The 72,089-nt window shown below is 44.4% G+C and overlaps 2 protein-coding genes across 2 annotated transcripts; one reads left to right on the top strand and one right to left on the bottom strand.

The window, feature by feature from the left end:
• Window positions 1-30,533: 30,533 nt before the first annotated feature.
• VLDLR (very low density lipoprotein receptor) lies at window positions 30,534-52,505 on the bottom strand. Its single transcript, XM_073542606.1, has 19 exons — window positions 52,304-52,505; window positions 43,833-43,952; window positions 43,304-43,426; window positions 42,715-42,837; window positions 41,414-41,785; window positions 40,210-40,332; window positions 39,997-40,119; window positions 39,242-39,361; window positions 38,918-39,043; window positions 38,615-38,786; window positions 37,543-37,767; window positions 36,879-36,997; window positions 36,662-36,801; window positions 36,445-36,586; window positions 36,221-36,367; window positions 33,661-33,723; window positions 32,694-32,771; window positions 32,371-32,540; window positions 30,534-31,259 (listed from the first exon to the last, which is right to left on the bottom strand). The coding sequence occupies exons 1-19, from the start codon at window positions 52,362-52,364 to the stop codon at window positions 31,224-31,226; spliced, it is 2,583 nt and encodes an 860-aa protein (XP_073398707.1). The 5' UTR covers window positions 52,365-52,505; the 3' UTR covers window positions 30,534-31,223.
• A 256-nt stretch (window positions 52,506-52,761) lies between these two features.
• LOC141047534 (uncharacterized) lies at window positions 52,762-55,331 on the top strand. The gene is made up of 2 exons (XM_073542607.1): window positions 52,762-54,228; window positions 54,397-55,331. Exons 1-2 carry the CDS (start codon window positions 53,543-53,545, stop codon window positions 54,962-54,964), a joined length of 1,254 nt encoding a protein of 417 aa, XP_073398708.1. The 5' UTR covers window positions 52,762-53,542; the 3' UTR covers window positions 54,965-55,331.
• Window positions 55,332-72,089: the final 16,758 nt, after the last annotated feature.

Genomic DNA, 72,089 nt, shown 5'->3' with positions numbered 1-72,089 from the left:
TTTTGGTTTTGTATTTTTATTTTTTGCTCCCCTTCTTCCCAGAGCCAAAACTTTTTTATTTTTCCGTCAATATGGCCACGAGGGCTTGTTTTTAGCAGAACGAGTTTTTGAACGACACCATTGGTTTTACCATAACGTACCGGAAAACGGGAAAAAAAATTCCAAGTGCGGGGAAATTGCAAAAAAACATGCAATCCCACACTTGTTTTTTTTGTTTTGATTTTTTATTAGGTTCACTAAATGCTAAAAATGACCTGCCATTATGATTCCCCAGGTCATTACGAGTTCATAGACACCAAACATTTGGTTTTTTTTTTATCTAAGTGAAAAAAAAATCCAAACTTTGCTTTAAAAAAAATTGCGCCATTTTCTGATCCTAGTAGCGTCACCATTTTTCGTAATCTTGGGTTGGGTGTGGGCTTATTTTTTGCGCGCCGAACTGACGTTTTTAATGATACCACTTTGATGCAAATATGATCTTTTGATCGCCCATTATTGCATTTCAATGCAATGTCATGGCGACCAAAAAAAAACGTAATTCTGGCATTTTGACTTTTTCTCGCTATGCCGTTTAATGATCAGGTTAATACTTTTTTTTATTGATAGATCGGGCGATTCTGAATGCGGTGACACATTTTTGAGACACACACATATATTTACATATACATATATATTTATATTTCATAGAGATATACAGTGCGTTGCGAAAGTATTTGGCTCCCTGGAACTTTTCAACCTTTTCCCACATATCATGCTTCAAACACAAAGATACCAAATGTAAATTTTTGGTGAAGAATCAACAAGTGGAACACAGTTGTGAAGTTGAATGAAATTTATTGGTTATTTTAAATTTTTGTGGGAATTCAAAAACTAAAAAGTGGGGCGTGCAATATTATTCGTCCCCTTTACTTTCAGTGCAGCAAACTCACTCCAGAAGTTCATTGTGGATCTCTGAACGATCCAATGTTGTCCTAAATGACTAATGATGATAAATATAATCCACCTCAGTGTAATCAAGTCTCCATATAAATACACCTGCTCTGTGATAGTCTCAGGGTTCTGTTTGAAGCACAGAGAGCATCATGAAGACCAAGGAACACAACAGGTAGATCCGTGATACTGTTGTGGGGAAGTTTAAAGCCGGATTTGGAAACAAAATGATTTCCAAAATTTTACACATCTCAAGGAGCACTGTGCAAGCGATCATATTGAAATGGAATAAGTATCATACCACTGCAAATCTACCAAGACCTGGTCCATCCCTCTAAACTTTCATCTCACACAAGGAGAAGACTGATCAGAGATGCAGCCAAGAGGCCCACGATCACTCTGGATGAACTGCAGAGATCTACAGCTGAGGTGGGACAGTCTGTCCATAACAATCGTACACTGCACAAATCTGGCCTTTATGGAAGAGTGGCAAGAAGAAAGCCATTTCTCAAAGATATCCATAAAAAGTGTTGTTTAAAGTTTGAAACAAGCCACCTGGGAGACACGCCAAACATGTGGAAGAAGGTGCTCTGGTCAGATGAAACCAAAATTGAACTTTTCGGCAACAATGCCAAACTATATGTCTGGCGTAAAGACAACACAGCTCATCACCCTGAAAACACCATCCCCACTGTTAAACATGGTGGTGGCAGCATCATGGTTTGGGGCTTCTTTTCTTCAGCAGGGACAGGGAAGATGGTTAAAATTGATGGGAAGATGGATGGAGCCAAATACAGGACCATTCTTGAAGAAAACCTGTTGGAATCTGCAAAAGACCTGAGACTGGGATGGAGATTTTTCTTCCAACAAGACAATGATCCCAGACATAAAGCAAAATCTACAATGGAATGGTTGACAAATAAACGTATCCAGGTGATAGAATGGCCAAGTCAAAGTCCAGTCCTGAATCCAATCGAGAATCTGTGGAAAGAGCTGAAAACTGCTTGCTGTTCACAAACGATATCCATCAAACCTCACTGAGCTCGAGCTGTTTGCCAAGGAAGAATGGGCAAGAATTTCAGTCTCTCAATGTACAAAACTGATAGAGACTGATATGTAAACCATGTCTCATATCCTGTCAGGTTCGGTAATGATTTTACAGAAGCCGACAATTGAATTATCGGCTATTCTGCTACCACTGTATGAAATATATATAATGAAATATATATGTGTGTCTCACTGACATACAGTATATAATATATATATATATATATATATATATATATATATATATATATATGACTGTATATATGTTTTCACGAATATTTTACGCTATGGACCCATTATATGTCCATTTTGCAAGCCGGCAAGAAAATCTCACCGTACAGATGCCATACAGATACTTTGATGCAAGGAAATCGCATACTCGCATTGTACGCGGATGACATACGGATCACTGTTCATGAAACATTTGTGTGATTCTCGTCCGTGAAAAACGGACCGGTTTTTTATACGTCTAGCGTGACTCCAGCCTAAGGGAGAGGTTGCCACCTTTCTTTATTTTTCAGATTCTGAATCCTCGTCCTCTGATACTGCTGAACCGCTGCAAAGATGCCCCAGGACAGAAGGTGAATCAGCAATTACTGACCCCATATGGACTTCGCCCCCCGAAAATGAGCCACTCATTCCTGATTTTGTGGCGCAATCAGGAATCAAGTTTGACACCACCAGCCTCACAGAAATAGACTTTCAAAGTCTTTCTCAGGATTTTGTGAACCTCATGGTGGGCCAAACTAATTTGTACACTCAATTTGTGGCACAAAACCCCCGATTAATTTTTTAACTGGACTCCATTAGATGCAGTTGAAATGATGAAGTTTTGGGGCCTGGTCCTTCACATGGGGATCCTGAAGAAGACAGAATTTTGGCAATATTCGAGTGTTGATGTTTTACAGTATACAACGCTCCAGTGTTCCAAATGGTCATCGCCCGGACACGTTTTGAGGCCATCCACAAAATCCTGCATTATAATGTTACACACTAAAAGACATTTTGTATTGCAAAAAAGCATTGCCATATTTTAAAAGCTACAATTTTTCCATATTTCAGCCAACAGGGTCATGTGAGGGCTTGTTTTTTGAGAGATGAGTTAATGTTTTTATTGGTACCATTTTCGGGCACATAAAGTTGTTTTTATTACTTTATATTCCAATTTTGGGGAGGTAGAATGAACAAAAAACAGCAAGCCATTCTCAAACCAGGACGTACTTGGTACGACCAAGGTCATGAAGGAATTAAAGAAAAAAATAGCAGTATCACATGCCAGTGGATGATCATGTTGGGTCGCCCCTCACACCCAGGGCAGTGGGGTACTCGGTACCGGGCCGGTGTCAGGGGGAATGTGTGTCACAGCAGCTGTGACGCGGTCCGTGGACCTGGGCGCCCAATATCAATGGCGGTGATGTAAATGGTGTAATAGTTTATTTGGATAGTTCGTGACGCCACCCATGGTGTTTGGCAAGTAAGATGTTGAGCCAACGCTGCATGCAGATCCACTGGGACTGATGGTGTAGTGCAGCAAAGATGGTGTAGCTTCCCACAGGTGGAGCTATAGTCCAAGGGCAGTGTAGGTGCAATGGATGAGGAGAGGCGCAGAATGGTATAGAGGCTGGCACCCAGGTGTAGCGGTGCTGGAATAACTGGAGGACACCAGAGTATGCGGTTCCACAGCTTTACTCACTGTTTGCAGTTCACACAAATGCCTGCCTCCGCACTGTGTTCTTCAGGTCAGGGCCCCAGCCAACCTCCAGGCAGGATAGGATTCTCCCCTCCACACTCCGCCAATATGTACCTTACTGAACGACACCTCCAATGCGCCTTTAGGTGCGAAGCACTCCAGTACTTAGTTACCCTGGAATGCCTCTCTCTAGGTGTTCCTAGTCTCTACTTGTATGACAGACAGCTGTAGCCTGCTTCGGGGACTCCTCTCTGTGTCCTGGCTCTCTATTCAGTTGCTGTTGTGTCCCAAGTCTATGATGGGAGCAAGGCGTTAGTGGCTCACTACTCCTCCAGTGTCTGTTGCCGGACATAAAGATCTAATCAACCTCGGCGAACGGGCCCCGGCCTTTGCGCTCTGGACTGGAAGGGTTCTCTCTCTTTCTCAACCTGCTTCCCACCGTCCTTCTTTTCTCCTTCGTTCCGATCTGTTCTATCTCTCTTATGGAATCTGTAGTCTCCAGTCTACGTCTCTTTCTCCTTCTTTCTTTCCCGTGTCAGCTGGCTCAGGTCACTGAGCAGCACTCCTTCCTCCATCCCTCGTTCCAGGGATCCCCACTCCTCCCCGAGTGGCTGTCCTCTCCTACTCCACCTGCCCTCTTCTGCAGACTGACCTCAAATCCTACACCTTCCCTCTCTTTTATATCTAACTCCACCCGCCTCCCCAGCACCTCCCGTGTTACGAAGCCAGGGACCACAAAAGGCATCCTATGACCTTTCCAGCATAAAGCATGGATGGGTCCCTGCTGAACTATCCTGTGTGTGGGGTGCAGGTGTTGGAATGTGAAAGGGAGTTCCCACCCTACCTGGATGGTGGGGTACCACACCTTAGGAGAAGGTGCAGTACCTCTGTGGTGACTGAAGCCTCAGGGGTGACAATGTCATATTAAGAAGTTACCTGCTCCAGAAGAAATGTTACATGATATGTGGATACATGTAATTTCACAATACAGAGTGGTCCTTCAGTTTGCTCCTCATAACTCTGGTATGTTAACAAAGGCAAAGTTGAAATATAGCTTATTTCTGTAATGCTCTTGTAGTTCCTCGGATTTAAAGTTGTGAGATGCAGCAAAGTGGTGAAATGTATGGGCACTCCAAAGACCTGTGAATAATGTGTTCATGGCTGTCATATCGGTATAGCTAGGCCTCATAGGAGGCAGCGATTTTAGTCATATACGGTAATCAACACAAATTTAAATTTCCAAGAGTGATAAAAAGTCTCCTTCTTTCCCCCCTATTAAAATGCCAGTCAACACCCAAAAATGATGTAATTAAAAAAGTCCTCACATAGCTCCATTAACCAGAAATAAATAGTTAAAACGTTACAGGTCACACAAAATGGAGGCACAAACCAAATATTATAGTTTCAAAATTTCAGAATTTTTCTGCACTAAAATTTAGTATCACCAGAATGTTACTGACCCAAAGAATTATGTTGCACAGTCACTTTTACAATACAATGAATGCTGTAGAAACAAAGCCCTAAAAACAATGCCAGGAATTGCTTTTATTTTTTTGCAATTTCTCTGCGCTTGAAATATTTTTTTTAATGTTTCAGCACAATATAAGAACACAATAAATTATGCTTTTCTTTTGGGGGATGAGTTATAGTTTTCAATGACAAACCCATATGTGAGTACGTTATTGAAAAAAATTGAACTACTTTTTAATGGTAATTCAGTTTCTAGGAAAACCTCCATGCCCCAATAAAAACTGTAAACACATTTAGGTTAAATAGCCCCTGCCTATCTCTTTATTCAGTTTATTTCCAAACAACTGGACCAGCATAAACACTTTAATTTTTTTAATTAAAACCAAGAATACAAGATAGGGAGGTAAAGGCATACGGTCATGGAGGGTTTCCTAGAAACCAAATTACCGCTTAGACAAATTGTATTTTGTCTAGTCCATCTCTATGACAGCACCACAGGGAAAAAAAAAAATGTATCTGCCTTCTCAGTCCAGGAGACAGACGTGGCTCTGGTGGAGTATGCCTTGAGTTTCTTCCCAAAGAGAAAGACCTTGTAACTGGTATCTGGTATGCTTCACAAATGACCTTTTTAATCCATTTAGCTAAAGAACTTTTTGAAACCTTCTATCCTTGGTTAGGACACAGTATTGTTTGCCTTATGTCTGCCCTGGTTGAGTAGAATATTTTTTCCTTTACCTACTTTGGGGTGGTTCCAGTCACCTGTTTTCTCCTTTCCTTTAAATTGCTGCTATTGGCTGTGATGGAGATGAAGAAAGACTTATTTTTATATATTTTGGGTAATGGAAGTGATTTTTTTTGTCTGTTTTCAAGGAGTGTGTCTAGCACTGGTCTAAAAACATATTCATAGAATCATAGAATGGTAAGTTGGAAGGGACCTCCTGGGCCATCTGGTCCAACCCCCTGCTCAAAGCAGGATTCACTAAATCATCCCAGACTGATGTCTGTCCAGCCCTCAAAGAAAGGGATAAAGCAGAGTTTGGATTTTGAGATGGAGTCTCCCGATCACATTTTGAATCATAAGGACCTTGTTTCAGTTTAGTAAAAACTTGCGGTAACCTTCACGATGTCAGCGCCAGCACCATGAGAAATTTCTCATGGTGCTAGCGGTGACTTCGTAAAGGTTACCGCAGTTCATCAGACGTCTCACACTGAAATGACCGTTGGAACAGCTGTCTGTGACCTGCGATAACCTCAATGACATTACCGTTTGTCACTAAAGTTGGGCTCTGACGCTCAGAATCTCCTGGATTTATGGCAGGGCGGGCGCATCATGCCACCGATCAGCCATGCAATCTAGATGAAGCAGAATTAGGCACTTCATGGGACAAATTGATTGTCGTCGGACAGGAGAGGAATATTTTATTATTTTTAGTTTTACAGTAATAAATGGGAAGAGGTTGGGGATTGTTTATTTCAATTAAAGGACTTTACTCTGTGCTTTTATTAGATTTGACAATGGGGTTAGTAATGGGGGTGTGTTATAGATGCCTCTCCATTACTAAACACTGGGATTGATGTCAGTGGCCATAAAACATCTGACATCAACCCCAACCCACTTGGCACTATAGCAGGGCAAATGGGAAAAGCAGAGGCCAAGAGCCAGATTTGGCTTATCTTATGGATGCGCCATTTCTCGGGCACATGAAGGCTGATGTTCTTCGCCTGGGAGGGGAACCAATATCCATGGCCCCTTTTCTGGCTATTAATATCAGCCCACAGCTGTCTGTTTAGCCTTTGCTGGTTAGAAATTATAGGAGTACCCTATGTCATTTTTTTCCTGGAGTCCCCATAAACCAGTAAAGGCTAAGCAAACAGCTGTGAGCTGGTATTAATAGCCCCCAGTGGTCAGCTTTCCCTCTGCTGGTTATGAAAATAACGGGGGATTCCACACCGTGGGTTTTTTAATCTATTTTTTTTTAAATACACGTAAAGAAAAAAACCACACAAAGCACTGACTATATAGCACACTAACATATCCATCTATCATGTTCCTCATCACCATCGCTATCTTTGAACATCTTTAATACATAACACTTTAATTTCTATGCTGCATTTCATTCCATACCCGGACCACGGATCTCACCAGTACTGGTTTATTCAGTACCAAAATCACCTGGACATGTGATGGAGGACTAAAAGACTTTCAGTTAGCCAATCTATTGGATTCCTTAGTTGTGATAAGACTTCAAATGGTAGAGTAGTTTTTTCTTTAAGCTACTTTAGCTACCTGGATATCAGTCTTTGGATCTCTGAACAGATTTCTACTTGCTATGAATCAAATGAAAATGTATTTTAGTTCACGTTGAACTGATCAGCGCCTTTTAGGGTATTCCCATTATTCTAAAACAAGGTTTTGCATATTTTCAATGAAAAATGCAGTGCTTCAGCCCAGCAAGCATTTCATCTTATACTGTATGGGTCACTAACTTCTGCTACATTCATAGTGCTTCTTACAGGATTCACCAGCTCAGAGAAGTAATATTTAATATTTTCCTCTATGGCAAGAAGGGGTACATAATGCGTTAATCAGAGATGGAAGCCCAATAATTCAAATTATAGCTCTAATGCTTCTTCTGACAACTTTCCTCTTTTTGGACAGGGGCCCAAAGGATGCAAATGTGTAAGGCTGGGAGATTAAGGCAAGCAAATGTTGAATCCCATGTTGTACCAAGATTTTAATCTCATCCAATGAGGGATGTTCAGATTTAGCTTTCTTCTCCAAACATGACTAGTACAGCTGTTTTTTGTGAGAAGGATAGAGTTTTTTTGTTGCACGTCACATTTGCATGCAGGGGCCTTATCACTAGTTTTGGAGTAGAGTCAATGAAAGCTAAGGGGAAGAGAATAAAAGGTATAAAGGCAGAGTCTTCCATGTCCCTCAGTATATTACCGAGATCAGAGGACAGGACACTTTTATGTAGTTAAAAGACATTTATCATGCAAAACCCAAATCGGACTTCTGTGGTCAAATTCTTAACCCCTTGATAACCAGAGGTATTTTTGGTTTTGTATTTTTATTTTTTGCTCCCCTTCTTCCCAGAGCCAAAACTTTTTTATTTTTCCGTCAATATGGCCACGAGGGCTTGTTTTTAGCAGAACGAGTTTTTGAACGACACCATTGGTTTTACCATAACGTACCGGAAAACGGGAAAAAAAATTCCAAGTGCGGGGAAATTGCAAAAAAACATGCAATCCCACACTTGTTTTTTTTGTTTTGATTTTTTATTAGGTTCACTAAATGCTAAAAATGACCTGCCATTATGATTCCCCAGGTCATTACGAGTTCATAGACACCAAACATTTGGTTTTTTTTTTATCTAAGTGAAAAAAAAATCCAAACTTTGCTTTAAAAAAAATTGCGCCATTTTCTGATCCTAGTAGCGTCACCATTTTTCGTAATCTTGGGTTGGGTGTGGGCTTATTTTTTGCGCGCCGAACTGACGTTTTTAATGATACCACTTTGATGCAAATATGATCTTTTGATCGCCCATTATTGCATTTCAATGCAATGTCATGGCGACCAAAAAAAAACGTAATTCTGGCATTTTGACTTTTTCTCGCTATGCCGTTTAATGATCAGGTTAATACTTTTTTTTATTGATAGATCGGGCGATTCTGAATGCGGTGACACATTTTTGAGACACACACATATATTTACATATACATATATATTTATATTTCATAGAGATATACAGTGCGTTGCGAAAGTATTTGGCTCCCTGGAACTTTTCAACCTTTTCCCACATATCATGCTTCAAACACAAAGATACCAAATGTAAATTTTTGGTGAAGAATCAACAAGTGGAACACAGTTGTGAAGTTGAATGAAATTTATTGGTTATTTTAAATTTTTGTGGGAATTCAAAAACTAAAAAGTGGGGCGTGCAATATTATTCGTCCCCTTTACTTTCAGTGCAGCAAACTCACTCCAGAAGTTCATTGTGGATCTCTGAACGATCCAATGTTGTCCTAAATGACTAATGATGATAAATATAATCCACCTCAGTGTAATCAAGTCTCCATATAAATACACCTGCTCTGTGATAGTCTCAGGGTTCTGTTTGAAGCACAGAGAGCATCATGAAGACCAAGGAACACAACAGGTAGATCCGTGATACTGTTGTGGGGAAGTTTAAAGCCGGATTTGGAAACAAAATGATTTCCAAAATTTTACACATCTCAAGGAGCACTGTGCAAGCGATCATATTGAAATGGAATAAGTATCATACCACTGCAAATCTACCAAGACCTGGTCCATCCCTCTAAACTTTCATCTCACACAAGGAGAAGACTGATCAGAGATGCAGCCAAGAGGCCCACGATCACTCTGGATGAACTGCAGAGATCTACAGCTGAGGTGGGACAGTCTGTCCATAACAATCGTACACTGCACAAATCTGGCCTTTATGGAAGAGTGGCAAGAAGAAAGCCATTTCTCAAAGATATCCATAAAAAGTGTTGTTTAAAGTTTGAAACAAGCCACCTGGGAGACACGCCAAACATGTGGAAGAAGGTGCTCTGGTCAGATGAAACCAAAATTGAACTTTTCGGCAACAATGCCAAACTATATGTCTGGCGTAAAGACAACACAGCTCATCACCCTGAAAACACCATCCCCACTGTTAAACATGGTGGTGGCAGCATCATGGTTTGGGGCTTCTTTTCTTCAGCAGGGACAGGGAAGATGGTTAAAATTGATGGGAAGATGGATGGAGCCAAATACAGGACCATTCTTGAAGAAAACCTGTTGGAATCTGCAAAAGACCTGAGACTGGGATGGAGATTTTTCTTCCAACAAGACAATGATCCCAGACATAAAGCAAAATCTACAATGGAATGGTTGACAAATAAACGTATCCAGGTGATAGAATGGCCAAGTCAAAGTCCAGTCCTGAATCCAATCGAGAATCTGTGGAAAGAGCTGAAAACTGCTTGCTGTTCACAAACGATATCCATCAAACCTCACTGAGCTCGAGCTGTTTGCCAAGGAAGAATGGGCAAGAATTTCAGTCTCTCAATGTACAAAACTGATAGAGACATACCCCAAGCGACTTGTAGCTGAAATCGCAGCAAAAGGTGGTGCAACAAAGTATTAACTTAAAGGGGCCGAATAATATTGCACGCCCCACTTTTCAGTTTTTGAATTTCCACAAAAATTTAAAATAACCAATAAATTTCGTAACTCTTCACAATTGTGTTCCACTTGTTGTTGATTCTTCACCAAAAATTTACATTTGGCATCTTTATGTTTGAAGCATGATATGTGGGAAAAGGTTAAAAAGTTCCAGGGAGCCGAATACTTTTGCAAGGCACTGTAGATAGCAGAATAGGTTAAAATTCAATTGTCGACATCTGTAAAATCATTACAGAACTCAACAGGATATGAGACATGGTTTACATATAGTAAACCATTGCATATCCGTTATTTTTTTATATGTCCCTCACTAATAATGTTAGTAAAATATGTGTGTTAAATTTTGGAGGTGACACCTCTCCATTATTAGCCAGGCTTAATGTCACCTTACAATAGCAAGGTGACATTAACCCCTTATTACCCCATATGCCACCGCTACAGGGCAATGGGAAGAGAGCGGGTAAGTGCCAAAATTGGCGCATCTTACAGATGCGCCTTTTCTGGGGTGGCTGGGGGCAGATTTTTTTAGCCAGGGGGGCCCAAAAACAATGGTCCCTCTCTAGGCTAATAATTTCTGCTCTCAGTCACTGGCTTGCCCTCTCTGGCGGAGTAAATTGCGCGTGAGCCCACGCCAGTTTTTTCTGTGAATTAATCCTTTAATTTAACACATACAGCTCCAAATTTTAACACACATACACTGCTAACATTATTAGTGAGGGACATATAAAAAAAATAATGGATATGTAATGGTTTACTATATGTAAACCATGTCTCATATCCTGTCAGGTTCGGTAATGATTTTACAGAAGCCGACAATTGAATTATCGGCTATTCTGCTACCACTGTATGAAATATATATAATGAAATATATATGTGTGTCTCACTGACATACAGTATATAATATATATATATATATATATATATATATATATATATATATATATATATATATATATATGACTGTATATATGTTTTCACGAATATTTTACGCTATGGACCCATTATATGTCCATTTTGCAAGCCGGCAAGAAAATCTCACCGTACAGATGCCATACAGATACTTTGATGCAAGGAAATCGCATACTCGCATTGTACGCGGATGACATACGGATCACTGTTCATGAAACATTTGTGTGATTCTCGTCCGTGAAAAACGGACCGGTTTTTTATACGTCTAGCGTGACTCCAGCCTAAGGGAGAGGTTGCCACCTTTCTTTATTTTTCAGATTCTGAATCCTCGTCCTCTGATACTGCTGAACCGCTGCAAAGATGCCCCAGGACAGAAGGTGAATCAGCAATTACTGACCCCATATGGACTTCGCCCCCCGAAAATGAGCCACTCATTCCTGATTTTGTGGCGCAATCAGGAATCAAGTTTGACACCACCAGCCTCACAGAAATAGACTTTCAAAGTCTTTCTCAGGATTTTGTGAACCTCATGGTGGGCCAAACTAATTTGTACACTCAATTTGTGGCACAAAACCCCCGATTAATTTTTTAACTGGACTCCATTAGATGCAGTTGAAATGATGAAGTTTTGGGGCCTGGTCCTTCACATGGGGATCCTGAAGAAGACAGAATTTTGGCAATATTCGAGTGTTGATGTTTTACAGTATACAACGCTCCAGTGTTCCAAATGGTCATCGCCCGGACACGTTTTGAGGCCATCCACAAAATCCTGCATTATAATGATAATGCACGGTGTCCTCCCCGAGATGACCTCCAACTTTGACAGTCTGTTCAAAGTTCGGCCTTGCTTCGAACACTTCAACTAAAAGTTTGCTGAAGCGTACGTGCCCCAAAGGGACATCTGCGTTCCAACAGAGTCTACCGATGGAACGAGTACTCAGTCACAAGTTCATGGCGCCGCTTGAACTTTGTCAACAACAAAATGGGTCTATCAGTTCAGGCAGCGACACCTCTTCTGGGCATGGCAGACCACCATTTTTAGGGAAAAGCCACAGGGGAGGACTACAATGCAGAGAGCAACGAGAAGATCCAGGAGAAAGAATGACCAGGTTCCCAGGTAAGACACCAAACCTGGTAATGAATATCTCCAGCTATACTCTCTCCCCTGCGGAACTCTCAGCACTACAGAAGGGGTTATCCTTCTGTCTGAACCCCAACTGGGACAGCTTCCAGTTTTATCGATCAATTCGTTTAAAAACTCTTTTCGGCAGACTGAAAGAAACCTCCGTACACATAGTGTTGCTCTCAGGTGATGTCTCTGTTTTGGAGCTTTCAATATCCTCACTGGGACTACATAATGTCAGTACCTTTAACCCACCACACAACTATCACGCAGCAGAGGTCCTCAATGCACTGAAAGGCACATCAAACAATTGTCACACGAGCATGACCTGGGTTTGTTCCCCACACATCAAAGCCTTCCCCTTGAGGAATGAAGAGCATTGGGATCACTACGAAGCAATAAACATCACCGTCAAACCCACGGACAAAGGGGGCGCAATCGTGGTCATGGATTCCTCCATGTACCACAATGAGATTGCCTGTCCGCTATCTGATACTAACACGTACATTAAGATTCCATCCCCAAAGATCCCACTAACAATATAAGCCATAAAATCCAAGATGTTCTCACACGTTATCTTGACAAACAATTTATCAACAAATAGCCAAATTTTTTACTAATTCACATCCCATAATGCCAGTTTTCTATGTCTTACCCAAGATCCATAAATCACTATCTAACCCCCCCCGGGTCATCCAATAGTAGCCTCCACGGATTCTATCCTTTCCCCTTAATCCATTTACCTGGAGAAAATCCTGACTCCCATGATTACAACGACACGCTCCTTCATACTTGATACAGGTCACTTGCTAAGTATTATCAGGAATTGTGTCACCATACCTGCTGAAAGCCTTCTTTTTACCCTTGATGTCAACAGCTTGTATACCTCCATCACCCATCATAAAGGTCCTGAAGCAGCGTCACACCTCCTAGCACAATCCATCTACCAATGCCACAGAGTTCTGTTTGGAACTCCTTTCCTTAATACTACATGAAAATTCCTTCCTGTTCGGTGACACGTTCTATGTCCAGAAACCTGAGACCGCAATGGGCTCGAGTGTAGCACTGGCCTATGCGAATTCCTACATGAGCAGATTTGAAGCGCAACATGTACAGTGTGTACATAAAGTCATGGTGCACTTTTGACCAGTCACAGAAAAGTATACACGATCCCTGGATCTGACACCCTGAGACTTTTACGGTTATGTGAAGCAACGTGTACATTGAACGTATCAACGACATTAATCACTTAAAACAGAGCATCACAGACGTTATTCACTCTGTTACACCAGACGTCCTTACCCGTGTGAGGCAAGAACTTCACTATCATTTGGATGTGTGTAGGGCAACAAATGGAGCCCACATCGAACTGCACTGAATAAGTATGAATAGATATGAAACTGGGAACAGATTTCACATTTCTATCATTTTTAGTTGCTTTCCAGTGACTGGTCAGAAGTGCACCATGACTTTACGAACACACTGTATACATCAACGAGCTCTTCCAATTACATGCCATTTAGTTACCACAGGTATATAGATGACAGCTTCTGCATTTGACATGGTTCACCAAAGTCCCTCACAACATTCTTTACTCATCTCAACTTGGTTAGACCGGAACTTTAATTCACATTGAACCATCATACTAGCTGCATTTTTCACTCTTTTACACATTAGTCATGAAAGACGCACATGGCCTTCTCAGTACAGACCTGTACTCAAATCCAACGGATTGTAACAATCTCCTACACTATACCAGTCGCCATCCTAAAGGGACCAAAAGTAGCCTCCCATGTTCTCAATTTCAGAGAGTCTCGAGCATCGTTTCAGATAGGATGGTTCTTGAAGACAGACTTAGGGACATGTCACACAAATATAGGGACCGTTACTACCCTCAGACCTTGCTAGAGAAGGAAGAGTCCAGAATACTTACATCACAACTCTCTTCTCCTCTACAAAAGAACAAAACAGAGAGGGTCCCCTTCGTGCAAGACTACCACCCAATAATGCCCAAAGTTCACGCCACCATCAGGAAACATTATTGGCCCCTCTTGCCAAAGCATATCCTGACATAGAGGCTTTCAAGTCACCCGCACTGATATGCACCAAAAGACCAGCTAACATACGTGATAAACTAGTCAGAGCAGACATCGACATCATGAGCTCTGTCCCTGCAGAACGCTTTCTCAACAGCCGCACACATGGCACCTACCAATGTGATCAAAACTGATCACTTTACACACCCCAGGACGGGAAAATCATACCCCATTAGGGGTTTTTACACGTATGACATGAACTTTGTGGTGTATGTAATAAAATGCCCGTACGGACTCCTATACGTAGGCGAGACCACCCAACACGTCAGGGAACGCATTGCGAGCCACAAATCGATCATTTCTCCAGAGCCAAACACACAGTAGCACAACTACGCTTCCAGGTCACCGAACAGGTCCCCAGACATGTTGGTGACCACATCAGACTTCTCAAAGGGAGGTATATTGAATCCATACTTTACAAACACTAACACCTAGGGGACTCAATAGGCAATTGGATTGGCTTAACCATGATTTTCTTCCCCCAGATGAGATGACCCACTTTCCACATTGTGGTGAGTAACCTGTCTCCATACACCTTGGCAGCGCACCAATATTGGGCGCACCCCACAGGAATACAGTGCCCATCTATAAACTACATGCATAAAATATCATATCATAGAACATCTTAAAATCCCTTACTATGACCACCTGCACCACACCAACCATTTTTTTTTGCGCAATTCCCCTTAAGATAACATTAGACCCTTTAGGAGGGGTTCTCATCCTTTAAATCTCTATCCCCTACTTTAGCGACCCAGGCTCCATTTTTGGACTACTAGATGGATCCCCCTGAATGCTACTTTACCCCATCATATATGGGGCTTCTTCCCTTTAAAAATTATTATTATGGCACCGTTTCCGCATTAGGGGTCTGGGAGCTTTTCATTTATTATTTCCCATTTATTTCTTATACAGTATATTACTGGGTCCTCTTCTTAGGAATACCGGTCCATCAGCATTCAACACATTCCGTATTTTAGCTACACTGACTAAAAATGGATGACTATATATCCCCCTTAATATTTCACCTGATCACACATGTGGCAGGTTCCCCCTTAAGTACCATTAGTGTTACATTCCCTTATTAGGGATCTGGGGGATCTTTATTCAATGCATTATTCCTATACATGTGCACACTGGCCCTACTTAACCTTAGTATGCCCTTTTTTGGACCACATTCTGAGTTTCCCCTTTAGCTCTGGATATGTACAGTGGGGAAAAAAAGTATTTAGTCAGCCACAAATTGTGCAAGTTCTCCCACTTAAAAAGATGAGAGGCCTGGAATTGACATCATAGGTAGACCACAAATATGAGAGTCAAAATGAGAAAACAAATACAGAAAATCACCTTGTCTGATTTGGCAAGATTTATTTAGCAAATTATGGTGGTAAATAAGTATTTGGTCATTAACAAAAGTTCATCTTAATATTTTGTTATATATCCTTTGTTGGCAATGACAGATGTCAAACGTTTTAAGTCTTCACAAGGTTGGCACACACTGTTGGTGGTATGTTGGCCCATTCCTCCATGCAGATCTCCTCTAGAGCAGTGATGTTTTGGGACTGTCGCTGGGCAACACGGACTTTCAAATACCTCAAAAGGTTCTCTATGGGGTTGAGATCTGGAGATTGGCTAGACCACTCCAGGACCTTCATTTGCTTCTTACAAAGCCACTCCTTTGTTGCCCTGGTGGTGTGCTTGGGATCATTATCATGCTGAAAGATCAATTGACGTTTCATCTTCAATGCCCTTGCTGATGGAAGGTTTGCACTCAAAATCTCAAGATACATGGCCCCTTTCCTACTTTCATGTACACTGATCAGTCATCCTCATCCCTTTGCAGAGAAACAGCCCCAAAGCATGATGTTGCCACCCCCCATGCTTAACAGTAGGTATGGTGTTCTTTGGAGGCAACTCAGCATTCTGTCTCCTCCAAACACGACAAGTGTTGTTTCTACCACACAGTTCTACTTTAGTTTCATCAGACCATATGACATTCTCCCAATACTCTACTGGACAATGCAAATACTCTCTAGCAAACTTCAGACGGGCCCGGACGTGTACTGGCTTAAGCAGGGGACACGTCTGGCACTGCAGGATCTGAGTCCATGGCGGCATAGTGTGTTACTGATGGTAGCCTTTGTTACAGTGGTCCCAGCTCTATGCAGGTCATTAACTAGGTCCCCCGGTGTGGTTCTGGGAATTTTGCTCACCATTCTTGTGATCATTTTGAACTCACGAGGTGAGATTTTGCATGAAGCCCCAGATCGCGGGATATTAGCAGTGGTCTTGAATGTCTTCCATTTTCTTATTATTGCTTCCACAGTTGATTTAATCACACCAAGCTGCTTACCTATTGCAGATTCAGCCTTCCCAGCCTGGTGCAGGGCTATAATTTTGTTTCTGGTGTCCTTCGACAGCTCTTTGGTCTTCAACATAGTGGAGTTTGGAGTGTGACTGTTTGAGGTTGTGGGCAGGTGTCTTTTATATTGATGGATAACAAGCTCAAACACGTGCCATTACTACAGGTAATGAGTGGAGGACAGAGGAAGAAGTTGTTACAGGTCTTTGAGAGACAAAAATCTTGCATGACTTTAGGTGACCAAATACTTATTTTCCACCATAATTTACAAAATAAATGTTGCCAAATCAGACAAGGTGATTTTCTGGATTTGTTTTCTCATTTTGACTCTCATAGTCGTGATCTACCTATGATGTCAATTACAGGTCTCTCTCATCTTTTTAAGTGGGAGAACTTGCACAATTGGTGGCTGACTAAATACTTTTTTCCCCCCACTGCATGCACACTGACTTTATAATATATCAGATGTCATCCCTTCATTCCCGGATCCGTCACATACATAATCGCATACAGTTTCCAATGGCAACCTCCGCAGCTTACAACACTGTACGGGTTGTCCCGGCCCCGCGTCACTTCTGGCGCACCACTCTTCCCACAGTGTTCTCCATACGGAGATCAGCAAAAGAGCACCATGTCCCTTCCAGTGATGTACTTCTGGTGCTAGGACCGAGCGCCGATACTTAAAATTCCCCAGTGCAAAGGCACCACCACGCTCACCTCCAGGGGCAAAGCTCGGGAGCGCCGCCATCATTTCTTTACACAGGGTGTCTTTCACAATATGCCACAAGGATGAGTAGGAGATGAACATGGGATACCCCTTTACTAAACTTTCTCCACTGAACCCCACAGCACACCTCAGCCACTCCAGGAAACCAAGGACAATACAATACAGGTACCCCACAGCATTGCTATTCTAATCACTACCTTGCTCTCATCATTCTTACCTTTAACCCTTGTTCTCCCCGCAGCCCTCGACATATTCTCGTATACTGGGGACTGCCCCCACATAATATTCTATCTTCTAAAATCATAAAAGTAAGCATTTTTACTTACACTTGCAGATTGTTTATGCCATTATTACCATGCTGTGACAAGTAGATTCCGCATTATGAACTATACGTGTCATTATGCTACTCAGTATGTACCTCCTAGGATTATAATATACAATATATCTTTTAATACCTTTGTTAATACATGTAATTAGCCCTTTGTGATTTTATTTCTTGCACATATGGATTTGTCACTTACGTCACTGTAAGAAAGAAAATTACGTAACGAATAAGGCCTGGACAGGTCAAAACATCTACAGTTGAATATAGTCGCTCTGTAATGTTATTTTTTTCCTGCGAATTGCTTCCTTTTTTCTGATTTTCACTGATCTGAATAAATATGTCTTGCCTGCATCAAGTACTAGAGTGTTCAGTGAATTTTAATCAGCCTGATTAGGGGTCAACTGGCCCGTTACACCAGCACCCCACTACCAGACAGAGTACAGGCCAATACTCCTCTTATAATGATAATGCACGGTGTCCTTCGCAACATGATCCCCAACTTTGACCATCTGTTCGAAGTTCAGCCGGTCATCGAACACTTCAACAAAAAGTTTGCTGAAGTGTACATGCCCCCAAAGGGACATCTGCATGGATCAGTCCCAAATCCATCTTGAGGGAAGGCTCAAACTCTGGCAATACCTGCCCAGTAAGAGAGCCAGGTATGGAATTAAACTCTAAGCTATGTGAGAGTACCTCAGGGTATACCCACAGGTTTAGAGTTTATGAAGGGAAGGACACCCAGATTGAACCCCCTGAATGCCCACCTGTCCTGGGAGTGAGTTGGAAAATTGTGTGGGATTTGGTGCACCCACTGGTGGGTTATCACTACAGAATTTGTTCGTAAAATTAACGCCGAATCCGAAATTGCTGTATTCGTACCATATTCATGCTGAATTTATGTTTGACAATTATTTCCAAACATAGTCGCTCATCTGTAATCCCATTGACTGGCGAATATTGCAAATACGGTGACTAATCCAAACTGAATATTCACTCATCTCTAGTTATCACCTCTACATGGATAACTTTTATACCAGCATCCCACTCTTCAAGTCCCTCTCTGCGCAGTACCACAGCCTGGAGTACTATCTGCAAAAATCAGAGAGACCTTCCGAAACCACTAAATAGGCAGTTGCTCAGAAGGGGTGACAGCAGAGCCCAATGTAGCCATCACCTGCTGGTGGTCAAGTACAAGAGGGATGTCTTTCCTGACCACCATACATTGTGATAGCAGCACTGTACGAGGTACCTCTACACAGGTCACCAAACTAGACTGTACTGGGGTACAACTGAAACACCTCCAGCCGTACAGCACTTCGAGAAAGGTCAAGGTGCGGTACAAGAAGCTGGCCATGCGCATCGTACAGTTGGCAATGCAACGCTTTTCTGCAGTCACGATGTGTGGGCCAGACCGGTACCTTGTACCTACAGTTCCAGGAGGTAGTGGTGATTAAGGCCCTGATATTTGACAGAAGGTGTGGGCCCCAGTACTTCTGGAACCGTACCAGGTGAACATTTCCTGCGTGAGGGCCTTCAAAGTGGGGACAAAAAAAAAAAGTCTAAGTCGCAAAACAGGTTCTGAGTGTGTTACAGAAGGGGAGTATGCAAGGACACCTTTTATCAATGCACCACCTGCCCCCAAAAACCTGGCCTGTGTATGAAAGAATGCTTTAGACTGTCACACAACAATGGACTACCTAAATTTATTTCTGACTTCCACAACTGACGTATGACAACCTGACGAACACTGCACAACTCACGTATGCCACTACATTATAAAATTCACTTACCAGGAATCAGTTCTGAAATAGGGGGCACTTGTTGGACATTTCCACTGTTTAGGCAAATCAGAGGCTCTGCAAATGTGACATGACGCCCACAGACCATTCCATCAGTCAACTATGCAAGCTTATATCTGGTAACCAGCTTTTCCAATCTCTGAATCCACTCCTGTGTCTCCATTCAATGTCAGCAAGCAGTTAATCCTGAATGCTATGTGTTTTCAACTATGCAAGCTTATATCTGGTAACCAGCTTTTCCAATCTCTGCTCTGAATCCACTCCTGTGTCTCCATTCAATGTCAGCAAGCAGTTAATCCTGAATGCTATCCACTATTACTCCCCAGCAAAAGGCCCACTGTCTTGGGGTCATACTTGATTCAGAGCTTTTCTTTGCCCCCCAAATTCGATCACTGGCTCGCTCTTGTCATTTGCACCTCAAAAACATTTCTAGAATTCGACTTTTTCTTACTTTTGACTCTGCAAAAACTCTTACTGTTTCTCTTATTCATTCTCGTCTGGACTATTGTAACTCTCTTCTAATCGGTCTCCCTCTTACCATACTTTACCCCCTCCAATCTGTCTCGAATGCTGCAGCCAGGATCATATTCCTCACCAATCGTTACACCGATGCCTCTACCTTGTGCCAGTCATTACACTGGCTACCCATCCACTCCAGAATTCAGTATAAACTTATTACCCTCACCCACAAAGCCCTCCATGGCTCAGCACCACCCTACATCTCCTCCCTTGTTTCAGTATACCACCCTACCCACGCCCTCCGTTCTGCTGATGACCTGAGGTTAGCATCCTCAATAGTCAGAACCTCCCACTCCCGTCTCCAAGACTTTACACGTGCCGCGCCAATTCTTTGGAATGCACTTCCCAGGTCAATACGATTAGTCCCCAATCCCCACAATTTTAAGCGTGCCCTGAAAATGCATTTATTCAGACTGGCCTATCGCCTCAACACATTAACCTAATCTATCCCTGTGTGGCACAGCCAAAAGTTTTACCATAACCAGGTTCCCCGCATCATGTTCCCACATGCTTTATGCATCCATTAGCCCTCTGTGTCCGTACTGTCACACACCTAACATTATGGCTGGTCCATACAGTCAGGGCAACTGTTACCACCCACCTTTCGTGTCTACCTCTTTCCTCATAGACTGTAAGCTTGCGAGCAGGGCCCTCATTCCTCTTGGTATTTGTTATAATCTACTGTATGTGATTATTGTTATGCTGTAATGTCTATACAAATCCCCTCTGAAATGTAAAGTGCTGCGGAATAGGTCGGCGCTATAAAAATAATAAATTTTATCAGTCTGCATTCCTAAATGTCACTCCTTCCCTTCAGAGATCTGCTGTGCACCCAAACAATGGTTTTCTCCCACATTTGGGGCATCAAAACCAAGAAATTGCACAACAGCTTTTGGGGTCCAATTTCTCCTGTTACCCTTGTGAAACTAAAACTGGGTCTAAAGTAGCAATTTTTTTTCACTAAAGTGTTAATTTTTTCCCCTTCACAGTCAATTCCTGTGAAGGGTTAATAAACTTCTTGAATGTGGTTTTGAGCACCTTGAGGAGGTGCAGTTTAGAATGGTGTCACTTGGGTATTCTCTGCCATAGACTCCTCAGTGACTTAAAGTGTGATGCCATACCTAAAAAGTTTTGTAAGTTGTTGGAAAAATTGCTGTTAACTTTTAACCCTTATCCTAACAAAACAAAAAGTTCCAAAATTGTGCTGATGTAAATTAGACTTGTGGGAAAGTGTGTGACATTTGATTTAAGGGCATGAAAATATCAAACTTCCAGAGATTGCAAAATTGTATGACAATTTTTTCTTCCACAAATGAACACAAGTCATATCAAAATAAGTTTTACCACTATCATGAAGTACAATGTCACAAAAAAAAATAAAAAAGCACTGGGATCTGTTGAAGCGTTCAAGTTATTACCTCGCAAAGTGACAGTGGTCAGAATTGTAAAAAACTGGCCTGTCCTACTAAATGTGCAAGCCACCCTCAGGGGGCAGAGGGGTTAAAAGCCAAAATTTAGATACCATGGAGGAAACTTTGGACAAGCAACTGGCAGGGACCTGAGACAGATTAACCCCTTAACAACCAGAGGTATGTTTGTTTATTTTGCTCATTTTCAGTCAAAATGACCATGTGAGGGCTTGCTTTTGTGGGACGAGTTGTACTTTTGAGTGATACCATTGGTTTTAACATATCGTGTACCGGAAAACAGAAGGAAAAAAAAAAATTCCCAAGTGCGGTGAAATTACAAAAATATGCATTTTTAACCACGTTTGCCAATTGCTAAAACTGACCTGCCAATATTATCCAGGTCATTATGAGTTCACAGACAAACAAGTCTTTGTTTTTTTTATGCAAGTGGTGAAAAAATTCCAAAGTTTAAAAAAAACAAAAACAAAAAAACTGTAGACGACGTTCTTGTTACGCTGTTTAGCAATTGGGTTATTTTCTTTATATTGATGTATTGCCCAATCTCAAAATGTCTTTGTTTTATTTTGAACGGGGCGAAAGGGGGTGGTTTGAACTTTAATTTTTTTTCCACTTTTGCATGCTTCAATAGAAGCTATAGTACATTGATCTGCTACACACAGGTGATGATCAGACTAGCTGTGTCTAGCAGCAATGCTCATTTGCTGCTAGACACCAGGTGGTACTCATAGCAATCCAGCAAAGACAACTATATAGGTCTGCTGGTTGTCATGCCGATCCATTAGTGACCTGCGATCATGTGATGGGGGTCACCGATGGGTGGGATTTCTGAGACACTTCTGGTAAGCGAGTTAAATGCTGCTGTGATCCATCTATGGCTGACAATTCCACCTACTGCTGTTGTGGGCACGTCAGCAGACGTGTCCAGAAAGGTAACTGGCTCAGCATCAGAGCCTGCACCAAACAGGGCCAGTCTGACATCAGTGTACCATTACGCCTGATATCGGAAAGGGGTTAGACTATTCCATGGTTGGTAGGAAATTCTAAACTTAAATGAGTAGCTCAGGGCCAAAACTTGTACACTTTAAAAATTAAAGTACTAGTACCTTGCTCCTTCTACAACCGCTAGCCAAGGAAATCCAAAATAAGCATCATGGGAACATGAGCAGAGTACACCAAGGTTACTTACCGGTAGCCGGTTTTTCCGGGCCCATGACGGCACACATGAGAGAGGGGATCCGCCCAGTCAGGACAGGAACCCTACTGAAGATAAAAGGGCGGTACCTCTCCCTCGCTTCAGTTGGTTTACAGAGCATGAGAGGCCCCCCGGGTTAGTACACATGGTAAAACTATCTAACTAAAAAAACACCCAAACTAAAGTGCACACCAAAGGAGTGAAAAGGGGGGGGGGGAATATACAGGTGCAGTCATGGGCTCCGGAAAAACCGGCTACCAGTAAGTAACCTTGGTGTTTTCCCCGTCTCCCATGACGGCACACATGAGAGACTTTTGTAGAATAAGACACCTTAGGGAGGGACCACCGCTTGCAGCACCCTTCTACCAAAGGTTAGGTCAGTAGAGGAAGACAGATCAAGTCGGTAGTGTTTAAAAAAGGTGTAAGGTGAGGACCAAGTAGCGGCTTTACAAATTTGCTCAATCGATACCTCAGCCTTCTCTGCCCAGGAGGTAGCCACGGCTCTGGTGGAGCGAGCCTTGATGCCTTCTGGAACCGGAGCGCCACTTGCGGAGTAGGATAACATAATGGCCTCCCTGATCCATCTGGCAATGGTACTTTTAGCTACCCCGTGCCCCTTTCTACTACCCTGAAAGGCTACAAAAAGGGACTGATCTTTCCTCCACTGACTAGTTATTGACATATATTGTATTATGGCTCTTCTTACATCCAATGTATGGAACTTTTGCTCCCCCGGGTTTCTGGGATTGTTACAGAACGACGGCAAGGAGATCTCCTGAGTCCTATGAAACTTTTGGACTACCTTGGGGAGATAGGCCAGGTCTGGTCTTAGAACCACTCGGTCATCCAAGATCTGTGTATAAGGAGGACATATAGACAGAGCTTGTAGGTCGCTGACTCTTCGGGCCGACGTTAAGGCTACCAGTAAGACCGTTTTAAGTGTAAGTAGCTTTGGTGACAGCTCTAGTAGTGGTTCGAAGGGATCTTTGGTTAAAGCCTCCAAAACTAGGTTCAGGTCCCAGGGTGGTATCTTTGGGATAATGACCGGCCTTGACCTGCCACAGGACTTAATGAACCGGGACACCCACCTATTGGCTGCTAAATTGCAGTTATATAGGGCCCCCAAAGCTGAGACTTGAACTTTGAGTGTGTTAGTGGCTAACCCCAGTTGCAGCCCCGACTGTAAGAACTCTAGGATAGGTCCCACTGGAGCTACATCCCCTAAAGGTTCCCCCAGGAAGTCTAGGAACTTTTTCCACGTTCTACCGTAGATTTGGGATGTTATTGGTTTCCTACTTTTCAACAGGGTGGAGACTAACCCTGGAGAGAATCCCTGGCGACTCAGTAGCGCCCCCTCAAATTCCAGGCTGCTAGATGGAAGCCCTTCACCTGAGAGTGGACCACTGGTCCCTGGGAAAGCAGGTCTGGAATCTCTGGTAGTATCCATGGATCTGTCACTGACATGAGCCTCAGAAGGGAGAACCAAGGCCTTCTCGGCCAAAAAGGAGCTATAAGAATTATTCTTGCCCGATCCTCCCTGATTTTCCTGACTACTACTGGGATCATTGTTATCGGGGGAAATGCATAGGCCAGTATGAACTTCCAGGGTATTTGTAGGGCATCTACTGCGAAGGGGTTTTCCCTTGGATTTAGCGAGCAGAACTTCCTGACCTTCCGGTTGTGTGCGGTAGCGAACAGGTCTATTTCTGGTCTGCCCCAGGCCTGAACTATTTGTTGGAAGACTCGGGGGTTTAGGGACCATTCCCCTTGTCTTAGATGCCTGCGACTCAGGAAGTCTGCTTGTATATTTTCTGCCCCCTTTATGTGCAATGCTGTGATGGATAACAGATGTTGTTCTGCTAGCTGGAAGAGTAGATCTGATATTTGCATGAGGCCCCGAGATCTCGTTCCCCCCTGATGATTGATGTAGGCTACTACTGCCTGATTGTCCGTCATGACCCGGGTGTGGCGGCCCTGAAGGGAAGGAAATGTTTCACGGCTTTTTCCACTGTCCATAGTTCTTTTACATTTGAATTCTGATCGCTTTCTAGTGAGGACCAGGTCCCCTGTATTGTATGGGATCTCAGGTGTGCTCCCCACCCTGTGGCACTCGCGTCTGTCGTAATGATGTCCTCGACTGGTTTTTGCCACGGGACACCAGCTGTTAGATTCTTTTCTACAGTCCACCAGAGCAGGGAATCTCTTACAGCCACTGAGAGACATAGTTTGCCTTCTAAATGCCCTTTTAATTGTTTCTGCGCTGACAGGACTTCCCACTGTAGTTGCCTTAAGTGGTACTGCGCCCATGTTACTGCGGGTATACATGATGTCAGTGAGCCTAAAAGGGACATTGCGTTCCTCAGTGTCATATTTGGCCTTTGTATTGCTGTGCGAGCTAGGCCTCTTATCTTGGTCACTTTCCTCTCTGGTAGGAGGCAGCGTTGTTGCTCGGAGTCCAATATCAACCCTAGGAAGGATTGCTCTTTTACTGGGGTTATCCTTGACTTGGGGATGTTTACTATCCATCCTAGTCCTACTAGAGTTGCTATTACTTCCTTCACTTGAAGTGTGCAGTGGGATTCCGACCTCCCTATTACCAGAAAGTCGTCTAAGTATGGGACGATCACTATGTCCCTGGATCGCAGAAAAGACATTACTTCGGCCATCACTTTGGTGAATACCCTGGGGGCTGTAGACAGGCCAAACGGAAGGGCTGCGTATTGGTAGTGTTTCACCTGCCCCTGGATATAGAGCGCTACTCTCAAATATCTCTGATACTCCCGATGGATTGGGATGTGATAGTAGGCATCTTTTAAGTCTATCACTGCCATGAGGCAATGCTGGAACAGGATCTTTGTGGCCGTGTTGATTGACTCCATTTTGAAGGAGCAATTGTCTATCCACTGATTGAGTCTCCTCAGGTTGACAATGGTTCTCCAAGAGCCGTCTGGTTTTTGTATTAAGAAGAGGGGGGAGTAGAACCCCCTTCCTTCTTCTTGCGCTGGGACTTCCTGTAGGACTTGTTTTTTCACTAGTCCCAAGACTTCCGTCTCCAGGGCCAGCTGTTGCTCTTGGGCTTTCCTTCTGGATGTTATTATGAAGGTATGCCTGGGCGGACGGATGAATTTTATTTTTAAGCCGTCCTTGATTATATTTAGGACCCATGTACTGGGGGAGATATTTGCCCAGGCGGAAAGGAAGAGAGAAAGCCTTCCCCCTACCTCCGGCCCAATGTCATTGGGGAGATTTTTTGGAGGAAGTGGAGGGCCCTTTAAACATATAGCCCGATCCTCTTTTTTCTTTAAAGTCCCAGCTTTTTCTATCTCCCGGGGGACGACCCCTGTTAAATCTCCTCCTCCGAAAGGGCTGCTTCTTAGGTTCTCCTGGAAATCGGGGAAAGCTTTTCTTCCTATCCCCCGCATGCTCCAAAATCTCTTCTAGTTTTTTCCCGAAGAGGAATTGGCCATCGCATGGAATGGAACATAACTTGTGTTTAGAGGGTAAATCTCCGGGACACCCTTTAAGCCACAGGGCTCGTCTTGCCGCATTTGACAGGCTTGCTGCTCTAGCTGTCAATCTTGCAGAGTCTGCAGAGGAATCGGCCAGGAAAGCCGCTGCTCCGTGCACCAATGTTAGATTAGCTAGAATTTCGTCTCTAGGAACTCTATCCTTGATCTGGTCCTCTATTTGTTGCAGCCAGACCATGAGGGCACGAGCGGTACAGGTACCGGCTATTGCTGGCTTCAATCCCCCTGCTGAAGCTTCCCAGATGTGCTTCAGAAACCCATCTGCTTTTTTATCAAGCGGGTCTTTCAACACGCCAGAATCTTCTAATGGCAGGGATACCTTTTTTGAGGATCTGGCTACAGCCCCATCAATTTTTGGGACTTTTTCCCAGGTTTCTGAGTCCTTCTGGTCAAAGGGGTACCTCCTCTTTGATGTGGAAGGTAAGCCCCCTGACCGCTCTGTCTTTTTCCATTCCCTGTCAATTAGCGCTTTTATTTTATCATTTACAGGGAAGGTACGCTTTCGCTTTTCCTCCAAACATTACATCCTCTAATGATTTGGGAGTTTTTTCTTCTTTAAGGCCCATTGTGGCTCTAATGGCCTTGACCAGTTTTTCTACGTCCTCCGTTTGGAAACATGGACGGCCGCCTATATCGCTGTCCGAGGAGGATTCTGAGGACTGCGTAGAGGAAGAGGAGGTGGAGGGGGACAAAGATCTATCCCGCCCCTTCTGCTTTGGCGAGGCCTCTGAATCAGAGCTCCTTCTACGGTTTCTTTTCTTTTTAAGGGCTGCCTTTAAGGAACCTTTCACCTCCTGATGTATTAACTCCTTCAGACTAGTCACCAAATCAGGGGTCTCCTGCTGTATAGTCCTGTTAATACAGTCAGCGCAGAGATCTTTCTGCCACTGATCTGCCAGCGGGTTTTTACATAGGGCGCATTCTCCATTTTTGGTTTTGCTGCTGGCCTTCCTCGCCCCCTAGTGATCAAACAGAAAAAATGGAACCCCATTACCATAAGGGTGACATTCACGTAGATCACTCACCACCGCTGTCAATCAGGGATACCGATCTCGGAGGCTCCTCAGATGCACTCGTGACGTTTCTCCTGGATGTCCCAGAGTCATGCCGATTGCGCTTATGACTGCCGCTCCCACCACTTGAGCGACTGCTCCTGGTATGTTGGTGGCTCGGCCTGGCATCTGGCGAGAGGTCTTGCTGCTGCTGACGCTGCTCGTCTTGCCCCACTTCCATTCTGAAGTCTTGGGCATGAGTGCGTCTTCTGTGGTCATCCCCCTTATGTAAGGGGGATCCACTGCACTCTCCGCCTCCTCCGGTAAATCCCACCGCCCCTCCCCCCCCGCCATACCGCCGGGATCTCTCTTCACCGATCGGCGTTCTTCACCATGGGCGCCGCCATCTTGGATTGTCGGCGCCGCCTCCGACGTCACGCGGGCACGCCCCTTCCCAGCGTGCCCTGCACGTGACGTCAGAGGAGCGCGACCCGGAAGCGGCCGCTCCCTCAACGCTCCTGAGCAGGGAATCACCGGCAGAGGGGGAGAGGGTGGCACGGCAGAGCCCCAGGACCCCCGCCGTGCTGTTCCTGCGCCCGCTGAGCCCCGGAGGACCCGCGGACGGCGCTTCCTCCACCCTGACGCCCAGGAGCCCAGCCTGATCTTCTACGCTGGCACGGGAGAGGGGCAGGTAAGTGTGACCTGCTGTCTTCAGCACGGGTCCCTGTCAGGACAGGAAACCCAACTGAAGCGAGGAAGAGGTACCGCCCTTTTATCTTCAGTAGGGTTCCTGTCCTGACTGGGCGGATCCCCTCTCTCATGTGTGCCGTCATGGGAGACGGGAAAATAGTGGATTCTTTAGTTTGCCCCTCAAGTTTTAGAATTTGAAAGTTAACCAGCTTAATACACTTACACATGGTAGCTAGTCTTATGGCCAAAGGCTGAAACAAAAGGGTGCTTATCTGTATATACCATGAGTCAATATTAGCCCGCAAGAGAGTTCACAGAATTAAAAAGCATGTTCTATCAGGGTATGTTGTGCCAGTGTTTTAGTCATTTGTAGAAAAATTGGAATGTTCACCTCAAAACAGTAGAAGTTTATCCACCTGATGTACAAAAAAAAAAAAAAAAAAAAAAAGAAGAACTAAATATTCTGTGGAAAGTGACTTGGCCAAGTCTGAACCCCATTATATCTCACCGGTGTCAAGCAACTATTAAGCCCCCGTTACACACTGCGATATCGCTAGCAATATCGCTGTAAAGTCACTGATTTTGTGACATTGCAGCGATATCGCTGCACGTGATACTTACCTCCGACCGACTCCCCCATTGGTTATCGCTGATCGCGCGAGAAGCTCCTGGACCATTCCTCGTCGGCCACTTCCTGCGGTGCCGACGAGCCACGCGTGGAGCCGGGCGGGAGGACGCAGGATCGCTGCGTCTGATAGGCAAGTAGTGACCCCCGACCCCAGCGATGTCGCTAGTGAGATCTTCCTGTGTGGCAGCTCACTAGCGACCACCTAGCGATGCACCAGCGATCCTGACCGCATCATATCGCTGGTGCATCGCTAGGTGTAACAGTACCCTTAGTCTCATGGTGAATGTATTAAAATTTGGTGTAATCTTCACTGGGTGTTTGACATGGTACCTCTTGGCAAAGAACTAGGTGAGGCGTATAAAAATAAGTGACTTGCCTACAGTCAGGCATGGTGGTGGGACTGTCATGCTTGGGGCTGGCTGTGGGGAGCTACAATTCATTGAGGGAACTATAAATGCCATAGTACATGTTTGCAAAGTGCAAGGAAACTGATGCATGTAGTACTCCCCAACATCATGACCCCCAAACACCAAGATGACCCCTGCCTTGATAAAGAAACTGACAGTAAAAGGTGCTGGCCAGGCCAAGCAGGTCTCCAGACCTAAACCCTATTGAGCATCTGTGGTGCATTTTTAAATGGAAGGTGGACGAGCACAAGGTATCCATCATATGTCAGTTCTGTGATGTCATCATGGAGTAGAAGTGGATTCCAGTGGTAACCTGTGAAGCTCTAAGAAACTCCATACCACAGATCATTAAGGCAGTGCTAGAAAACTCAGTGGCCATACAAAATATTGACACTTGGGCACAGTTTGGCCATTTTCACTTTAGAGCGTACTCATTTAGACATTAACGGGCATACCAAATTTTACACTGACAAAGCAAGTGTCATATCTTAAGTGTTAAACCACAACGCGTTGGAGGATCAGTCTTCATCAGCTGGAAAAAACAAAAATCCACCAGATGAAGACGGATCCTCCTTTGAAACGCATTGTGGTTTAACCCCCATCTCTCGTCTGAGTCTATTTCCTGCGCTCCCAAGACAGTTTTCCCATATTCTCATTGCTCCTATCCTCCATTGGAGGTTTTTGGCTGGAGCTGCGGTGGAGACCTGACATCCTTGTCTGCCCCTGGGTTGCTTCCCAAGCGCTCCTCTATGACCACTCATTACTGACTAATATCTTCAGTGTTGTCCCATGAAAGGAAATTGGTTTACAGAAATGAGCGTACTCATGTGATACTGCATTTGCATTCAAGACTGCCTCTAACATGTTTTTATAGTCATGTGACTTTACAGCAAGAGGGTCAAATTTTTTTTTTTTTTTTTTTTAAAAAGTGTTACTTTTAAAGCCTTTTGTTAACTATCCCAACTTCAGAGATTTGAGGCTGCCACTTTAAGTTTCCGAATTAAGAGTCAAACTTAACTTCTGCTGTGTTCTATTGTGAATAAAATATTGCTAAGGTTTGCAAGTCAATGCATTCTTACTTTACATTTTATACAGTGCCCCAAGTTTTGAAATAGGGGGTGGGGGGGGTTGTATTTTATACTACAATCAACCTAACTTGCCCTTTTACACATACAGGTTACAGTGGATAGCCAGCAATTAACCTAAAAATGTTAGCACAGCCATTTTCCAAAAATGAATAATTTTAATGACTTAAGTGACACTAGGAGCTGAGAATTTTCATGTGGCTCAGATCAATTTGTTACACTTCCCCTGCCAAGAAGAAATCCATTCCACAATGAAGGCAAGGAATCCGAGACTTCAGTAATAAAGACACTTGATTACTAATTAGTATCTTGCCATACGTGGCACTCATTTGGTTATGTGCTTGCCAACAGCAGTATTTCTATGCCATTCACAAATGTGATACACACAATGTATAGCAAATCATTTTCTTTATTCTCAAAAAGAATCTCCAGTGGTTCGGATAGGAAATTCACCCTCTGTATACCTCTAGAAAAAGGTCACAGTCAATACACATTTACAGCTGCATTCACGCATACAAAATTTAAGGTGAAGAAGTTATTTGGCAATTTTATATGAGTAACCCGTTTTGTTTTAGTCTATTGCCATTGCCCCATCCAGTCCAAAAAAAAAAAAAAAAATCCAGTGTACAGAAAGATATTTACAATCAAAAAGACTTCAAAGTGCTTCAGAATAGTGATTGTGTCTTCAGAGATATGTACATCTGCCTATACAAGTATGTACAGGTGAACTCACTATATATAGCACAAGATTTCATTGCTGGGATATGGCTTGTATGGGAAGTGCTTTATACAGTACTTGGCCTATGTGGAGTGAAGAGTTGCTAATACTGAGAAATAAATTAAGTTATGAGGGGCTATGGGTGAAATGGTAACCTTTTCAAAAGCTGAACAAGCTTATTAAGAAATATATACATAAGGTTCCATTCATAACAGCGGTGTCACACATACAAAATAGTCACTTCCATAATCGAGGGCAGGATGCGTTCAGCTTCTGGACTGGCTACCATCTGGAACCAAAATATCCTGTTGAAGCAGTGTAGACTGAAGGAGGATGGTGAATGCCAACCATGTATAGCCAGGCTCATGACATGTCGTCCTCAGTATTTACAACTGATATCTGCAAAAAAGAAAAAAGTGAGCGTTAACATTTGTTTCACTGGATAGATACTGCAATTCTATAGTCAGTCTTGTACAGGACCAAGAACACGTTCAGAGAGCCACCACTTTAGTTTGAGTCAGTACCAAACATTAAAATATAATTTTAACTCTGCTTCTCCTGGACCGATCATTCACTCAAGTCATGAATAAAACCTGTTTAGTGAGGACAGATGTTCACATTACAGAGATAGGCCATGACAGTTGGGGAGGTGGGTTGGAAGAGCTAGGACACATGAGTTCTGCAGGTTCACCTGAAACTACTCAGCTCCATGACAGTTCATCTTCTGCACTCCCTGAAGACAAGTTTTACTTGTGGATTGTGTGAATGATCAGCTCAGGGGGGGGGGGGGGGGGGGGGTTGGGGGGACAGAAGCAGATTTCTGCAAGATTTTAAATTTTGCCCTCATGTGCATTAGTTTATGAAAACAAACGTTATTTTAAATTACCTGTTGCAGCGCAATCAGTGTAAATTTGAAGGCTGCAAGGTGCTGCCATTGTACATTTTAATTTATATTATAGAGCCAAGTCACATTGAAGCCTAGTTTAAAAACGCTTGAAGCCGTAGCTACATGTAGTTCTCTTAAAGTGCCACCAACAATGCAGTAGTTACTGTACATTGCCAAAAGATTCAATATTTATAGTAGGTTTTAGCATCTGCACCTCATGGGGGGGAAGAAAAGTCAGTCAAGAGCTCCCTAGTTTATGAAGACACTGAATGCAAGTTAAGGGGACATGCACCCAAAGTCTAGGTGGTTTTTTGAAAGACATGACAAGCCCTGGGACCACTCCAGTCTAAGAGCAATGAACTCTTGACATGGCCCATTTAGGGTGTTCTGCTAGGAACTTGACTTTAAGCTGCGTGCGCAGACTTTAGTTTTATTTGCAGTGGCTTGAGGTCACTTGACTGAACTTTTAGCTGACTATACATGTTGTCTAGATAACCAGACTGAAATGGGCTGTCTCCTGTACAAAGCCATTTAGGGAATGCAAGAACCCTATTCTGAGGTTTGGCTTGCCAAGGTCTCCTTTGAAATAGAAGTGTACAGCCTAGAAGCCTGAAGTGTACTTACTGCTGGATACGTGTGCCCTACATTGCCCCCATGCCTTCCAATATCGATCGTGAGGTCCTCTTCTGTGGTTTTTAAGTAAACAGGATTATCAAAATTCATGCTTTTCATGTTCTTCCTCTGCCAGTTACGCCACATAAGGTAGGCACCTGTTGCTACCATAACTAGTAACACTAGAGTGAAAGAAATGCAAGAGTTACCACATAATACACAAAAAACCCACACTAAGCCTTTGCTTGAAGGTGCTGAAGACAAAAACCCAACTCCAGTATCAAAAGGTACATAGCCTCAAGGTTTAGCCATTTAGTTTACATTTCTACACTTACAGATGGGAAGAATTGCCCAAGCTGCAGATGCATCCTTGGTGGTACCTCCCTCGTAAACAGATGTGTTACTCTTGAATTCTAGAGGGAATTAAAAAAGTTATACAAAAGTAATCCAAGATTGATAACTGAAATTTAGGATTCTAATCTTAATGTTATGCCTCAATACAGACTGGACAGTGAGCTGAACATCCCCCCCCCACCCCAACAACAGACCACTAGTGAGTAACAGTGACAATCTTGAAGTGTGAATGAGGTGGTGATATTTTACTTCAGCAGAGACTAGTACTTTGACGACAGCCACAATGTACAAACCGTGGCAACATGTGAAGACAAATGACTTTACAATTAACAAACTTAAGCATACATGGGCCATTGTCTTAAAGTAAGTTCATAAAGTAGTAAACTTCCTCGCACCCTTTCTAAGTGCAACTTTTCTATGGAAGTACAAGAATGTAGGTCTTTAATGCCATGTGAGGTTTAGTTGCATGTCCAGCGAATTGTCTGCCTACATTGAATGTCACCTCAATAGACTGACTCTGCTTTATAGATGCTCATTAATGCTGGGTATAAGTCTGTTGTACTAAACCTCAGGCAAGTCACTTCAAATAATTCTGTTAAAGTGATTGACATGCTCATCTGCATAGAAAGGAGACCATCAGGTACCCATTAACAAGCGCTACTCAGGTCCATAAGTTAGCCACCATTTGTATATGAAGACTGTACACAAGCACTGGTTATTTGATCAGTGCCTGAAAATATGGCTTTGAAATATCCTTAATTACTTTGGCATTCAGGGGAAGAAAAAAAAAAAAAAAAAAAAAAAAAAAAAAAGGGAAGGAGTAAAGACTGAAAACCGTGACCTATAGCCAATATTGGTCCAAGTCTACTTTGCACACTAGTCACTGCTTAGAAATTGACAACTCCTGAAGACTTTACCCAGGCTACTTCGTTCATATTAAGCACTTACCCCCTGGAAGTGCTTTTTCAGGATGTAATCCTGTAGGGATGGTAATAGAATCTTCTTTCCTACCTTAAGACAGACAGATGTATTCTTTAGCTGAAAGGCTTAAACACTACATCATGTAGGTTAGCACAATTACAGCAACATGGACATTGCTAGTGTTAGACTACACATTGCACTAGTGACATGATCAACGACTAGACTGCAAGACACGAGACTTAAGGACAAGTGAAGTGTACCAACATGTACAATGGTTTAATACTCATAAAACCTGCAAGTGGTTTCTCAATAAGACTCAAATTGCTTGAAGAGCAACTCATTTAATTTACTAAATCAATAGTAAGTGTGACAATAAGCAACTTTGTAAATTATATTAGCAAACTTGCTGATATCTTGTGATGCAAGAGCTCATCAGGCATTCAGATATGCATTTCATTCAAGCTTCTGTAAGTTGACAGTACAAGTTATGATCTGGTTTTGAATGGGGCTATAGTTACTGGTATTGTACTAGAACATTGTGTGAAACATCCTGCAACCAATTTTACACATTTGAACATGTCTACAAGCTCAGCATGTTTGTTAAGTTGGTGAAACCTGCTTGTCTAATAAAAGGGTCCTTTCCTCCATTTAAAATGTTGAGTTTGGTGGTTAGCAGTTACTATTTTTTGGCCAAGAGTTTCTGAAATTGTATATCAAAAGTTGTCTTAGGAAGTCTGAAGATGTAATTCTTGAAGTGCTCAATTCGGAGCCAAAATCTGTATTCAGCAAGACAGCCTTTCCCATTACCGAGATTGGAGAAGGCAGCCGCTACTGGAGATTCTAGGTAGATCTTAGGGGGAAGGAGCTAGATCAAGCAGTCAAAGATGTTCCCATTTGAATTTTAGTCAGAGTTGGAGTTACATATGCAACAAATTGCTTTGGAAACTTTAATGTCTACAGATAACCAAACTTATCTAAAACGTGGGGGACAGCCCCTTTATGAAGATACAGATTTCACCAACTTTTATAAAAAAAAAAAAAAAAAAAAAACCTACTGAGCATGTCCACAAGCGTACATGTTCAGATGTGGCAGAATGTAGTAAACCTTGTTGCCAAGTGTTTCACACCCAATTCCAGCAATTAAAGCCCAATACAGAACCAGATCTTTGATCACAAAACAATCCATATGGAAATCCCTGTAAAGGTAAGATAGTCACCCATTCAGTTTGCAGCCATGATAGAAGAAACTTGGCACTCAACTTAGGAAATCCAGATTTTTTTTTTTTATTTAGGAAGTCACAAAAATAGAAGACGTTTCAGTCCCAGTTGGACCGTCATCAGCCCGACTGCTGTAGGAATGAGTAAAGGTACTGTCACACTTAGCGATATGACGCGGTCAGGATCGCTGGTGCATCGCTAAGTGGCTGCAAGTGAGCGACATCGCCGGGGGGGGGGGGGGGGGGGGTGTCGCTACTTACCCGTCAGACAAGGCGATCCTGACGTCCTCGTCCACATGTCGCTCGTCTCCACAGCAGGATGCAGACGAGAAGCGGCCCAGGGCGTTCTTGCGATCAGTGATAACCAGCGGGGGAGCGGTCGGAGGCAAGTATCAGACATAGCGATATCACTAGCAATATCGCTATAACGTCACAAAAACCAGTGACGTTATAGAGATATCGCTTAGTGTAACAGGCCCTTTAATATAGATACAGGGCTATACATGCCTGAAGGTGGCATAGCAGCGACTGTTACTAGGGTTTAGTCCTGCAATTATGAGAAGGGGTGTAGAGGTCAAAGTTGACCAAAAGCAGGGATTTGAAAATTAGGCGCTGTGCTTAGCCTCTCCTACACTGACCCGGAATCCATCATCTGACAACAGTGTATTCCGGGTCAGTGTAGGAGAGGCTAAGCACAGCACCTGCTTTTCAAATCCCTGCTTTTGGTGAGCTTTGACCTATACACCCGCTTCTCACAATTGCAGGACTAAACTCTAATTACAGTCGCTGCTACGTCACCTTCATCTACTGGCACATATAGCCCTGTATCTATACTTACTCATTCCTACAGTAGTCGGGCTGATGAAGGTCCAACTGGGATCAAAACGTCCTGTTTTTTGTGACTGCCTACAGAAAAAAAAAAAAAAAAAAAAAAACTTTTGATAAAGAAATCTAGTGTTGAGTGCCAAGTTTCTTACTTATCTTACTGGCTTGGGAACCTACTTGAGCACCTTCGCAGTAGTGCTACGGTTTATTCTCTTATCATGATTGCAGCTATGATGTCATGACACCACCATTACAGCAGCCACTGAGTTCAGATATAGCAGAAGCTGCTGACCTCAATGATTGGGTGCAGCGGTGATGTGAGCTGAAGGTGTGACAATGCTACTGCAGCCAGAACATTGAGACTAAAGTGTCAGAGCTGATGCTGACGTGAAGAGTGCATAACAGATTGTTGTCTTACATGACTTAAGGATTGGTTTTTTTTTTTAAACTTGAAAATGTTGGGGTGGACACTAGATTTTTCTACATCAGTTTTATTAGACATACAAAAAGTGTTGAAGGCAGGAGTGTTTAATATGTGCACATACCTTTTTTACACCTTCGGTCATCATAAAGTTGTAAGCCAGCAGGGCACACGCAGGTATATTTTGGAGAGCGCTCATTTATCTGTGGAGCTGGCAAGCAGAGATAATCACATCCACCATTGTGAAGTCTCTCGTTACACCAGTTTTTGCCTATTGACAGATGATTTCTGGTTAGAATACTAGAAGTGGAATGAGTGCATTTTCTTGCCACGCCATGAGCATACTACCTGGAGGCTGGATAAGGTCATGATAGACAATGATATCTTGGGCATCATTCAAGTTGTTAACCAATGTTTCCAATTCTTGGCCAGTAAACTTGTTGGCACCATAAATGGCTTCATTCTCTCCATCAATCCAATAGACCCTATCCTAGAGAGAGTAAAGTTTATGTAGAGCGCTGGTAAGCCATTAAAGAGGTTTTTGCAGAATTACTCTTGGCTTTACCTCAAATATTGTAAGTGCAAGTGGATGAGCTAAGAATTCATGAGACTTCAGGATTATGCGGCGATCCTGTCCACTAAGGTCCACGCTACAGAGTTGATGCAGCTTCAAATCAAGCCAGTACAGGCGACTCTTAACCAAATCTTTAAAAAAAAAAAAAATTAAACTTGGGTTTTAAGAATTAACATTATGTAGAAATTAACAGCTTAGCAACATTTACCCAATACAATGCCACTTGGTCGCTGGATGTCAGATGCCACGAGTTGCTGCCTGTCTATTCCGTTCATCCCTGCCTTTTCAATCTTTGCAGGCTCTCCCCAATCTGACCAATAAACAAACCTAGTGGAAAGCTCAGAGTTACAGTACAGTCACAACTGGCCACCAAGATTACCACCATGTCACTGACAATTAAGGTTAAAGGCTGTAGTCCATAAAATATATATATATATATATATATATATATATATATATCTCTCTATCTATCTATCTCTATCTATCATTACACCACCGTCATGGTCATAGTTAAAGATCTGTAGTTTGCTTCTTAAGTACTAGATTACCAGTAAATTAAGGCATGCTGCATATGCAAAGCCAAAAGGTAGAAGTTAACAGATTGATATAGGGGTTCTTTTTGATACCCTTCATTGCTTGATCAATGTATACAGATCAGGGAACTACACACCATTAACGGTTTCCCCATGAACAAGAGTACATTTTAATCATTAAATCTTGGAATAGCTTCCACAATTTGAAGACAGAAAAAAAAAAAAAAAAATATATTATATATATATATATATATATTTTTTTTTATCTCTCATTCTGATCAGGCACCCCATAAGGGCAACACTAGCCCTGTATCTTGCAAGTAAATTTGTTGTACTCACCCAGAAATTGGATCAATAGCAATAGAAGATGGATCTTTTAAACCAGTGTTGAACAAGACTTTCCGCTTTGACCCATCAAAGTTTGACACCGATATGGTCTTTAATCCAGTATCTGTCCAATAAATGTTCTTGTAGATCCAGTCAACAGCAATGGCAGCAGGACTATAGAGTCCATCTATGACCTTTACGTGTCTTCCTATACTATCACGGCTATCCACAGATGCCCTACAAGATAGAGAAATAAGTTCGATTTTTCAGCTGTTGAGTGCCTGAACTATTGTATTATGACCCATGCTCAGACAGGATTATATTCACATAACAGAACCCCATCTCCTATGATGCAATTTAGGCGAGGATAAGATTAACACAGTATTGAAGAGCATTGTAGTCCAATCAACTACATTAATAATCTTGAATGTAACAGTGTACAAAAAACCCCAAAACGTATAACGTTAGAGTGAGCGTTTACTATTTGAGCTCACGTTAGCTTGTGAGGCCAAGTGTATTTATTCCCGGTTCACCCTTCCTACAGCAGCATCTTGTACCAAGTAGTGAGATATTAGCAGCTGCAAGACTGGATGCCAAGGAGCAGTTACTCAGGCTAGATGGGAGAATTACAGTATTTATGCTATTCTAAGATCCATTTGACAAGGTCTTGTGAACCCTTATATCAGATCTGCTTTAGGTTTCAATTATGGAATGGTAGGCATTTCTGCCCCCACAGTTGTAAACTAGGTTTAGGAGGAGGATCAAAACATGGTCATTAAAGTAGCAATATTGGTTGTTACAGCCCTTATTAGAATTTAGCTGATATCTTGTGATCGGACAGCCCTTTAACATTTTGTCAGTGTAACAAGGGAAGCAATTGTAATGCTATAGAGATCACCTCCCTAGATGAGGTCAGTGATTTGCCAACATTTAGGAATTTATGACATTTTAATACATTTTGGAGACTTCACTTATCACTGGAGAATGCTGCAAAACTCTTCAAGCAATGTTACTTTGACATCTGTAACAGTCAAAAGATTTTATCTAGCTAAAGTTAAAGGTCCATCACAAGAATCTGACATACCGAAATATTGACTTCTGAATGGTGTCGGCCCAAAAAAGGCTATGCCCTGAGATATCGGCATCAAGTGCCACTGTGTTCCGCAGCTGCTCCACTAGTTGGATATATTCCTTCCTTTCAAGTCCAATCTTTCGGATATCTCTGCGATTTGTGAACATCAGGCAAGGTTCTCTTCCTACAAGAGTAGTGCGCTTCATTAAAAACCATTCTGGATATACAAGTGATATTTTACACTGCAAAGCTTAAAAAGGCATGAACAGTACACTCCATCACTAGCTAGTGCAATTTATCATCCTTTAGACCTACCTACTGCCTTGCAGACACCGGTGGTCAGATCCATTTGGTAGCCTTTGCTGCATTCACATTTGTATCCTCCTTTCAGGTTAACACATATTTGACTGCAGATGCCAGGATTTTGACACTCATCAATATCTTAAAAAAAGTGTAGGTAGATCAAAGTCTTAAACAGTTTTGTCAATTCATGGAAGACCCACTGACAGACTTGTCCTTGGATCACACCATAAATGATAGTTCCCCTCAACCATTAATAGGTTAGTAGTCAGCTGTTAAATGCAGAGAGTTAGGTCTGTACAAAACAGAACCTTTAAGGGGGCATTGTGACAAACTTACCTCCACATGTTTTTCGGTCAATCAGTTCAAAGCCAGCTAGACAGTCACATTCGTAGCCAACCACCAAGTCATGGCATAAATGAGAGCAGCCCCCATTATTCACCAAACACTCGTTCAAGTCTAGGAGACATTAGAATAGAGAAATTGAAATTTTAGGCTCTTGAAATGAATTAAAGGGAGGGCCCCCCCCCCCCACGCAGCCATTCTGTAGAAGATTTCTAGGTAAAGCCAAGTGTTGCATGTTTGTGACATCATTTACCTAGGGTATTCCCAAGGCTTGTTAAGTCCCAGTTGGGAAGCCACTTATTCTGAAGACAATCTTTAAGGTTATAGAAGAGCAATATAGAACATGCTTTTCTACAAGTTAGATAAACTCTAAACCCATTACCTGGCTTAGGCACTTAAACCTTAAAGTTTACTGATTGGATCCTCATTTTAGTGCCTTCAACCATTGAGAAGTCACATGTTTGTCATACACCATGCCAGGGCTCTCGTGCTTTGAGCCCAGATCTGTCAAGATACCTGTTGGCAATTGCCATGACCAAGTAAAAGTTGTGGGTTGCAGCATGCCATTTCTTTTGAGACAGGGAGTTAAACTAGAAATCATAGTGTGCAAGTAAACTGTTGGGGAGTCTTTTTTTGGGGGGGTATAAACTGCAATTTACAGCTGTGCAACGATGTTGAAATATACCCGTTCTTACAAATTTAAGATGTTTCATGCATTTAAAGAGGAAAAAAAAAAAAGCGCCGCTTACTACACTCCTTTGCTGGTTCATCACTCCAGTCTTTGCAGTCTTTTTTCTGGTTGCACACCTTGTGTATATCAATGCATTCCCCAGATTTGCACTTGAATTTTCCAGATCCTGAACACTGATTGACTAGAGACACAAGGCAGAACAAGTGAAATTAGGAAGAGCCTTTTCTGAACAGACAGCACAGCAAATAAGTCAATTTTATCGTGTACTCACCATTTTTACAGCGCATTTCATCAGTGCCATCAAGGCAGTCTCTTACACCATCGCATTGCCTGGTACCATGAATACAGTTCCCATCCTCACATTTGAATTGATCAGGCTGGCAAGTATGAGAGGCTAAGAAAAAAAAAAAAAAAAAAAATATAATAATAACATCATACAATATTAGTGTTGGGAGGGACCACCAGGGTCATCCCTGTCCAACTCCCAGCTCAATGCAGGATTCGAGCCATTTCAGACAGATGTCTGTCCGGCCTCTGTTTGAAGACTACCATTGAAGGAAAACTCCACCTCTCATGACAGCCTGGTCCACTCATTGATCACCCTTCACTGTCAAAGTTTTTAATATCTAATCTGTATCTTCTCACTTTAATTACATTGCTTTGCATTTTCATGCGCAAAGGAGAAGGACGATCCCTATACTATGACATGAGTAACAGAATATATAAAGGTTATTCATGTTGGGCTGTCATGAAATGCACACATTAAGTTACATATCAATTCAGAATTCTAAGATTTATAAACCTGCTTGTAAAAACCCAAGCCTTAAGTGTCTCAGGTGTCCAGACATTCTTTGCCACCTCACAAGTCTGGCTGTCAAATGAGAATGGTTTCCTACCCATCCAAAACAGTCCTCAAGACAGTGAATTTTATGCTCCACCATACTTCCTCAGCTGTGAGATGGCCAGGTCATAAAGACTGATTAACGAGAGGTCAGGTTTGCCAGTCCTCTAGAGGTTTGTACTTATGTCCCCTACAGTGCTGCCATCTTGTTAGGCAAGGGAGTTCAGTGACCACATATTCTTCCCTGTAGGTCACATTGCCTATGTATCCATGTAATAAACAGGTTTACCAAAAATGGTCTTACCAACTAGAACATTACAAGTACTAGAGGTTCGTGGACTGGTAGAACTAGTTTACCCATAACAAGTCTCATTTCTATACCACTTTCAAGACAGCCTTTACCTTACATTTCTAGCCAGCATCATCCACCCTGAATAAAAAGAAATTAAGACTTGACTCAAAAAAAAAAAAAAAAAAAAAAAAAAAAAAAAAAAAAAAAAACCCACACACGTTAACTGGGCATGGGTTATGAAATGCCCACACAGGATAGGTCAGCAATAGCAGCCAAGTGGTGGGAGGAGCTGAACTCACGACCTCCAAGTAAGATGGTGAGACGTGGAGGAACGAAACTTACGGCAGTTCATTTCGTCACTTTTGTCTTTGCAGTCGGCATCGCCATCACAGCGCCATTTCTTGTGAATACATTCCCCAGAACCACATGGAATCTCACTAGGAGAGCACCTCTGAGGTGACACAGGTTGGCGGCCACATTGTTCTAGAGATTCATCGGAGTGGTCAGCACAGTCCGCATCGTCGTCACACACCCAGCTGAGGGGAATGCAGGTGTAGTTCTTGCACTGGAATTCGTGAGACCCACACGTGGCAGGGATGCAGTTCACTTCGTCACTACCATCACTGCAGTCTTTGTGACCATTGCAGTAAAAGCTACTGGAAATACAGCGACCATTGGAGCAAGTGAACTCAGCTGGACTACAGGTCACATTCCCTGGTGGGGAGGGAAGAGAAAATAGAGTGAAAAGCTGACACTACTATATTAGACAGTTATGCAGCCGTCAGTGACCCAGACAATGCTTACAAGCCGAATTTAGTCAAACCCCCCCTCCATGTTGATCAGCATAATAAGTGAGTGGGCATCGCGAGAGTGCAGTGTTCTTGTTCATCAGCTAGCCAATACAAGTCATGCACAGATATAGAACTACAAGGCAGGTGGCAAGAAGTCAGAATGCCAAAGCTATAGCAAGACTTTAATATTGCAGACTTTCTGTACATTAGATTAGTTGTGCTTCTTTGCATTCTAGTTAGAGATTGTCTGACAATATTAGACTCATGTGTGGATTATATGACTTTTTCCCCTCTGGATTTTGATATCATTTAAGACTGGAAAAATCTATATTAAATGTATATTCACCTCAGGAAAAGTCTGCAAAATGCCAAAGTATGCAGTTGATGCTGCATAATAAAACCCCCACACACCTTGATATCATAGTGAGGCAATATTTCTAGGAATAAGCTACTGAAGAGCTTAGATGTTTAATACCACAAGACAGAAAGTGTTAGTGAATTGCTCTCTACAAGACATGGTGCAAGTTTCCTGATTTTCTATCCCGCTGGCTGCAACCCCCGGGGCACAGCTACACATTTCATATTGTCGCCAAGTCAGCTGAGGAGTCGGAGAATACTTTAGAACCTTGTCAGCACAATTTTCCACGCCGGTGCCATGCTGTGACCCACTGACGACCTCTAAAATGATGCCCAGTTAAAATGCTCGTTTGTACCTGGCTTGGAAGGAAACTAAATTATTAAGTTACGTGAATGCAGTGCAGCAGTTCAAAGGCTTGGCAAGAGCTCAGAGGGAAGGTTGCTTTACTGCCCCTGTAAGTTCTCGGATGGCCACTATGGGAATTGTGCACTTACGACAGTTCTCTTCATCCTCTGCAGTGTCACAATCTGGTTCACCATCACAGAGCCAAGATATGGGGATACATTGCATGGAGCGGGCCCCACAACTGATTTCAGTCTCTCTGCATGTTCTCATATCTACAAGGCCATAGAAAGAAAAAAGAAAAAAAAAAAAAAAATTTAAGAGCTATAATGTACATGACCACAAATTATATATCTATATTTATAATATCTACGCAAGGGCTTGAAACAATTTTAGGATGATCTCTGTAAAGAATAAAAAAAAAAAAAAAAAAAAAAAAAAAAAAAAAAAAAAAAAATTATCCAAGAAGTTAGTGTGTTGACTATTATCAGATAATCATACCAAAGGCATAATGGCCATTGACACCTAATTGGGGGCTGAAACCAGCTACAATCATGTCAGTGCCAGATGCCATAAGATGGTGCAGCATGCAATGTTAGCATCAGAACAGTTCAGACTAATCTAGGCATCTAGACTAGAATTTGTAAATGGGGGAAATGTTCAATCAAGATTTGTCCAGTATCACTTTGAGATGTTAGATAGCTATGCGTGACTGATTCGTTTGCAGAAGCCATCACTTACGACACAGCTCCGCCGTTTCATCAGAGCCATCCTCGCAATCTGGGTCCCCATCACATTGCCACCGCTCTGGAACGCACTGACCATTGGCACATACAAAATCTGCCTCGGCACAAGTTTTCTTTACTGTGAAGGTTAAAAAAAATATATATGCACACGAGGTTTTATATTCATTTTTACAGCAGTCCATCTCCTACGTTAGCCAAAGAAATTAGGCAAGAAATGTGAAGGGGGTATGGGTGGTGGCAGGACAAACACCAAATGCCCCAAGTGTCAAAGGTCAGAGGCAGAACTGAAGCAAAGGCTTTGTCTTCAAGAGACACCAGAACAAATACAACCTTTTGAGGACAAAAACGGTCCTAAGTAGACACGGGTGACCAAAGGGGAACATGAAAGATTTTCATTAGGGGGTGGACCAGTGAGTAATCTTGCAAGACAAGTTTAATTGAAAATTAAGGTTAGACATTCCCTTAGGTCAGAGAGCATTCTTTAGGCCAAGTTATTTTTTTTTTTTTTTTTTATCAAGCCTTACCACATGAACTTTCATCACTCCCATCTGAACAGTCTTCGTCCCCATCACACTTCCACACTGAAGTAATACAGCGTCCATTTCCACACTGAAACTGAGACTCCTCACAGAGTGTCTTGGCCCCTAAAAATATATGAATGACTACATAAATCTCCATCCAGAATCTTTTGGAATAACCTTCTAGAAGGATTGAGATTTTTAAAAATCCTCCAGAAAGCAAAGATGCAGGTATAGGGCCTGGACAATGTTATGCTTCAAGTACTTGGCATTTGAGACATTAGACCTTTTTCCAGAAGGTGACACCATCATGATGTGGATACTAAACTTCTCATTTTGACTGAAGGCACATCAAAATGAAGAACAATTTAAAAATAATTTTAAGTTGTAGAGTACGTCAGACCAGTTTTGTCTAAATACATCTTCAGGAGTATTAATTCTATTGATAAAATAAGCCCTTTACTTTAAAGTAACAATGTTCTGCAATAACTTGAGGGATGTAATAGCCAAGTCAGTTCCATATCTTGGCAATTCTATGAATTTTTTGATTTTTTTTTTTTTTTTTTTTTTTTTTTTTTTAAAACCTAGGATTTCATTCAGAGCAGCAAGCTCATGCACCTATAAGACATCGCTATCTCTTCATTGTGCCATAAACAAAAAGACATGTTCTGGAGCAGAGAGAAGATCACCAAGTGCTGGACCCACATTACCTTCTTATACAGGCTGCCTAGATTTGCTGATGCAACACTCCAGAGCTTTATTGCTGCCTAGGGTGTGCTACATCACCAGTGTCTAAAGAAAAATTATATAATGTAAACAGAACAATGTCAGTTTTCTAAAGGCCACAATATTTTTGTAGTGGGCTCAAAGAGAACCTTTAATATAATTCTAGAGTTTAACCCTTTATGGATACTTAACTAGAAAGAAAGCCATTTACACCCTTCCATGCAAGACAGAGTTCCCTATAGTCTGCACCAATTCCAAACTACAAGAGCTGTCAGCAGAAACAGTATTTAAAGAGAATCTGTCAGCAGCATAGTTTATTAACAGACCCTGAACCCAGCAATGTCACGGGCTGCATAGTGTAGTTTTGATAAAAAGCGCCATTTCAGCAGGAGGACTAGTAAATCTGCTACTAGGTAGTCAGTAGAGCAGGTGCTGTACATTCTGGTACAGAAGTATATTGGAGTCACATGAGAACGAGTTCTGTCTACAAGTAGCCAGTCTAGTGACCGCATCACACCCCATGCAATATTTAGTAATCAAGCACAATCTATAGTGACTGATAAGCCGGTACCTCCATAGCACCTATGATTGGACAAGGTTTGCAGTTGTAGCTATAGCACACCATGCAGCAATAGAAATTGTGCTTATGAGGCCATATGCATGTCCCAGTCTAGGTGAAATACCACTGCAGTAGATTTTGGGCAAGTTCTGAGCATCCCCTCTATGGGTCACTTCCTGTACCATACCCGAGTGTTCCTAAACCCCATCAGGAATCAGAAGCATTTCCATTTATGACAGAGCGCAAGAGCTCCTTTAGAATACTACAGAGACCCCTACTCTCTGGAAGGTATGACCGACTCCAGGAGCAAATTTAGTAGTTTTATATGGACAACTGGTTTGAGATCAGGAATATGCAAACGGACTCTTGAAAAATTTCCTTCTATAACTCTTCCGTACCACTGCATGATCAGCAAACCCATTCCAAAGCGTGCCATTTACTGTACAGGGGCTCTTCCCAACATAAAGATGCAGGCACATTGCTCAGTGTCAGGATCACCTCCAGAAGATCAGAGCAACACACATTGGCAGCCCCCCTCCAATAATGCTCTGCCTGATCATCAGGTGGCTTGGCGACCCCAGCTCAGAAATGTATGGCATATCCAGTGAACATGCCTGTTATAGACATTTATCTACAAATGTGCCATTACAACCTTGTAAGCACGATTCTTTACTGTCAGTTCTACTAGTCATCATAAGTGGCTGTGAATCAGCACCAAAGTACACTGGTCCACTGTCTAGTCAAGCTGGTGAGACGGTTCTCAGGAGCACAAAAAAAAAAAATTCCCAAAACATTCTACAGATCATTAATTGTACCATGCACAGTATCAGCTTGACAACTGATCAGCTTGCATATAGCAGATTGGCCAGCTTAAAGGGCTGTTAAATGACTGTCACAGATGTCACCATATGGTAAAGAACCTGCAAGTTGGATACCAAGGTACCTTTACATGGCAGATATTGTATGTGGGAAACAAACATTTGCAGTGGAGTCAGGCTGTCAACTGGATTCCTGCCATGGATTTACAGTTTGCACAGCTGCAGATCTAGGCCTAAACTAATCCCAGATTTCCAGGTCAATAATTTGTGTTTAGCACAGAATAGGTGCAGAAAGTGAAGTCAAGTCTCACCACTTTCTTAGCGGATCTGATTAGAATAGTTGGGTTCTGTTTAGATTAGAGGGTATTAGCATCCCTACAGTCAATGAGGTTGGACTTCATGGTAGTAGGATCAGTGGCTTATTACTGTCCCAACCTTGTCAATTTTTTGGCCTACAGAGCAAGAGATGGACGAAGCCATCTTGTATCCATCTGGGTTGGACCTCAGCCTAGCAGTTAGGCCGGGGTCACACTTGTGAGTCTCACCTCAATACCTGGCACTGCCACCGGCACTCGGGATCGGCTACATGTCTTTCTATGCAGCTGAGTGCTCTGATCCTGAGTGCTGGCGGCAGTGCCAGGTATTGAGACGAGAGACTCGCAAGTGTGACCCTGGCCTTACACCTAAAGCCTTGGGCTGCTTTCACATCAGTTTTTTGACATCAGTCACAATCTGGCAATTTTTGAAAAATTGATCTGGCAAAGGATGCTGCCGGATCTGTTTCTCAAACTTATTAGTGACGGATGGTCTCACGTTTCATCTGTCATTTGCTGGATCTGTTGGAAATGATGTGTCCGTCGGCTGGAGATGACGCACAAAGTAATGTTTGTCTCTGTCGAAAAGTCGGCCAGTGACAGATCCAGCACCGTCCATTATTTGCTAGAATGGAAGCCTATTGGTGCCGAATCCATCGCAGTCTGTAAAATGACGGAATCCAGCGACGGATTCCTTTTTATAAACTGAGCATGCTCCAATTACTTCCAGGTAGGGCAGTCGGATCTGGTGGGAAAAAAAAAAAAAAAAAAAAAAAACACATCTGCGACGGATCCGTCGAGCCGACGGATTGTGCCAGACGCCAAAAAACTGATGTGAAAGGGGCCTTTACCTGTAACATGTTAGTGTAGTGACCCATCTGAAACCCCAAGGGCTCATACATCTGGGTGACTGGAGAAGTGTGCGCTAAAGGATAGTTCTATACATTATAGGCTTGTTCCCTCTGGAAAGTGCATGCTTGCCATCATCCAGCCTGCTGGAGGTACATTCAGGTCAGAGTTGCAGTAGTGCACCGATCCAAGGCAGGTTTGCCACAGCAGCATCTGAGCAGTGCATGTCCGCAGATCTCCAGAGATACTGCCCAGCCCCAGTACGCCTGTAAGCACTACATGTTTGGCCACTGCATTGGTGGCTGTAATCTAGGCAACTAACCCTTTAAAGAGAAGGTCAGCAGCTTTATCATTTAATCTGAGCGCAGCATAATCTAGGGCAAGCCAGCTTTATTCCAGGGGTGACAGTTTAACTACAATTGTGTTTTATCATCAGGAGATCACCACTATTTGATCGGATCTCATGTACTTGGCAGACCAGCTAGTCTGTGTAACCCCACACTGAGGACTGGCAGCTTGCTGACACTGTACAGATGCTGGTCAGGGGTGTGGGCTGGAGTTATACACAGCTCAGCATTATGATCACACACTGATCACACATAGTGTTTGACAAGTGTGATCAGCTTTTTACTATTGAGGCCACCTATGAAGCATCAGTAGTAAAAGATAGAATGTTAAAAAAAAAAAAAAAAAAAAGGTATATTTATTTACCTTCCGACATCCCACGCTGCCATCCCGGGCCTCAGCGTTCCCAGTAATGCCTTGCGAGACCTGTGATGACGTAGTCTCGCGTTACTATAGCGATCTCGCGAGACCGCGTCATCACAGGACCTTGCCGCAAGGCATTACTGGGAACGCTGAGGCCGGGATGGCAGCGCAGGACGCCAGAAGGTAAATATACCCCGATTTTTTTTTTTTTTTTTTTTTTTTTTTTTTTTTTTTTTTTTTACAGGGCTATGGTACTCAGGGCCTGGAGGACAGTCTCCTCTCCTCCACACCGTGGGTACCAACCGCACATGAGACGCTTAACTTCCCGCATGGTGGGCATAGCCACATGCGGGAAGTAAGCGATTCTCATGCATTCCTATGAGTGCGGAATCACGGCAATTCTTTGCCATTCCGCACAAAAGAAAGAGCATGCTGCGATTTTCCATGATGCGATTCCGCCGCGGAAAAAAGCGCACAGCCTAAAAGTGAAGCAGTAAGCCACCTTCACATTTTTTATTTTTTCCTTTTACAGACATTGGATGCTCACACAAGTCAAGAACCAGGCTGAAAGTGCTCCTGAGGGCTTACTCAGTACAGAGCAGCACATCACCACCTTCCACAGCCAGTAATCCTAGAGATCTGACAGGTGTATAGTGGAATGTTTAACCCTTCCCAGTAGAAATAGGAGTAGAGACTCCCAGGAGGAGAAAGCCCTTGTAACCCCAAGTATGCAGACACCATCCTGATTGACGACAATGGGCACAACCTGCCACAGTTCACCCAGAAGTGCCTATACCTCAGTGGAGGGGGAGGGGGAACCACACACCACTAATAGATGTTTGACTTCACCAGTGCAGAGTTACCTCTAGGCCCATTGCTTGTCATGCTCACTCTGCATTTGACAGTATTCGTAACTCTGGTCTTTCTGGCAACCAGTTTAGAGTTGGATTCTAGATGTAAGCCACGTATGAAGCTTTAGACACCATTTGGCCTCCTTTCCAGCCATGTCTACCATCCCACTGTCAGAAGAGGCCAACGTTTCACACTTTAGAACCATTTTGCCTCATTCAGCTGAGGGTTAGCAATCATTATGTGAGGGGTGGGGTTGAGAGAACTCCGACCAAGTCATGAATGCACAGACATTGTGAACACCCCCCCCGTTTGAGGACTCCTATAAGCTAGCCAATGCTGTACAGACGACAAGAGCCAGGCTGACCAAAGAACTTCTACTGGCACCTAAGGCTACGTGCACACGCTGCGGATTGGGCCACGCAGATTTTGTAAAATCCTGCGGTTTTTCATCTCCACAATGGAGGAGATGGCAAACTGCAATGGAATCCGCAGAAAGAATTGACATGTCATTTTTCTGCGGTTTCAAATCCGCAGGAAAACCACATGGAAAAATCCGCACTGCGGTTTTTTATTCCCATAGGGAATAATGGTACTGTACACTGCAGCAAAAACTGCTGCGGACCCGCCAGGGCTGTGGAGTCGGAGTCGCGGAGTCGGAGCTCATTTTGGTGGAGTCGGTATAAAATGGACCGACTCCTAAAATATATAATAAATTGGGTACAGTAATTCAATGCAGGATGTGCTGAATATTTTTTTATAGGAGTTTGGGAAAGTTATGAAATGTCATATAAATGGCTGTTCTATTCCTGATCTAAGGCTACATTCATACACAGCGTTTTTCCAGTGTTTTTTGAGGATACGTTTTTCAGCTGCAAAAGCTGATCATCTTTTTAAAAAACTGCATCACCTGAAAGGTTTTTGAGCTCATAATGTTTTCAATAGCAAAAGCAGATTAGAAATCTGCTCTATCTATATATCCATTTATCCATATCGTATCTGTACCAAAAAGAATGAAAACCGGGTAGTACACCAATATATATTCTGTTCTAAATATCTTGATTATTGGATCATAAAAATGATTAAATGTCTGAGGTTCACATTGTACTACAATAAATTTTTCACTTAAATATAAGCAATATGTGTGGGAGTCGGAGTCGTGGAGTCGGAGTCGGTGTAAGGGAAATTGAGGAGTCGGAGTCGCAGGTTTGGCTTACCGACTCCACAGCCCTGGGACCCGCAGCGGCCAAATCCGCTGTGGAACCGCAGCAGAGTCGGCAGCGTGTGCACTAGGGTGACCGGATCTCGTATGGGGGGGGGGGCTAATAAATTGCTCAGTAGCACAGATGAACCATCAGAGCACGCTAACCTACATGAGTTGATAACTATGTAAAATTATCTAATCTAGAGCTTTTGTTAAAGTAGTTTTTGAAACGTCAGAATATAATGCTCGGCATTTGCTTACAACTTGCAGGACATATTGCTTTTGTTCTTTATCTTTTGTTAGAAGGTCGTTAAAGTCGGTTACTTCCTACCTCTTAATTTTTCTCTCCTAACTTTTGGATTTACAACCCTAGCGTGCTCTGATGGTTCATCTGTGCTACTGAGCAATTTATTAGCCATTAACAACTTTTCATTGTCTGTAATGGTGGGATCAAAAAACGATAATCCCACCAACTCTGCATTCAAATACCACAAATGGTTCGAAAATTTGATCAGGGCTATTTCTGCAATGTTGTTGTCACATTCTTTATAGTCTAACAGACTATGCAAAATACCTAAATCTTAAAATACCTCAATTTGGATTTTTTCAAACTTTGAGCGACATGGGTTAATGTCGTTTGATCGAGCTCAAATTTTGGCTATCTCAGTATCTGGAAAGGGGAATCGTTTTGTGGGGTCCAGATGGACAAAATTCCAACATCGATTTTTTGCCGTCACCCTAGTGTGCACACACCCCAAGGCTACACTTTACCTCATGGCCTTTGAAAAAACCTGAGGATCCATTCACACAAGTTGTAGAAATTCTGTGTCACATGAAAGCAGGGCTCAGTTGTGCACATGCTACGTACAGACCACCAGCTGGATGGAATGGATTCTCAGCTAGAGTTACTACACATGACACTAGTTGTCTATAGCCAAGGTTCGTAGAATCGCAGAGTTGGAAGGGACCTCCTGGTCCAACCCCCTGCTCAAAGCAGGATTTGCCAAATCATCCCAGTCAGATGTCTGTCCAGCCTCTGTTTGAAGAATTCCATTGAAGGAGAACTCAACACTTCTAGTGGCAGCTTATTCCACTCATTGATCACTGTCAAAAAGTTTCTAATATCTAATCTGTGTCTCCTCCCATTCAGTTTCATCCCATTGCTTCTAGTCTTTCCTTGTGCAAATGAGAATAAAGGGTTCAGCCTTTGCTAGCTGCTCCCCAACACAGAAGCCCTTACTATACTGTCACTTCACCAGATTTGACACTTTCAGGTTCTTCTGCTTGTGAAGCCAGCCTAAAACAGAACATCCTTAACCCTGTCCATGATACCATCATATGCCTACTCATAAGAGGCCTCATAGGTTACCATACTAGTGTGAGACTTGCAGAACATCCACCATGCCATGGATCATGCAGTCATCTCATCCTCATTTAGGCCGGTCACCATTCTGTACATAGCTTTGGACCCTTCAGACATACAAGCACATGGCTTAAGAAGCTAACCAAACAAGACAAATTAATGGCGACCAACACAACGCATTTACATCGCCAGTTAAGATACTGGGTTGACTACATAATGCATCAGAACAAGAGACCATACCCTGTAGTTCTCCAGTACTGTATAGGAATGGACAGCCCCTTTAAGCTTGCTGGCCCACACCAGTGTGGCTTAATGCTAGCCGAAGCTAGGCCCAGCAGTAATGGGGGAGGGGGACGAGGGAGGAATTGGGGGTGTTCCCATATGGCAGCTTATCACAAGATGGGATGCCAGGAGTATTAGTGACCATGTAAGATGCCACCTGACCGGAGGCAGCGGATTAGGTCAGCTCAGCTCATTGTGTAAGAGGCAATATGTCTGCTTCAGCCTCTCCAAAGTGGCAGACAAAAAAAAAAAAAAAAAAAAACCACACACACAGAGGAAGGAGGTGGCTGGGGACCAACTGGGAGGCAGAGGGTTAACCCACTGCCAGAACTTTGTACAGTCAAGGATCAAGATTATGGGGTCTTCCCAGCACCCATCAGTGTCCTGAGATCAAGCCCACTAAAACCCTGGAGCTCCTTGGTTATTGGGGTCAGAGGCCAAGGGTCACCCCCAGGAATAATGGCAGTACAGCTGGGTAGTGGCACTGGGCACAAGGGATGCCCCTAGGCCAGATACAGACCACAGGGGCCTGCTCCTCTACGGGGGGCTTATTCCTAGAGATGGCAGGGGGATGTGGTGTGACCAGCCAATAGAGACCCCCGAGGGTGGGCTGCAGGGGCACACACATTATATATATATATAGCAGGGAACAGTTGGCACAATACCCAGCAGGCACGGGAGCCTTAACCCTTGCATCACCAAGCCGGCAGCAACAACAGCAACCCGTTAACCCCCTCATTCGGCAGCTGGACCAGTGCCCCCCTCCTCGCCCACCTGAGAGCAGAGCCATGCCCGCAGCACTCACCATGTACCCAGCATGTGGCCAGCAGTAGCAGCAGCACAACCCTCAGACAGGACGAGCTCATGTCGCGGCCCCCCAGAGAGCCAGCTGGAGGGGAGGACACTCGGGGAAACACCACCCTCTCTTTGTAATCCCGGAGAGCAGGTCGCTGCCCCCGTTACCGGCACAGATCCCCGGGGCTGCCGTGCAGGGTTCCCAGGCAGAGGAGACGTGCGCTTCCCAGCGGCTCCACAGACGCTGCCTTATAACAGCGGCGGCAGCTGGAGGTGCAGCAGGCGGCGTGAAGAGGAGGATCTGGAGCGGCAGGCGGCGCCCCCGAGCACACTGGATCTGCTCCGCACGGCACTACTGGGATCCGGCTCGACCGTGGATTGCATGATCCGGGAAACCGTGCAGCCCGCACCGGGGATGAGAGGAGAGTGTGCATCACCTGACGGGGAGGGCAGGGGCGGCGAGCACATGGCGGCTGTCACTGCCTGGGAGTGACATGTGTCAGGGGGAGGGAGCTCGTGCTGTGCCTGCCTCCTGGTGTCCTTCATGTCACATGTGTGCTCCTGTCATTCCCAGCCCGGAGCGTGGAAGGTCACCACAAACATGGCCACTGCATCGGTGGCTTGTGCCCATACCCTATGTTATATTCTTCTGCTGGTTGCCATTGGAAAGCTGTGCACACGTTCAGTCTTTTGAGCGTCTTTCAACCTCTTCTGGCTTCGAATAAAAGAGACGACCTGACCGATCTGGTGATTTGCGCTCTGTGCTTATAACACGTAAATGGGATAATAATAAATGGGGAGGGTCGATATAATTTCTGGAGCATTTTTCCAGGGTTTTCTTCTTTGTTGAATGGAGAAAAAAAATTAAAACAAGCTTAATACTGAATTAAAAAGACAACCGAAAAATGTAAAAAAAAAAACACTCGAAAAGACCACCGGTGGCCAAAAACATTGAAAAATGACTAAAAACTGCTAAAAAAAAATACACTGCAGAATAAAAAATGCCGACATGTCCTGCAGATCATGGGGGTCCTGATCCTGAGACCCCACCAATCGTTCCTAAAGTCAGTCTGAAGCAAGCAACTGGGCGCTCCTGCCTGAGCGTGCGCCAATCAGTCTCCATAGAGCTGTCTCGCTACTCGGATGAGTTTTACATGGCGCCTTTTGGAGCGATCGGTGGGATTCTCAGGACCCAGACCCCCTACACAAGACTTTACGTAATGCCTAACGTGTAAAAAAATGTGTAGAAATGATCAGTAAGGCTAGTTTCACATTTGCGCCTTTTGGCGCAGCATTTCGTGCACACTTGAAATGCAAGCAAAAAACGCAAACGCATGTAAATGCAGCGATTTTTAGACGCATCAGCGTGCGCATGACGACAAAAAAACGCAGCATTTGTATGTGTTTTACTTTGTTTTTGCAAGCGTTTGCGGTTTATATGCGCATGTGTTCTCTAGGTGTCACATACAGGATGAAAATCCTTGCAACAGACTCCACCAATGGGACAGCAGTGGGTGTGTGTTATGGGAATTCTTTATATAGACCCCGTTTACAGCTGAATTCTTCACATTGGCTTGCTTTTTCCTTTGTCAACATGGATCTGCGCTGGAAGAGTTTTCACTTCAACTTGGATCTGGACATCAGGATGGCTCAGGCTTATGCAGTTGTTTGCCATCAACAAAGGGAGAGAGAGAGACAGCAAAGACGGCAGCGTTTGTGGATACATCCTATTGTTGAACTCCGGGAGAGCCGTGGAGCGTACCACACCTTCTACAGCGAGCTCCAGGCAAACCCGGAGAAATTTACAGACTATACCCGGATGTCCCAACAAAGCTTCAGGGATTTGCTTGGTCGTGTCCAAGAAGCCATCCGGAGACAGGACACACAGCTCCATCATGCGATTCCTCCTGAGGAACGGCTCCTGGTCACATTACGGTACGTAGTATTGCAAAACCAATGCCTGCATAATTGTTTTTTGTCTGCCATGCACTATTCCAAAGCCTGCAGAATTATTGTTATGCCAGGTACTAATATTTTTTCATTTCAGTGTTTTATAAAACCCTAGACATAAATATTAATTTTTTTTCTTTCTCTGTTTCGCAGATTTCTGGTTACTGGAGAGACCCTCTCTTCACTCCACTTCCAGTACCAGATTGGAATCTCCACCTTGTCGGGAATAGTTGCGTACACCTGCCGGGCTTTGTGGAACATTCTCTGTACAGAATTTATGCCCCTGCCCACCGCCGAAAAGTGGGTTTATATTGCTGAAAAATTCTGGACAGTCTGCAATTTCCCCAACTGTTTGGGAACGGTTGATGGGAAACACATCCGGATAATCAAACCCAAAAGAACTGGATCTGAGTACTATAACTACAAAAAGTACTTTTCTACAGTAATCATGGCCATTGCGGATGCAGACTGTCTGTTTGTTGCAGTGGACATTGGGGCATTTGGCCGGGGGAATGACTCACAGGATTTTAAGAGCTCAGACATGGGCCAGAGGTTATATGGCAACCATTTTAATTTCCCCACGCCACAGCCTCTTCCCAACACCGAAGGTCCGCCACAGCCATTTGTAATGGTTGGGGATGAGGCCTTTCAAATATGCCAAAACCTGCTGAAACCCTACTCCAGCAGGGACTTGGACCACACGAGAAAAATATTTAATTAGACTGACCAGGGCCAGAAGAACTGTAGAGTGTGCCTTTGGTATACTTGTCTCCAGATGGCGCATTCTCGGCACAGCCATTAATCTGAAACTGGACACAGTGGATGAGGTGGTGAAGGCCTGTGTGGTTCTTCATAATTTTATTATGGCTAAAGAGCACCCGACCTTTGAACTCGATGAACCAGCTGCCAATCCATTGCCTGATTTCACATAGCACCCTCTCAGATCATCAGTTGAAGTTGGCCAAATGAGGGACCAATTTGCGGCCTAATTTATCTCTGATGTAGGACATGTGTCATGGCAAGATCAAATGGTATAAAATTGTTTTCTTGTGTGTATGTAAATAAAAAAACCTGTTTTGATACCTGTACCGAGTGCACTCTGTTTTTATACACTCCAATACAATAATCATCTGCCCAGGTCTACCAGTGAATTCAGGATGCTGTATTTTGTGCATCATGAATTTACTGACCTGACCAGGTCATTCTAGATAGAAAAGTTGTAGGACCTTCATCATCTCTCCAGTCTGTGTTCAATAGATTGCAGCGACAGTGGAGATAATACAAACTAATATTTATATCACCTGGCCTGATGTTACAAATAGTGATTTTGGGATGCACTAGCATCCTTCACTCTTTATGACACCTGACCATATGAGTATAAATATTAGTTGTAGGATCTCCACTGTGGCTTCAGTATGCACGCAGACTGGAGAGATGATAAAGTTTATGCAACTACAATCCCCAGGCCTGGTGTCATGCTGAAGTGAGGATGCCCAAAATAACGCATCCTGACTTCAGAATGTTATCACACCTGGGCAGGTGAATACACATACAGTTGTGGCCAAAAGTATTGACACCCCTGCAATTCTGTCAGATAATACTCAGTTTCTTCCTCAAAATGATTGCAAACACAAATTCTTTGTTATTATTATCTTCATTTAATTTGTCTTAAATGAAAAACACAAAAGAGAATGAAGCAAAAAGCAAAACATTGATCATTTCACACAAAACTCCAAAAATGGGCCAGACAAAAGTATTGGCACCCTCAGCCTAATACTTGGTTGCACAACCTTTAGCCAAAATAACTGCGACCAACTGCTTCCGGTAACCATCAATGAGTTTCTTACAATGCTCTGCTGGAATTTTAGACCATTCTTCTTTGGCAAACTGCTCCAGGTCCCTTATATTTGAAGGGTGCCTTCTCCAAACTGCCATTTTTATATCTCTCCACAGCTGTTCTATGGGATTCAGGTCTGGACTCATTGCTGGCCACCTTAGAAGTCTCCAGTGCTTTCTCTCAAACCATTTTCTAGTGCTTTTTGAAGTGTGTTTTGGGTCATTGTCCTGCTGGAAGACCCATGACCTCTGAGGGAGACCAAGCTTTCTCACACTGGGCCCTACATTATGCTGCAAAATTTGTTGGTAGTCTTCTGACTTCATAATGCCATTCACTCGGTCAAACAGTCCAGTGCCAGAGGCAGCAAAGCAACCCCAAAACATCAGGGAACCTCCACCATGTTTGACTGTAGGGACCGTGTTCTTTTCTTTGAATGCCTCTTTTTTTCTCCTGTAAACTCTATGTTGATGCCTTTGCCCAAAAAGCTCTACTTTTGTCTCATCTGACCAGAGAACATTCTTCCAAAACGTGTTAGGCTTTTTCAGGTAAGTTTTGGCAAACTCCAGCCTGGCTTTTTTATGTCTCGGGGTAAGAAGTGGGGTCTTCCTGGGTCTCCTACCATACAGTCCCTTTTCATTCAGACGCCGACGGATCATAGGGGTTGACACTGTTGTACCCTCGGACTGCAGGGCAGCTTGAACTTGTTTGGATGTTAGTCGAGGTTCTTTATCCAGCATCCGCACAATCTTGCGTTGAAATCTCTTGTCAATTTTTCTTTTCCATCCACATCAAGGGAGGTTAGCCACAGTGCCATGGGCTTTAAACTTCTTGATGACACTGCGCACGGTAGACACAGGAACATTCAGGTCTTTGGAGATGGACTTGTAGCCTTGAGATTGCTCATGCTTCCTCACAATTTGGTTTCTCAAGTCGTCAGACAGTTCTTTGGTCTTCTTTCTTTTCTCCATGCTCAATGTGGTACACACAAGGACACAGGACAGAGGTTGAGCCAACTTTAATCCATGTCAACTGGCTGCAAGTGTGATTTAGTTATTGCCAACATCTGTTAGGTGCCACAGGTAAGTTACAGGTGCTGTTAATTACACAAATTAGAGAAGCATCACATGATTTTTCGAACAGTGCCAATACTTTTGTCCACCCTCTTTTTTATGTTTGGTGTGGAATTATATCCAATTTGGCTTTAGGACAATTCTTTTTGTGTTTTTTCATTTAAGACAAATTAAATGAAGATAATAATACCAAAGAATTTGTGTTTGCAATCATTTTCAGGAAGAAACTGAGTATTATCTGACAGAATTGCAGGGGTGTCAATACTTTTGGCCAAAACTGTATGAGTTCACCTCCAGCATCTCTCCAGTCTGCATGCAATAGATAATGCAGACTGAAGCGACGCTGCAGATGACAACTCATAGGTATAGTCACCTGGCCAGGTGTGATAAATAGTTATGATATCAGATATGGGTATTGTAGATATGACGTGTATTTTCTCCATCATCTCCTCAGTTAATTCACCACACACTAAATAGAGGATGTGATTAATTTCAAGGTATATCTAGAATCCCCTGGCCTTGTGTCACAAAGAGTGAAATGATGATGGCCAAAACACACCATCCTCAATTCACTCTTTATGATACCTGGCAAGGTAACAATAGATATGCCTTGCACTCAACACCATCCTCTATTCAGTCTGTGCAATATTAGCAGACTGAAGAGACTGGTGGAGAAAATACAAGTCATATATTTGTGTTTTTGACATCACATATCTCCAGGACTGACACAAGAAACGTGTCAGAAATGGAGCTATGTGGTGGCAAAAACACAAAGTGTATGGCGCAGTGTGTGTAGGCGGCGAAAGACACAATAATCAAACAGTATTAGGGGAAACCAGAATTTTACATTTATTGTAAAAAAAATTTTTTTTACTGGGAACGATGTTTGGGGGAAGATGTTGGCAAGTTGGGGGTGTGGAGAGACGAGGATTGCCTGAAAGGGGAGGAAAGGGTTCTAGGGGAAGGGGCGACAAAAGTAGTGGGGGAAAGGAGCTCATTTATGGAACTGGAGGCAGGGTGAGACATAGTGTGAGGAGAGGGGGGAGGGATGGACAAAGTTTTTTGTTTTTTGGGTCTCCGGTGTCCTGGTGTGTCCTGCCTGGACCTCCTGGTACTGTGTGACTGCCTTGACCTGGGTGACCGCCTGGAGCTGGGGGACCTTTGCTGTGTTTCAGCAAAAATTGAATGGGGGTCACCCCTCTGCTGCTGCTGCTCGGTGGTGGCGGTGGCAGTGCTGGTCCAGGTAGGAGGAGCAGTGGCGGCGGTGGTGGTCCAAGTAGCAGGAGTTGTGACGGCGGTGGTGCTCCAAACAGGAGGAGTGGTGGCGGCGGTGGTGCTCCAAGCAGGAGGAGTGGTGGTGGCGGTGGTGCTCCAAGCAGGAGGAGTGGTGGCAGCGGTGGTGCTCCAAGCAGGCGTGGTGGTGGTCCAGGCTTGAGTGGTGGTAGCGGTGGTGGTCCAGACAGGAGCAGCGCTTGCCATGGTGGTGGCGGTGGAGTGTCCAGCAGCACTCGGCCTCTTTCCACTCTGACAGCGCCTTGAGGCCATTCTGAAAGACCGAGCTCAAGTGAAGGAACTCGGGCATGACAGACCTGTCCGAGGCCTTCTGCCGCTGGCAGGAAGTGCCCGCAAAACCAGTGGCAGAGACCTTTGACAGGGGAACACCTGACATACCAGCTTCCTGGTCTCCAGCTGTCTGTGTTGCCGACCCGCAAGCTGCTTTCTGACTGTCGGATGGCTGGGACGGGTCCGAGGTCGATCGATGAAGGACCGCTCCAGGGTCATGTTGCAGGGTGCTGCTCCAGGTGCTGTGAAAAGAAAAAAACATTACTATCATGCATTTACAATAGTTAAAGCGCTAACTCCTGTGGAATAGAAAAGCACAGAGTAAAAAACAATACAATACAACAAAATACTTACGCTCTGGTGGCAAGGACCGGTCTTAGGAACGCCAACGCCCGATGGTAGCAGTATTTAGTTTTGGTCCTTGTAGCAGCACCACAGCGACCCTAGCTCTCCAGACGAACATCCCTGTTGAAGCGGTCCTTCATCGAGCGCCAATGGGTTTTGACTTTGTTCACTGTAGGAAATTTTTTTTTACAAAACTAGACAATGCACTGTTGGCCAGGATAACACAAATGTGTGTGATGCTAGAAACTCCTGTTCCTAGCATCACACACACTTGTGTGATCCCAGCCAAGGTCACTGCCGCATCACACAGCAAAAAAAATTAGACAATGCACTGTTGGCCAGGATAACACAAATGTGTGTGATGCTAGAAACTCTTGTTCCTAGCATCACACACACTTGTGTGATCCTGGCCAAGGTCACTGCCGCATCACACAGAAAAAAAAATTAGACAATGCACTGTTGGACAGGGTAACACAAATGTGTGTGATGCTAGAAACTCCTGTTCCTAGCATCACGCACACTTGTGTGATCCCAGCCAAGGTCACTGCTGCATCACACAGCAAAAAAAATTAGACAATGCACTGTTGGCCAGGATAACACAAATGTGTGTGATGCTAGAAACTCCTGTTCCTAGCATCACACACACTTGTGTGATCCCGGCCAAGGTCACTGCCGCATCACACAGCATTGAAATACTTACGAAAATCCTTGCAGACCCGGGGAGAGGCGTTGTCCCAGTCATCCAACATCGCTGCGGCCACCTCATTCCATAGCCACCGGGTCACTACCGTGTCCGCGTGCTGCGGATCATGGCTGTCCCACAACGGGACTCGCTCCTGGACTAGGTTGATGAGGGCGTCGTTGTCCATGGCCATTTCTTCGTCCCATTGTGGAGCCTAGAAAAGAAAGAAAAACATTATAATCTTGGAAAGATTTGGAAATGAAAAAGATAGAAAAATATAAGAAAAGAAGCAAGATTGAAGATGAAAAACAGGCCAAAAAAAAAGTCTGGAAAAAAAAAAGAGTACAATCACAGTAATTCTATACTTACAGGCCGTCTCCCCGCTGGCACTTGGACTGGCTGCTCCTGCTGTTCCTCCTCACTTGCCGTGGACGATGAGGTCTGAAAAAGAACAAAAATTAATTTAGTACATGTGTAGATGCGACAGCGAATACTTACCCAAACTGTAGGGTAGGAAGGTACTCACTTCACGCTCTGCTTGCGCTAGTTCTCCACGGGCCGGTCTGTATTCCTCTCCAGAAGACATGCTGCAATAAAAAATGAGGAAAAATGAAAAAAAGACCTTGTCTAAAGTGCTGCACAGCCCTATATTAGGCCTCGCTGATACCTTCCTAGCCGTGGAGGTTGGCACCCTAAATAGTACGATATTGGCACACCCACTCAATGAGGACTGTCCCTCACTTCCCTAACAGTCCCTGATATCACAGGAAGGAAAACAATATATCAAATAGTGCAGAGATGAAGACAACAAAATGCCCTAGAGCTAATGCTAACAAAAATATAATAGTAAAAATTCCATATCATGATACTAAATGACATAAATACCCTAACATGGCAAGGTACATTGTTCTTCCCACTAAAGGGGATACAGGCAGTAGATTACAAAGATTGGTCACTTCCCATGTCTATAAAGACCCCTCATAGCAAAGGTGCATCTATCAATGTGACACGAAAAATTCACATGGTAAGGTACATAATAACCTCCACTCAGTGAGATATAAATAATCAGATATACTACAAAGACTGTTATCGTCCCCTCTTATGCCCATAAAGAACCCTCACTCAGGGGGATATCTTTGATTATCAAGATATCAGGCATGGAGCAGCAACAATATCGGTGAAAGCATTGGTTATACCTCCTGATGAACCGCCACGGCGGGGAAACGCGTTGAGGGTTCTCCATAGACATGATAAGTGACCAATCTTTATATTGTATCTGATTGTTTATATCCCCCTGAGTGAGGGTTCTTTATGGGCAGCTAAGAGTATAAACGACAGGGGACGGCTCCACAATGAGGCTATAAGAACCCTCCCCAGATCCACAGAGAGGCTTTCCATGTTAACTCTTACACCGCCTAACCTGACATCTCAGTAAACCATGACAGTACCCCCCTTTCAACGGGGGGGGGCCTCTGGACCCCCAGGTCTCTCAGGATATCGAGCATGGTATGCCCTAACCAAGCAATCGGCGTGCACCAATCTGGCTGGTACCCAAGACCGGTCCTCCGGACAGTACCCCTTCCAATGCACCAGGTATTGCAAAGACCCGCAAACCCATCGAGAATGTACAATGTGTTGAACTTCGAATTCCATATATCCATCAACCAATACCGGGGTTGGAAGGGCACTTGGATCCTCCACCACCGAACCTAAAGATTTAAGCGAGGACCTATGGAAAACATCATGGTGTTTCAAAGATGAAGGGAGAAGTAAGTGATACGCTACTGGGTTAATCACTTCGGTTATCTCAGAAGGGCCAATGAATTTCGGCCCCAGTTTGGTGGAGGGTAACCTTAGGCTTATGTTTTGCGTGGAAAGCCACACCTCATCTCCACACAGCATCGTCTGACCAGAGTCCCTCTTATTATCTGCAAAATATTTATATTTCTCTTGTGCTTTGGAAATATTCAAACGAACCTTAGACCACAAATCACTGATCCGGTTGTCGCAATCCACAGCTCCCGGACAGTTAGAATCCAGTCTTGAGAATTCACCGAAATGAGGGTCTAATCCGTAATTAATAAAAAATGGTGACCTATCAGTGGATTGATTTATTCCATTGTTGAAGGTGAATTCCGCCAATGGCAAGGCATCACACCGACAAAGCGGAAGTAAAACCCTGGAGAATCTGTCCCAGTGACTGGTTGGTGCGCTCCATTTGTCCGTTGCTTTCTGGGTGGTAAGCTGAGGAAAAAGACAGAGATATCCCCAACTTCTTGCAAAAAGCCTGCCAAAACTTAGCTACAAATTGTGTCCCCCTATCGGATACAATGTTCATGGGTACCCCATGAAGACGAACAACCTGGGAAAGGAAATGTCTGGAAAGGACTTCTGCTGATGGTAACTTAGCCATGGGTACAAAGTGTGCCAACTTGGAGAATCTGTCTACAATTACCCAAACCACAGTATTACCCAAGGTCTTCTCGGGATTAGTAAAGGCACCAATTCTCCGGCCGGTTTGCAATGAGAGCTCTTGGAACGGGCACATACTCCACATGCTGCGACATATCTCTTAATCTCTGCAGACATTAATGGCCACCAGAAAACCCTTCTTCGGCTGGTTTCACACTTGCGTTTTTTTGCGTTGGATTTTAGCGCTAAAACGCATGCATTTTTTCCCCCTATATTTTGCATGGGATGCGCTTATGTGCGCATACACATGCGTTTGTATGCGTTTTTTTTGTGGTGTGCGCTCGGGCGCACAAAATGCATCCTGTTGCATTTTTTGGGTGTCCGACTTGCCTCAAAAAAATGCATGCGCGCGCAATGCATTTTTTTTTACAACAAGACACCCATTATAAGTCTATGGGTGCGCATATGTGCGCATTGCCATGCTCATGTATGCGTTTTTTTGCGCATGCATTTTTTTGTTGACCATTAGTTAGACAATGGAATTTAGGGGTTTGGGTTATAGTTAGGGTTAGTTTAGGGGGTTTAGGGTTAGGGTTTGGGTTAGGGTTAGTATGGTTTGGTTAAAGGTTAGGGTTTAGGGTTAGTTAGGGTTTAGGGTTAGGGTTTGGGTAGGGTTTGGTTAAGTGTTAGGGTTAGTATGGTTTGGTTAAGGGTTAGGGTTAGGGTCAGGGTTAGGATTAGGGTCAGGGTTAGGATTAGGGTTAGGATTAGGGTTAGGGTCAGGGTTAGGGTTAGGGTATGGATTGGTTAAGGGTTAGGGTCAGGGTTAGGGTCAGGGTTAGGGTTAGGGTTAGTAAAGTCATGGTTTGGGTTAGTGTGAACAACTAATGTTGGAAAAAAGCGCAAACGCGGTAAAAACGCACTAAAAACGCATACAAACGCATAAAAACGCGTTTTTTTCATGCATGTTCATAAAAATGCTTGGAAAAAACGCAGCATTTGTATGCGTTTTTTCCATGCGTTTTTTTGCGGGAAAAACGCGCTGCAAAAAAAAGCAAGTGTGAAAGTAGCCTTACTGCTTCACATGTGGCTGTAATACCTGGGTGAGCACCCAATTTTGAGTCATGGAATTCCCGCAGGAGATTGGTGCGCAAGTGTTGTGGAACAAACAATTTAAGTGCAGGTTTGGACCTTGGAGCTAAAGATTGAGCTCCCACAATCTCTCGCTCCAATTCCGATGACAGTTCTGCTATAACCACCCCGGGTTGAAGAATAGAGGATGGTGGGTCAGGGGCGGACAGCAGCTCAAAACTACGTGATAACGCATCTGCTTTCACGTTTTTAGACCCTGGACGAAAAGTAATAGAAAATTGAAACCTGGAAAAAAAAGTGACCAGCAGGCCTGCCTGGGAGTCAATCTTTTGGCTGTTTTAATGTACTGTACATTGTGGTCAGTGATGACCGTGATAGGGTGAGCTGCCCCCTCCAAAAAATGCCTCCACTCTTCGAACGCCAACTTAATCGCCAGAAGCTCTCTATTCCCAACGTCGTAGTTTCTCTCTGCTGGAGAAATTTTTTTTGAAAAATAGGCACAAGGCCTAAGGTTAGTCAGAGTAGCTGACCCCTGGGACAACACAGCCCCCACCCCTACCTCTGAAGCATCAACCTCCACTACAAATGGCATGGATGGGCCCAGTTGAACCATTATCGGAGCAGACATAAAGCAATTCTTTAGAACAAGAAAAGATTGTCTAGCTGGAGAAGACCAATTCCTAATATCAGCCCCTTTACACGTGAGATTAGTAAGAGGCTTAACTATCTGCGAAAAGCCTTGATGAACCTGCGATAATAGTTCGCGAATCCCAAGAAGCGCTGGAGTCCTTTAAGGTCCTGAGGTTGGACCCACTCCACAATAGCTTGCACCTTCTTGGGATCCATCCGAAACCGCTGTGCCGAGATTATGTGCCCTAAAAATGTTAATTCCTGGACAAAAAAAGTACATTTTTCAAGCTTGACGAATAGTTGATTTTCTCTGAGTCTTTGAAGTACCGTTTTAACATGCAATAAATGAGAATCCTTGTCAGCAGAATATATTAGGATATCATCTAAGTAGACAACAACAAGGCGGCCAATGAGGTCCGCAAATACCACATTATTGAAATTTTGGAAGACAGCTGGTGCATTAGTGAGCCCAAACGGCATTACTAAGTTTTCAAATAACCCCTCTGTCGTGAGAAAAGCTGTCTTCCATTCGTCCCCTTCTCTGATTCTTATCAGGTTATATACCCCTTCTAAGATCCAATTTAGAAAACCACTTAGCCCCAGAGAGCTGGTTACACAAATCTGGAATTTTGTTGAGTTCTCGAAAGTCGAGGCAGGGACGTAGGCCACCATCTTTCTTTTTAACAAAGAAAAATCCTGCTGCTACTGGGGAAACTGAAGGTCTTATGTGCCCTTTACGGAGACTTTCAGTGATGTATTCCTTCATAACAAGGCGCTCAGGGCCTGACAAATTGAATAAACAGGCTTTGGGCAATTTGGCCCCAGGGATCAGATCAATTGTGCAGTCAAATGGCCTATGCGGGGGTAATGCCTCGGCCTCGCTTTCAGAAAACACGTCCTCAAAGTCCTTCAGGTACTCCGGAATACCCTTCAGACTGACAGAAGACTCGTAGACAGATTTTGCGGGTGTCACACAAAGAACAGATTTATAGCAACAGTCAATACATTTGGAACCCCAATTGACAATTTCCCTTTTTTCCCAATTAATCACTGGATTGTGCCGTTGAAGCCATGGCATGCACAAAACCAGCCCCGTGGGCAATTTGTCCATCACAAAACATTTTATTTCTTCAAGATGAGAAGAACCAATATGCAGGGAAAAACTGTCAGAAACATAAAGAATCCCTGAACAGGTGAGGGGGAAGAGTCGATGGCCACAATTTTAAGTGGGGTCTCCAGCCTGACTCTCCCTATCTTGAGTTGGGAGATGATTCAGGAGCTGACCTGATTGAGCGATGAACCGCAGTCCACCAGCGCTGTAGAAATAAAATGATAATTGTCTACAAATAGTTCGACCTTAAGCAAGATTTTAGGGCATGAGGAAAGAAGTACCTGAAGGTCTGGGCAGCCTCCTCGACCACAACCCAGACCTAGTAGTTTCCCGTCGACTTAGAGGAAGATGGACACGATGGGCAATCCCTTCTCCAATGTCCCGATTCTCCACAGTAGAAACAGAGCTGCTTCTCTCGACGGCGTTTTCTTTCTCTTTAACTGAGGTGACGCCAACTTCCATGGGCACAGGACTGGCATCAGCCTCCTTACTGCCAGAAAATAAGGAGGTTTCCGAGTGCATATCTCCTCTGGCTCTTAGCCGGCGATCCATCCGCACGGCTTGGGTCATGGCATCCTCCAGAGTGTCAGAAGGTGGATGCAAGGCTAAGGCATCCTGGAGGCATTCTGACAGGCCTCTACGGAATAGTCCACGGAGAGCGGCATCATCCCAGGAGACCTCTGCTGCCCACCGTCGGAACTCTGAGCAAAACCACTCTGCTGAGTGCCGACCCTGACGTGCATTCATCACCATATCCTCAGCCATCCGAACCCTGTCTGGTTCGTCATAAATGCGACCCAGGGCCTCAAAAAAAGCATCAACAGTCATTCGTTCCGGGGCCGTGGGAGCAAGAGAAAACGCCCAAGCTTGTGGGGCACCCTGAAGTAGGGAAACCCTCTGAAATTCCCCCCCGGAAGAACGGGGACTCAGGGAGAAGAACAGCTTGCTTCCTTCCCTGAAAGCCCTGTATTCCCTTTTGTCCCCAGAAAAAGAGTCCGGCAGCTTAACAGGAGACATAAGAGACACATCCTTACACTCAGGACCGAGAGCCCCCGCAGAGACGGCCCCCTGCACTGTCTACCAGCTGTTGCTGGGTATGGGCCATAGTGCGCTGCTCCACATTTAATTTCTGGAACATTTGAGTCAGATGTTTTACCTGATCTGACAGTACCTGCATGGGATCCTATGACACTAGCCTGTATTAACAAAACACACTCCTTTCCCTGAGAAGGGGAAAAAAAAAACTTGTAATGGTCGTTTATAATGTCACGGACAGACTACTAGCACTGCCACCCTGGTGACGAGGGCACAAATCATACGTATAAGAGGGACTCTTACCCACAGCGGTGAGGGTCCGGAGTATAGCGCGGATATGAATAGACCAGCTCCAGGACCTGCGGGGAGGGCGGAGCGATAGTGAAGCGCCCGATACCCGCAGGACCTGCGATCATGTGACCACGCGTCAGAGAGCGGGGCGGGTCTACAACTGAGCTCCTGCAGAGCCGACAGCAATACTTGTAATGAAGCGGCTCGGAGGAATGAACAGTAGTAAAGCCAGGCAAGCAATAAGGTCAAACACGGGGCGGGTGGCGAGGTACAGGTGGAATACTCAAAGAAGGTCAAAAACATAGCCAAAGGTCATACCAGGCCCGGATTGGCAATATAACCAACCGGGCATTTTCCCGCTGGGCCTCTGTCACGTGGGCCGCGGGCGGCAGCGCCCGATCATCTGGCCGCTTGCCAGCTGCTGCGGCCACTGTTGCTCCTGCCGCTGGCCCTCTGCGGGCACGGCGGTGATAGTTTCCAAGTTCCTCCCGCACTGCAGGGAGATAAGCCGCCACGCCCCCCCCTCGAACCCCATCCTCGCCTTAGCATGAGACCCCCTCCCCCCCGCAGCCACTCACAGCGTCGCACTCGCTTGCCTGCTCGCTCTGTTCGCAGGACCTGTGATGAGGTCACAGGAGGGGAGGAGTCAGGGGGTCACATGATCAGGAGCCTTTGTCCAGACCCCTGATCATGTCACCCCTGACTCTGCCCCTCCTGTGACCTCATCACAGGTCCTGTGCGCTCAGCCTTGCCTCTACCGTCTGCAAGACTCTGCTTTGCTGTTGTCATGGTGCTGGTTGAGGTAAGTATGTGTGGGGTCAGGATTTACAGTGTGGATGTAGCAGAGCTGTGTGTGTACGAGGTGTACGGATCGGAGCCGTGGGTGTACGAGGTGTACGGAGCGGAGCCGCGTGTGTACGAGGTGTATGGAGCGGAGCCGCGTGTGTACGAGGTGTACGGAGCGGAGCCGTGTGTGTACGAGGTGTACGGAGCGGAGCTGTGTGTACGAGGTGTACGGAGCGGAGCCGCGTGTACGAGGTGTAGGGAGAGGAGCCGCGTGTATGAGGTGTACGGAGAGGAGCCGCGTGTGTACGAGGTGTACGGAGAGGAGCCGCGTGTGTATGAGGTGTACGGAGAGGAGCCGCGCGTGTACGAGGTGTACGGAGAGGAGCCGCGCGTGTACGAGGTGTACGAGAGGAGCCGCGCGTGTACGAGGTGTACGGAGAGGAGCCGCGCTTGTACGAGGTGTACGGAGAGGAGCCGCGCGTGTACGAGGTGTACGGAGCGGAGCCGCTCGTGTACGAGGTGTACGGAGAGGAGCCGCGCGTGTACGAGGTGTACGGAGAGGAGCCGCGCGTGTACGGTGTACGGAGAGGAGCCGCGCGTGTACGAGGTGTACGGAGAGGAGCCGCGCGTGTACGAGGTGTACGGAGAGGAGCCGCGCGTGTACGAGGTGTACGGAGAGGAGCCGCTCGTGTACGAGGTGTACGGAGAGGAGCCGCGCGTGTACGAGGTGTACGGAGAGGAGCTGCGCGTGTACGAGGTGTACGGAGCGGAGCCGTGTGTGTGTACGAGGTGGAGCCGCGCGTGTACGAGGTGTACGGAGAGGAGCCGTGCGTGTATGAGGTGTACGGAGAGGAGCCACGCATGTACGAGGTGGACAGAGTGGAGCCGTGTGTGTACGGAGCGGAGCCAAGTGTGTACAAAGCATACAAAGCGTGCTTTTCCCACGGACACAGGAGTACACGGCGGAGCCCCGAGGAGCATTTTAAAACACACACATGACGTTCCACCTGAAGTGATGTGCTGGAAGCTGACCGGAAATTAGATAATTTCTTGAGGAGATTGTGACGGAACCAGGAATGCTTCAGATCCATCACCGTGTCCTCCTCCGACAGCGCAGACAGCAGGATCGCCTTGGAATCGGGGATGCCGGCCATGTGAGCGGATCATGATAGGTCCTGCACCGGGAGGCTCAGGTGGGCACTACAATGGGAGCCGGGCTGCTATAGTATCTTTGTAGAATCTTTCTTTATTTCTTTCTCTCTTTTTCTTTCTCTCTCTGTTCTTTCTTTCTCTCTCTGTTCTTTCTTCCCCTCTTTCTTTCTTTTTCTTTCCTCTCTTTCTCTCTGTTCTTTCTTTCTTTTCTTTACTTCTTTCTTTCTCTCTCTGTTCTTTCTCTGTCTCTCTCTGTTCTTTCTTTCTTTCCCCTCTTTCTTTCTCTCTTTGTTCTTTCTCTGTCTCTCACTGTTCTTTCTTTGTCTCTCACTGTTCTTTCTTTCTTTCCCCTTTCTTTCTCGTTCTCTCTGTTTTCTTTTTTCTCTCTCTCTGTTTTCTCTCTTCCTTAGTGCCAGTCAGTGTGCCCATAATGCCAGCCACTGTGCCCTCAGTACCAGTCAGTGTGATCAGCAGTGCTAAATGGGTGCGATTAGGTGTGGACATGGGTGTGACTAGTTGTGAAATGGGTGTGGCTGGGCGTGACCAAAATTTGCAGAGAGCGTCAGAGAGCGGGGCGGGTCTACAACTGAGCTCCTGCAGAGCCGACAGCAATACTTGTAATGAAGCGGCTCGGAGGAATGAACAGTAGTAAAGCCAGGCAAGCAATAAGGTCAAACACGGGGCGGGTGGCGAGGTACAGGTGGAATACTCAAAGGAAGGTCAAAAACATAGCCAAAGGTCATACCAGGCCCGGATTGGCAATATAACCAACCGGGCATTTTCCTGCTGGGCCTCTGTCACGTGGGCCGCTTGCCAGCTGCTGCGGCCACTGTTGCTCCTGCCGCTGGCCCTCTGCGGGCACGGCGGTGATAGTTTCCAAGTTCCTCCCGCACTGCAGGGAGATAAGCCGCCACGCCCCCCCCTCGCACCCCATCCTTTCTGCGCGCGCCGCAGTCTTTGTACATCTTTCCCTTCTACAAAAGTTGGGAAGTATGATAGGAGCGGCTATGACCAGGGGGTCTGGTTACCTAATAGAGAGCAGTTCTGCCAGGAATTCTGTAATCATGCATACAAAAGGGGACATAGCTTTGGGAGGAGTACTGTACCTAAAAGCAATAATTAGGACTGAGCTGAAATACTGGGCACAGCTGTGACTACATGTTATATAGTCGTGTTAATCTCCTCTCACTTCTTGTAAACTACAAGTGTACAAAGATATTATATAGTCACCGTGTGACTAGTGGGCCTGTGTAACTTCAAATGCCAGGGCTGAATTTTAGTCCCAGTCCGGCCCTGGTCATACACAGGACGGGCAGCGAGGTACAGGCGGGATACTCAAAGGAAGGTCAAAAACGTAGCCAAAGGTCATACACAGGACGGGCAGCGAGGTACAGGAGGGATGTTCAAAGGGGAAGTCAGAACGTAGCCATTAGTCATACACAGAGCGGGAGAAAAGGTACAGAATCAGCAGACAAGAGACGTTAACCGTGACAGGACCGGATCAAGCACCAAGCAGACACACAATGATTGGCATGAAGCACAGACAGAACAGGGTCAGGCACACTCAGCTAAGAGTATAAACGACAGGGGATGGCTCCACAATGAGGCTATAAGAACCCTCCCCAGATCCACAGAGAGGCTTTCCATGTTAACTCTTACACCGCCTAACCTGACATCTCAGTAAACCATGACAGTTGCGTCTAGCGCGTCTAGGCGCACGATATCGCAGACGAGCGCGTGCAATCACAAGACCATGCGCCTGCCATGTTAATCATAGGGGCGCATTGCACATGCGATAGGGTGCGCATGATGCGCTGCGCTAAAAAACGCTAATGTGAAACCAGCCTTTATGTGTTTAGGGTAACCGTACCCAGAAGACCAGAGTCATCCAAAGCCACCAGAACTGGGCGACTATGCTTAGGGAGTTACATGTCAGACTGGGGTCTTGCGTGTTGATTATTAACATGCCCAATTCATTGTCCTTCCTGTTTCATGCTCAGGGGGATAGCTATCAGCCTGAGCCCCCGTGTATTGGGGAGAAGGGAGGAATCACCATCTCCCTCCACTAATGAGGGTCACTGTGTAATGTCTCTTTTATAAGAACATAATGTAAATCACCCACAAAAGGGGGAAAAGTAGATTTTTTGCAAGATAAGAACGCTGGGAGATTCCAAGGTGCTGTGTTTATGGCGTCATTAGGACATTTTCGTTATTCATCTTCTCGAAGAACATGTGAGTGAACGGCTGTCTGTCCACACACGGCTAGCACCAGACGGACAGGGTGTAAGACAGCACTGTGTGCAATTAGTACATAGGGTAATGCCAAACCAATACCCAAGCTCACCAATAATCCGTTTTCTGACCCTTTAATAACTTATTGAGCTGCACACAAGTCTTCTATGTTTATGACTAAGGTGCAACTGATCTCTATATAAGAACTCATTCACACGTCTGTGTTTAAACGTATATGTGAAAAAATTGTACCACGTGGCATCAGTGTTTTGGATCCGTGTGTCATTCATTTCTCCATTTTTACCATCAGCGTGTCCATTTTTACTATGCGTGCGTCCATTTTTACCATCAGTGTGTTTGTTTTTACCATCCGTGGGTCCGTTTTTACTATCCATGTGTCTGTTTTTACCAGGCATGCGTCTGTTTTTACCATCAGTGTGCCTGTTTTTACCATACATGCATCCGTCTTTACCATCAATGAGTCTGTTTTTACGCATTGGCTGCAGTGGTCAGGTGACTAGAATTTGACAATGGCGATGCATCCGGTGATGTCCCATTCCAGTCTCCGATCTTATAGATGCTTTTTATGTTTACTGAATTTAGAATTGACATGGGAGATAAGTGGCTTCTGTACATGCCAGTGGTGTCAGCACTGCCAAAGACCTGGCACTCTGGCTCTGGACGTCTGACTGAGTGCCCCAGATCTCTGGAGAGTGCCATGTTGAAGTTTATCATGTTATTAGAGTTAGATCCTGATGTGACTGCTCTCAAAGACAGCAGCGATACACTGACAGGAGGTAATTGCTCCTGCAGTGTATCGCTGAGCTGCCATGAGAGAGTTCACAGGAGTTGATCAGCTGATCAGCTCTGGTGATCTCCCTTACAGCACCACTGCTGCATGGGAAAGTTCTCGCGCAGCGGTGCGGTAGTGCCGTAAGTGAGAGCACAGGAGCTGATCAGTTGATGAACTCTGTGATGCACTGTGGGTGCGATTACCTCCTGTCAGTGTGTCGCCAGCAGCTGAGTAGAGCAGACACATTTCCCGATGTGACTGTTCTACACGTGAGATCGCCGTGGGAAACTTGGGATTACGTGGATTATGGTGGACAGTGAGTGTATGGTGGTTTTTTATTTTTTATTTTTTTCTAGGAGACATGGGCATCGGGGATTGGGCATTAAGGTGAGTATAATGGTTTTATTATTTTTATTTGAATATGCATGTATGTAAGTGTGAGCACAGGCACTGGCTGATGAGAGACTATGTCTCCAATCAGCGGATCCTGCTGTCACTGCTATCAGTCTGCTGACCTGCGGTGTTTTACAGTCACAGCTGAGGGGTCACGCTGACATCTGCCAGCATGATCCCGCAGCGCTCTGAGAGACAGTCTGTGGTAGTGTTACCACGGATCACAGTTACAGGGTCACACTGACAAGTGACAGCATGACTCCGCAGTGCTCTGACCGACGGTCTTACCGGCAGTAGCGTTACTGCCGATCAGAACCACAGTGCCGGTGATTCCCATGCAGACACACAGATGACAGCGTTGGAAACACTATGGGAAGGCAGTAAAAAACGGAAATAAAAACTCAGTAAATCCACAAACATTT

Source organism: Dendrobates tinctorius, unplaced genomic scaffold (assembly GCF_039654945.1).
Source record: "Dendrobates tinctorius isolate UK_male_01 unplaced genomic scaffold, ASM3965494v1 ptg000128l, whole genome shotgun sequence".
In the NCBI taxonomy this organism is placed as follows: domain Eukaryota; kingdom Metazoa; phylum Chordata; class Amphibia; order Anura; family Dendrobatidae; genus Dendrobates; species Dendrobates tinctorius.
This window is presented reverse-complemented; position numbering and strand designations above follow the sequence as displayed.

Bases quoted from the DNA above. Each gene is read 5' to 3' on its own strand.
- LOC141047534 (XM_073542607.1), top strand. From the start codon at position 53,543: ATGATCAGTAAGGCTAGTTTCACATTTGCGCCTTTTGGCGCAGCATTT. The intron at 54,229-54,396 runs GTACGTAGTATT...TCTGTTTCGCAG, and splicing joins CGGCTCCTGGTCACATTACG to ATTTCTGGTTACTGGAGAGA.
- VLDLR (XM_073542606.1), bottom strand. From the start codon at position 52,364: ATGAGCTCGTCCTGTCTGAGGGTTGTGCTGCTGCTACTGCTGGCCACA. The intron at 43,953-52,303 runs GTGAGTGCTGCG...ATATATTTTTAG, and splicing joins GGCCACATGCTGGGTACATG to GGGCCAAGACACTCTGTGAG. The intron at 36,587-36,661 runs GTAAAGCCAAGA...TACTCTCTCTAG, and splicing joins TTGCACTTACAATATTTGAG to GATAGGGTCTATTGGATTGA.